The sequence below is a fragment of the Balaenoptera ricei genome, chromosome 5 (genome assembly GCF_028023285.1).
Source record: "Balaenoptera ricei isolate mBalRic1 chromosome 5, mBalRic1.hap2, whole genome shotgun sequence".
NCBI classification, from domain to species: Eukaryota; Metazoa; Chordata; class Mammalia; order Artiodactyla; family Balaenopteridae; genus Balaenoptera; species Balaenoptera ricei.
In genome coordinates, this window is record NC_082643.1 from 51,988,229 (window position 1) to 52,060,317 (window position 72,089).

A 72,089-nucleotide genomic window follows, 5' to 3' on the forward strand; every position below is an offset into this window, starting at 1 on the left:
TGTAGTAAACAAATCAAGAGCCTCTGGTTACTACCTTTATTTCACAATGACCAAGGTAACATTTGGATGAACTTACATCTTTTTTTTTTTAATGTTTATTTTTTTTTTCTTATTAGTCGTCCATTTTATACACATCAGTGTATACATGTCAATCCCAATCTCCAAATTCATCACACCACCCCCCCACCTCCCGCGGCTTTCCCCCCTTGATGACCATACGTATTTTCTCTACTTCTGTGTCTCAATTTCTGCTCTGCAAACCGGTTCATCTGTACCATTTTCTAGGTTCCACATATATGCGTTAATATACGATATTTGTTTTTCGCTTTCTGACTTACTTCATTCTGTATGACAGTCTCTAGATGCATCCACGTCTCTACAAATGACCCAATTTCATTCCTTTTTATGGTTGAGTAATATTCCATTGTATATATGTACCACATCTTTATCCATTTGTCTGTTGATGGGCATTTAGGTTGCTTCCATGACCTGGCTATTGTCAATAATGCTGCAATGAACATTGCGGTGCATGTGTCTTTTTGAATATGGTTTTCTCTGGGTATATGTCCAGTAGTGGGATTGCAGGGTCATACAGTAATTCTATTTTTAGTTCTTTAAGGAACCTCCATACTGTTCTCCATAGTGGCTGTATCAATTTATATTCCCACCAACAGTGCAAGAGGGTTCTCTTTTCTCCATACTCTCTCCATCATTTGTTGTTTGTAGATTTTCTGATGTTGCCCATTCTAACTGGTGTGACGTGATACCTCATTGTAGTTTTGATTTGCATTTCTCTAATAATTAGTGATGTTGAGCAGCTTTTCATCTGCTTCTTGGTCATGTGTATGTTTTCTTTGGAGAAATGTCTATTTAGGTATTCTGCCCATTTTTTCATTGCGTTGTTTGTTTTTTTAATATTGAGATGCATGAGCTGTTTATACATTTTAGAGATTAATCCTCTGTCCGATGATTCATTTTCAAATATTTTCTCCCATTCTGAGGGTTGTCTTTTCGTCTTGTTTATGGTTTCCTTTGCTGTGGGAAAGCTTTTAAGTTTCATTAGGTCCCATTTGTTCATTTTTCTTTTTATTTCCATTACCCTAGGAGGTGGATCAAAAAATATCTTGCTGTGATTTATGTCAAAAAGTGTTCTTCCTATGTTTTCCTCTAAGAGTTTTATAGTGCCTGGTCTTACATTTAGGTCTCTAATCCATTTTGAGTTTATTTTTGTGTATGCTGTTAGGGAGTGTTCTGATTTCATTCTTTTACATGTAGCTGTCCAGTTTTCCCAGCACCACTTATTGAAGAGACTGTCTTTTCTCCCCTATATATCCTTGCCTCCTTTGTCACAGATTAGTTGACCATAGGTGCATGGGTTTATCTCTGGGCTTTCTCTCCTGTTCCATTGATCTATATTTCTGTTTTTGTGCCAGTACCATATTTTCTTAACCACTGAAGCTTTCTAGTATAGTCTGAAGTCAGGGAGTCTGATTCCTCCAGCTCCGTTTTTTTCCCTCAAGACTGCTTTGTATATTCGGGGTCTTTTGTATCGCCAAACAAATTTTCAGATTTTTTGTTCTAGTTCCATAAAAAATGCCATTGGTAATTTGATAGGGATTGCATTGAATCTGTAGATTGCTTTGGTAGTATAGTCATTTTGACAATATTGATTCTTCCAATCCAAGAACATGGTATATCTCTCCATCTGTTGGTATCATGTTTAATTTCTTTCATCAGGGTCATAGTTTTCTGCATACAGGTCTTTTGTCTCCTTAGGTAGGTTTATTCCTAAGTATTTTATTCTTTTTGTTGCAATGGTAAATGGGAGTGTTTCCTTAATTCTCTTTCAGATTTTTCATCTTTAGTGTATAGGAATGCAAGAGATTTCTGTGCATTAATTTAGTATCCTGCAGCTTTACCAAATTCATCGATTAGCTCTCGTAGTTTTCTGGTGGCATCTTTAGGATCTCTATGTTTAGTATCATGTCATCTGCCAACAGTGACAGTTTTACTTCTTCTTTTCCGGTTTGTATTCCTTTATTTCTTTTCCTTCTCTGATTGCCGTGGCTAGGACTGCCAGAACTATGTTGAATAATAGTGGTGAGAGTGGACATCCTTGTCTTCTTCCTGATCTTAGAGGAAATACTTTCAGTTTTTCACCATTGAAAATGATGTTTGCTGTGGGTTTGTCATATATGGCCTTTGCTATGTTGAGGTAGGTTCCCTCTATGTCCACTTTCTGAAGAGTTTTTATCATAAATGGGTGTTGAATTTTATCAAAAGCTTTTTATGCATCTATTGAGATGATCATATGGATTTTATTTTTCAATTTGCTAATATGCTGTATCACATTGATTGATTTGCATATATTGAAGAATCCTTGCATATCTGGGATAAATCTCAGTTGATCATGGTGTATGATCCTTTAATGTGTTTTTGGATTCTGTTTGCTAGTATTTTGTTGAGGATTTTTGCATCTATATTCATCAGTGATATTGGTCTGTAATTTTCTTTTTTTGTAGTATCTTTGTCTGGTTTTGGTATCAGGGTGATGGTGGCCTCATAGAATGAGTTTGGGAGTGTTCCTTCTTCTGCAAATTTTTGGAAGAGCTTGAGAAAGATGGGTGTTAGCTCTTCTCTAAATGTTTGATAGAATTCACCTGTGAAGCCATCTGGTCCTGGACGTTTGTTTGTTGGACTATTTTTAATCACAGTTTCAATTTCATTACTTGTGATTGCTCTGTTCATATTTTCTATTACTTCCTGGTTTAGTCTTGGAAGGTTATACCTTTCTAAGAATTTTTCCATTTCTTCCACGTTGTCCATTTTATTGGCATAGGATTGCTTGTAGTAGTCTCTTAGGATGTTTTGTATTTCTGCGCTGTCTGTTGTAACTACTCCTTTTTGATTTCTAATTTTATTGATTTGAGTCCCCTCCCTCTTTTTCTTGATGAGTCTGGCTAATGGTTTATCTTCTCAAAGAACCAGCTTTTAGTTTTATTGATCTTTGCTATTGTTTTCTTTGTTTGTAGTTCAGTTATTTCTGCTTTGATCTTTATGATTTCTTTCCTTCTGCTAACTTTGGGTTTTGTTTGTTCTTCTTTCTCTAGTTCCTTTAGGTGTAACATTAGGTGGTTTATTTGAGATTTTTCTTGTTTCTTGAGGTAGGCTTGTATAGCTATAAACTTCCTTCTTAGAATTGCTTTTGCTGCATCCCATCAGTTTTGGTTGTTGTGTTTTCATTGTCATTTGTCTCTAGGTATTTTTTGATTTCCTCTTTGATTTCTTCAGTGATCTCTTGGTTATTTAGTAACGTATTGTTTAGCCTTTATGTGTGTGTGTGTTTTACGTTTTTTTCCCTGTAATTGATTTCTAATCTCATAGCGTTGCAGTCAGAAAAGATGCTTGATATGATTTCAATTTTCTTAAATTTACTGAGGCTTGATTTGTGACCCAAGATGTGATCTATCCTGGAGAATGTTTCATGCGCCCTTGAGAAGAGTGTGTAATCTGGTGTTTTTGGATGGAATGTCCTATAAATATCAATTAAATCTATCTGGTCTATTGTGTCATTTAAAGCTTGTGTTTCCTTATTAATTTTCTGTTTGGATGATCTGTCCATTGGTGTAAGTGGGATGTTAAAGTCCCCCACTATTATTGTGTTACTGTTGATTTCCTCTTTTATAGTTGTTAGCAGTTGCCTTATGTATTGAGGTGCTCCTATGTTGGGTGCATATATTTATAATTGTTATATCTTCTTGGATTGATCCTTTGATCATTATGTAGTGTCCTTCCTTGTCTCTTGTAACATTCTTTATTTTAAAGTCTATTTTATCTGATATGAGTATAGCTACTCCAGCTTTCTTTTGATTTCCATTTGCATGGAATATCTTTTTCCATCCCATCCCCTCACTTTCAGTCTGTATGTGTCCCTAGATCTGAAGTGGGTGTCTTGTAGACAGCATATATATGGGTCTTGTTTTTGTATCCATTCAGCAAGCCTGTGTCTTTTGGTTGGAGCATTTAATCCATTCACTTTTAAGGTAATTATCAATATGTATGTTCCTATGACCATTTTCTTAATTGTCTTGGGGTTGTTTTTGTAGGTCCTTTTGTTCTCTTGTGTTTCCCACTTAGAGAAGTTCCTTTAGCATTTGTTGTAGAGCTGGTTTGGTGGTGCTGAATTCTCTTAGCTTTTGCTTGTCTGTAAAGCTTTTGATTTCTCCATCGAATCTGAATGACATCCTTGCCAGGCAGAGTAATCTTGGTTGTAGGTTCTTCCCTTTCATCACTAAGTATATCATGTCACTCTCTTCTGACTTGTAGAGTTTCTGCTGAGAAATCCGCTGTTAACCTTATGGGAGTTCCCTTGTATGTTATTTGTCGTTTTTTCCTTGCTGCTTTCAATAATTTTTCTTTGTCTTTAATTTTTGCCAGTTTAATTACTATGTGTCTCGGTGTGTTTCTCCTTGGATTTATCCTGTATGGGACTCTCTGCGCTTCCTGGACTTGGATGGCTATTTCCTTTCCCACGTTAGGGAAGGTTTCGACTATAAACTCTTCAAATATTTTTTCTGGTCCTTTCTCTCTCTCTTCTCCTTCTGGGGTCCCTATCATGCGAATGTTGTTGCGTTTAATGTTGTCCCAGAGCTCTTTTAGGCTGTCTTCATTTCTTTTCATTCTTTTTTCTTTATTCTATTCCACAGCAGTGAATTCCACCATTCTGTCGTCCAGGTCACTTATCTGTTCTTCTACCTCAGTTATTCTGCTATTGATTCCTTCTAGTGTATTTTTCATTTCACTTATTGTATTGTTCATCTCTGTTTATTTGTTCTTTAATTCTTCTAGATCTTTGCTAAACATTTCTTGCGTCTTCTTGATCTTTGCCTCCATTCTTTTTCCAAGGTCCTGGATCATCTTCACTATCATTATTCTGAATTCTTTTTCTGGAAGATTGCCTATCATCTCCATTTCATTTAGTTGTTTTTCTGGGGGTTTATCTTGTTCCTTCATGTGGTACATAGCCCTCTGCCTTTTCATCTTGTCTATCTTTCTGTGAATGTGGTTTTTTTCCCCACAGGCTGCAGGGTTGTAGTTCTTCTTGCTTCTGCTGTCTGCCCTCTGACTTACATCATTTTTTAGAATAATTTTTTCTCATAGGAAACCTGTATAGTGACTAGGTAAATATGATTACCAAAGCTAAGTGAAAGTGATACTTGAAAAAATGCCAGGAATGAGAATTAACAATAACCAACATGGGTAATTTGTGAGAACAGGGGCAGGGATGTGTTCTCTCTATCTGTTCATCACCCTTAATTCCTAGAACAATTTTAAATTCATTGGATGTTCTCAGTAAACAATATTATTTATCATTGTATGTAGGTCCTGAGATAAGATCAGAAATCCATTAAGTATTTCCCATTCTAAAAAACTGAAACTATTAGGTTAAGTTTCCATTTCCTTTACAGTAAGAAGTGCCTCTCATTGGAAAGAGTACCTTTGAGCTGCAAATATTATCATATATTTTAAATAACATGTATTGAGAGTTTATACTGTAAGTACTTATTAGATTTCATGTCATTAGATCTTCATAAAACCCTGTAAAGTAAGTGTTATCATCCCCACATAACAGATGAGGAAGTCAAAGGTTCAGATGACTTGTTAGAAGGTAACACTTTTATTTGATAGAAGTAGGATCCAAACCTTGGTCTCTTTGACTCAAAGCCCATGAATTTAATCACTATTATATATCATGGCTAACATAGCACTAGGCATACATTAGATGCTAAACAAGTGCTTTTTAAATGGAAATTAATTGCTTGATAAACAAATACTAATGATATCATGGTGTAAGAGAACTGAGAAATAAATTGACCTCTAAGTTTATAATTAAGAGCAGAGTAGACGTGAAATAACTCTAAAAGTTCAAATGACTCATAGGTCTACAAACATTGACTGTTTTAATAAACTGAAAGACCAACATGCCAATCAGAAGGGTGGTTTAAGAAGGCTAAAGTTGGCTCTGTCCATTGGAACACATTTCCAGGAAGGATTTTCTCTGGCCCAAGGAGTCCATCTCTTTTATTCTGGTAGCTGACACATCATTATTGAAAAAAAAGATATATCTATTTCATTCAATCTAATGCCATTGTCAACTTCTAATTAGAATTTGTCTTCTTTAGTTGTCCAAGGTCAGTACAGGCCAGAAAGAGTCCTATAACCAGGCATATCAGCAGTCATATTTCTCACTGCAAATTACTAAATTGACATCTGGATTTCTACCTCACTCTGTGCAAGTTTGCTTAGACCACCTCTGAAAGTCAGCTTTATCCTTCAAGAATGGCCATGATGGTGTTCTGAATGTGTAAGTCATTCATTCATTCATTCATTCAACACCTATTACCTATTATGTATTACTATGTGTTACTTATTATATCCCAAGAACTATGATCGGCCTTAGGAATGCAAAAATGAAAAAGACAATTCTTCTAAACAGCTTACAGTGCAGAAATAGATACAGATGAGAAGCAGACGATTACAATGCATTGTGATAAGTGGCATGGTACTAAGGAAAAGACATGGTACCCTGAGATTTACAGAGTGTGGGAATGTAGCCTAGACTTAGGAGATTCAGCAAGGCTTCCTAGGAGAAGTGATATCTGGGAAGGATGACTTGGCCTAGTTAGCTGAAGATTAGATGATTGTGTATATAAGTTTATTGTGGGAGTGGGGGTGAGAGTGAGGAGAATGCTAGCATTCCAGTCAAAGCTAACAGCATTTGCAAAGGCCTGTGTCTCATCAGGACCCAGGGACTAGCTGCTGACAGCTCTGTCTATTAGCTGTCTGGGCCCGTGTCAGCAGCCTTACAACGTTACGATGAAATAGATCACCTAAGACATATTTGATGTTTCGTCCTTGTAACAACAAATACTCTTCTTCTCTGATCACTTTTCTTTTGCACAAGCCACATAAACAGACAGGAAGCCAATGCCCAGGCAGTCAGTGGCACACCCCTGGACTTGATCCTCTATGACATCATCTTGATTTGTTTCCTCATGTTTTGAGAAAGACTGTGGAACAGTTGCTGTGGCAGTTCTATTAAACATGAGTCATCCTGGACACTTTAATATATGTAGAACCCTTCATGCATTCAGGAGTTCTCAGTATGTGCACTGTTTGCAAATGACACAGAGTTCAGGGATTTGGAGCCTGCCCTTAGAAGCCTCTAGTATATCATAGTTCTGTAAAATATAGGAGGAATCAAAGAATGGCTTTCACAGTGCAAGCTGAAGAGAATGTTCTTCAAGATTTCAACATGATAAAGGTGAATTTTAGTATAGAATAATATTGGGAATAGTATAGAATAATAGGGAATATTGACATATCCTACATATGAAAGCTTACTGGGGGAATTCCCTGGCAGTCCAGTGGTTAGGATTCCGTGCTTCCATTGCAGGGGGCATGGGTTTGATCCCTGGTCAGAACTAAGATCCCACAAGCCGTGTGGTGCAGCAAAAAAAAAAAGAAAAGAAAAGAAAAAGAAAACTTACTTGTGTGTCATCTAATGTTGATCTGTGCTCTTCTCAACACAAGGACACAAGAAACGTCAGTGTTGGATGATGAGGATGAGATTCTCTGACGCCTCCTAAATCATTAACATGTCTCCTTGCAGCAACCATGGATTTGTTTTCAGAACATTTCCTTCAACTTCTTATATACTCAAGATGTCCAAAGGGTATCTTGGAAACAAACAAATTTAAAATGCTTTGTTTATGACACAAAAAACTTTTAATAAATTTCTTTCTGAAATGTCAATGAATTAAAAATAACTGACTTTATGACACTTTATGACTTTATGACAATTTAAAACAAGTTGTTTTATTCATCTCATTGTTAAATTTTCAAAGTAATTACTAGATGTGAATAGATCAAATCAAGAGTCAAAGTGTGAATAAAATAATTCACCTCCACTACCACTTCCCCAGTGCCATTTCTCAGATGTTATCACTGGTGTCCATTTGTTTTTGGCTCTTCTGATATTTTTTATAACTTTATATAATACAGTGATAACTCTATTCTTGACTTACCAGTTTTAGGTATTATTTAATTCCCCCATTGAAGGAAAAGAAATATAATACTTAACACTGTCACCCAATCATATTTGGCCCTCAGTTTTTAAATTATATTGCAGTTGTATTTTTATCAGTTGCCTTTATGATTTTAAACAACAAACTTAAAATACTGTTTTGGATTTATTGACTTTACATAGAGAATATTGACTGCCTTCAAATAAAAAATTGAAATGAGTTCACTTTACTCTTTTTCACTTCTTAGTCTTCTTCTTTTTCACTTCTTAGCTTCTTCTTAAGCTTACCCTATTTTATAACTTTGAGGTCCTATTCTATTACTATAATTAGTGTCATTTTGCATATTTATATAGATGATTTAAAAACTGAAAATAAATGAATAGTATTTGGGACATTACAGAACTGAGCATATATTGCATCTGTAGAGAAAGAGATGTCACTTAAATTTTGCTGCTCAAAGGAGGACCTTCCTAGCATCTCCATCTGTCCATCTGTCTCAAGGTGTCTTTTGTTTAGTTTCCTTCTCTTCTTATAGGTTACAATAAGCTTTTACTCTTTCTTGAACCACGTGTCATCCTCTTTCATGTTCTCTCTATTTAGGTCCTTCTTTCCCTGGAACGTCTCCTCCAATAAACTTTCTGACATAGGATTTGTGAACTGTTAGTTGTCCACATTCTTATACATCTTGAAATGTATTTTTCTTTTACATTTGATTGATAGTTAGCTGTGTATCAAATTCTAGTTTCAAAATAATTCTATTCTGAACATTATAGTCACTGCTCTTTGCCTTCTAGTGCTCGTGTTGCTTCCGAGAGGTTCATCACCATCAGTTTGACTCTTGCTCTTTTCAGGACACCTTTCATTTGTCTCTGTGAAAGCTTTTAGGATTTTTCTCTTAGGACATATGGTTATGGATTTTAGATATTGGTTTTAAAACAAAAAGAAGATTATCATTCTCTTTTAATAAGACTTGTTAATGCTTTCATGTGTAAGTAAACTTAAGTTTTCCAGCTGTAAGTAATTTTAACTGAAATGTTAGTGCAACCAATAAAAAAGCTTAATAATGCAGACGATGAAACGCAGGACATCATTAAAGTTTCTTGATGTGTTTTTACATGGGAAATGTGTTATAATGCATTTTTTCCATTTTTATCATCAAATATGCTATATAAACAAAAGCATACTTATAAACTATATGGAATTATACAAAAGAAGTGTTAAAAAAGAGAGAACACTTGTGTATCCATTTTCTAGTTTTGGTATAATTGCTTGTCATCTGCATGATGTTAGAAATCATTTGAGATACATTTCTAAACAGACGTAATATTTTTTCCCAAATGATTGCTATCTAAACCACTTACCATCACATTATTGTTTTCTTCTACATGTTTCTTAGTGCATTTCCATCACAGAGCTTTAACTGACTTCAAAAGGAACTCAGGATAAGGAGGAACTATGTGGGATACAAAGAAAGAGCCAGACATGGCTTTCTATAAACATACTGTGTACTAAGTCTGAGTCATAATCATTTTGTTGACTGTTTACTTTCTCCGTTGTCAGCATGATAGAGCTAACACCAACGACTTGGAAGTTAGTTACATGCTATTCTTAGTTTATTATGATCAGCTCTTAATAACTTGGGGACTCATTATGTACTCGGTGAACTGTTTTTTATTACCCTTATTATGGCCTGGAAATGGCCTTGTGCTGGAGCATTAGACCCTTTGAAACCAGAACTTTTATCAAAGTGTCAAAGTGTGAATAAGGGAAATGAGGAAAGACAAAATTCAGAGGACAAGTATGATGCTTAACGCAGGTTAAAAAATTTCATCAGTCTTTGGTGGACATAGAATTCTGTGGCCTTTGGTACTTTCTGACTCTTAAAATTCTTTGACATTATGAGTGGAAGCTTTAGTTTTGGGGTAAAGTGTTGATGGAGATGATAATTAGTAAAAAAATAAATACCCTGATTCTTGATGAAGAGGATCAAACAATGAGAGGGGATTATACTCTTTATTTTCTTTAAAGTATACATTTATCTAAATAATACATAATATCACTAATCATCAGGAAAATGCAAGTTAAAACTATAACAAGGTATCACCTCACACTTGTTAGAAGGGCCAGTATCAAAAAGGCAAGTGATAAGTGTTGTCAAAAATGTGGAGAAAAGGGACCACTTTTGCACTGTTGGTGGGAATGTAAATTGGAAGAGCCACTATGGAAAATAGCATGGAGGTTCCTCAAGAAATTAAAAACAAAACTACCATATGACTCAGCAATCCCACTTCTGGGTATATATCTGAAGAAAATAGAATCACTATTTTGAAAAAAAAAAATCTCTTCTTCATGTTCATTGCAGCATTACTCACGATAGCCAAGATATGGAAACAACAAGTGTTTATTGATGGATGAATGGATAATAAAATATAAAATATATATATATATATATCTATATATATATATATATCTATCTCACACGCACACAGACCCACACAAGCACAATGGAATATTACTCAGCAACAAAAGAGAAGGAAATCCTGCCATTTGTAACAACATGGACGGACCTTGAGAGCATTATGTTAAGTAGAATAAGTCAGATAGAGAAAGACAAATACTGTATGATCTCATTTCTATATGTACTCTAAAAAGACAAATTCATAGAAGCAGAGGGTAGGATGGTGGTTGCCAGGGTTTGAGGGATGGGAGAAATGGGAAGATGTTGATCAAAGGGTACAAACTGCCAGTTATAAGATGAATAAGTTGTGGGAATCTAATGTACAAAATTTTCCATTTAAAACTAAGTTTCACCTCCTAATTCTTTCCTCCTAATGTATCCTCTCCACATTCCATACTCCAACTTCTTCCTAACCTTACTTAAAGATATGGTAAACCACTGTTCACCATATTTACATTCCAAGCATCTAAAAATTCTTTACATTTGTGTTAACAGTTGATATTTCTTAAAATTCTTTATAGGACTTTCTTAATCCTTATTCACTTTTAATTAAACAAATGGAAATGTTATGTAAATTCATATGCTATATATAGTAACTAAATATTATGTACCCACATGAAACTAATAAATGGACAAAATAAAAACATGACCTTAGTCTTTTCCAAATTAATGTTCTAACTTTTTGACACTGTTTTTTCTGAAGTAAACTAAAAAAATATTTGGAAATAAAATATAAAGACTTTGACTTTACCATCATACTCCTACAACATCCAGAATGATCTATTAAACCATAAATGAGATTATGTTACTCTTATAACTAGAAGTTCTTCTCATAAGAGGAAAAAACAAACAAACAAAAAACTCTAACAATTTCGTAGCCAAAAGCACCTGTGTGATTTGACCTCTGCCTGCCTGTCCACACTAGGGTGGTCACCATACCTCTTGGTGTATAACTAATTGTCATAAAGTCATTATTAAGAATGCATTCTGTCACTCTCCAAAATACTGTTTGATAATAAATTAGGTAGGTGGTCACTCAACTCCAATCTCATTTTTTTTGCCCCTTCTACTTTTTCACTACATTTGAGCTACACTGGTCATCTAAAAATGTTTAAAGATAAAGTGTCATGAGGAAGCAAAACTCTTTCATGTCTTAGGGTCCCCACCCAAGACACACTTCTGCCTGGAGCACATTTCTCCTTTTTATGGTTAACATTTAGGCATCGTTCAAGTCTGCTGAAATTCACATCTACACACCCCAGTATAAATCTGTTAGTCTTTTTATTACACTCTTTATTGCAATGTTAAGATTTATAATGTTATATTTGCATATGTATTTATTTCTTTAGTATTTATCTTCTCCACAGGACTCTGAGGCAGGGACAGGATTGGTTCTCAGTTGTTTCTCTACAATGGCCTTTAAAGGGTTGCTATGAATCTAGTCTTTTCACCATGGATACCCCATGCCCACCACAGTGCCTAGAACATAGTAGGCTCTCAATGCATTTGTTCAATAAATAAAAGAATGACAAAGTCATAGCATGACCTCATGAAATCAATTTTCAAGAATTCAATTAAAATCAATCTCTATTGAACTCTAACTCTATGTAAGGCATGAACAGAGTGGTTCAAGAACCTTCAGCATCAGCAACAGATGGTGCTTGATAGAAAGGCTGAATCTCAGGTCCAAACCTGCTGAATCACGATCTGCTATTTAACAAGATACCCAGGTGATCCCAATTGTACATTAAAGTCCAAATGCACTAACTTGGTGCACATTTATGTAATAAGCCTGGAAGAACAAGAAGCTAAATGACTACTCATACTCATTTCACTTTTAAGCAACCTTCATGGCCTATCAAATGGGCTAATTCCTATTTTAAAAGCAGGTGAAAATTTTGCCAGTTATTCTAAACTTCTTAAATGCTATCCTCGGTCTTTCTTGTAAATCATATAACAAAATAGATAGTTCTGTTAGGTTTCTGATTTCCTTTCTTGGCATGTTGTCCTAATCTAAGCAAGAATAGTCAGATTTGGGGGTCTAATCTAAAATAAACATAAAGGTATATAGAGTAGTGAAAATCTGCAATGGTTTTAAAATAAGCACAATTGTCTCACATAAAAAAAAATTAGTGATTAAAGGTAAAAGCATAGTAATGCATAATAAACTCATTCACATTGGTGACTCACATGTCATTTATGCATGTGTTCAAAGGCCCAGTGAACTTTCACACAAAAAGAATTTTTGCCTTTTACTTACTTCACCAGAGTCCATTGATTTCTTGTTAATCAAGATTTTATAACGTCAACTGAGAATAAACAAAGACAATTTAGGAGGACCCAAGTCAGTATCCGGAATGCCAGAGGTGATCAAATGAACTTTGATTCAAAGCAAATAATGTTACAAATTCCATAGCTGATCTGGCATTCTCATTGACTCCAAGGCCTTCTTTATCAACCAGAATGCCATAAAGAGGTCAGAGAAAGCAAAATCATTCTTACATGGCAAGGCATGTTTAAGCTCAGTGTGTAGCATGCCAGGTAGCTGCCAGATACAAATCTTGCACATTAGGCAAACCTGAATACATATAATTCTCATTGTATTCATTATAATTTTTTGACTATAGTATTGAAAAATAAGGTAAGGTACAAATTTGCCTTCCAAGGCCCCAAACCCAGAACCTAAAAACACAAGGCCATAAATGGATTACTCAATTGAGTATTTGGTTACAGTATCTATTGATGAAGTAGGATGTTTTAGCTTACTTCTATTAGATTCTGTAAATACCCAAATAAACAGAGAAGAACTAAGTTTCACTAATGTGAACTCAGGGCACTCCCCAAGTATAGACGTGTGTAAGGCTTCAGGAAGGAACCAGAAACCTGTGGAAGGCTCTAATATTGCCAAGGCAGTTCAGTGGAGAGGTTAAGGCACAGGCTTTGGAATCAATAGGACCGGCCTCAAATACTGGTGTCCATCATTTGTTCTGAGCTTCATCTCTGAGTAAACAATAATAATCACCTCGGAAAGATTTTAAAGGATTAAATCAAATCATCAGATAATTCAAGAGTTACTATTAACAATAAAAGAGGACCCTAGAATTAAAATAAAACTATTAACAAAAATTCAGCTTTCCAGGAACTTCAAAGCACTCACAATGATGTATGATAGGTATATTTTAACTCCATTCTTCCCAGAGGTTAGCTTGGGACAATTCATTCATTCATTCATTCATTCAGCATATATTGATTGAGAGTCCACACTGCATTTGTGCCTATAGTTGGGATATAAAAAGAACTCAAAGATCTTGTGAAATGACACTTAGATTTTAGTAGAGATAAGTATTTTTCTAATAATAATTATACCATGAAAAACTATATGAATTGTGATCCATATTATGGAAGAAAATTATAGGATGCTATCAGAAAATACATCAAGAAGAACTAACTTAAATGGGAAGGTCAGGAAATGTTTCTGAGACAAAATGGCAGTTCCCCTGAAATGTGAAGAATGAGTAGGGGGCTTCCCTGGTGGCGCAGTGGTTGAGAATCTGCCTGCTAATGCAGGGGACACGGGTTCGAGCCCTGGTCTGGGAAGGTCCCACATGCCGCGGAGCAACTGGGCCCGTGAGCCACAATTACTGAGCCTGCGCGTCTGGAGCCTGTGCTTCGCAACAAGAGAGGCCGCGATAGTGAGAAGCCCGTGCACCGCGATGAAGAGTGGCACCCACTTGCCACAACTAGAGAAAGCCTTCGCACAGAAACGAAGACCCAACACAGCCATAAATAAATAAATAAATAAACAAACAAACAAATAAATAAGAAACAAAAATTAAAAAAAAAAAGAATGAGTAGGAGCTGGCCAAGTCAAGGAGTGGAGGGAAGGATGGGTTTAAGCTGATGAATGATGTGGTCTGATTGCCCTGGCTTCCACGTGCAGGATAAAATAGAATGTGACTATATTGGAAACAAGGAGACTAGTTTATTAGGGGAGTGTCTTAAAACACTGGAACACAAATTTACGTTTAGCACACTCGTTGTGTAAGCAACTGCTGGAGCATGAAAAGCATGGGGCAAGTTAGGGTTTTACAAGCTCACGTTCCAGTTCCCCTTTAAACCACTTTAAAACGTGTTTCCTGAGGGATTAACTGACAACTGTGTATGTGGGCTCATGCACTTCCAACAAATATTTATTAAGATTTCTCATGTCCTAGGCACTAGGAACAGAGCAGTGAACAAAACACATGAAGATATTGCTCTCATCAGTCTTATATTCTAGTGCAGAAGAAATTAAGCAAGTAAACAAATAAATATATATAGCATGATAATAATTTTATAAAGAGAAATAAATCCAAGTGAGAGGACAGAGAGTAAGGAAAGGAGGTACAGTTTAGGGTGGTCAGGCAAGATCTCTCAGATATGGTGATTTTTGAGCACAAATGAAAAGTAGGCCACTTAAAATCTAGAGGATGATATTTCAGGCAAAGACAGCATGATTAAATGCAAAGGTCCTGAGATGAGTGTTGTGCTTAAAATTTTCAAGAAACAGCCTGGAATTTTGGTCAAAAATTAATGTGATTCCATCATCATCACCATCACCGTCACCATCATAATCATGTAACTTTGGAAGAGCATCCTAGAGGCTTCATAAGACTTGCTGTTGATGAGCTCCATCAGAAACAGTCTTACATTAGGCAGAGCTTAAAGCTCAGCAAAAGTTTAAATGTTTAAGTACTCCCAGATTTTATAACACTTTGGTCTTAAAAATTAGGAAAAGAAGTCTTTTTAAGGCAGATATTTTGAGTCTTCGTATGAGTAAGAATAAATTGAGTTACTTATCACATGGGCAACAAACATCCCAGATGGTTTCTTGCTGCAAGTGGTCCAAGGACTGTGGCTTGAAAAATGCCATTTTAATCCCTTTTAGTGATTGAGATCTCACAACTCTTACAATTTGTAATCACTGTCACCACTGATCATCTGTGCTTGAACTCAATAATGGGGGCCTAAACCATTATAAAAGTGACAGGCAAGTCAAGAAGAACCAACCTTAATGAGAAACGATCGACTATCTGAAAATTGATGGAGAAGGGAAACCGATGAGTTCAAATTCATTGTCACTTGAAGTCTGAGACTGATGACACTTATTAATATTTTTCTCCAATGTAACTCACTTTTCTAATTGGCCTCAATGACAAATCTTTTTCTACTAATATAACTTAGGAGGGAATTCTTAAAATAGAAGTTATTTTCAAAATATCTGGGATTTCTAGGGAATAATGGTGTGGTTTATATGAAATACCAAATATGATTTACATGTTTATTTTCCAATATTAGAGAATACAAATATGCATAGAATTTAAATAATTCTTCACAATATTTTAATATCCCAGTGTTGTAATAATAACTCTATGTGTACTGGAAATTTTCAGAAGTGCTAATTAATAGAGAATTCTGGTTAATAAAATGCTGGGTAGTAGAAAACCGACGTAACTATATTTCTTCCTTTAAATATTAAAAACTCAAAATAACTTTTCTCCCCACCTCTACCTCCACAATTCAGTTCTCAGTAAAATGGTAATTCTTTAGTCAGTTGTTTGCCTGAAATATTATCTTGACTCCAAGTTAAGCCCAGGGTTTTGGGTTTTTGGGGTTTTTTTTAATGGAATTACTGCCATTGCGCCATTAAACCTGCCAGTACTCCTAAAATATATTTGATTATAAGTCCAACAAGCCTGAATTCTAAAATCCAAAGCAGAATTTTAATAGCTAAAGGCAAATTTATTTGAGGCCAAACCTCATCCAGCCCACCCCAGAGTCAAGGTGCTGGTGAATCAGGAGTAAAGTTCTACTCCTCTTCCTTCTCAGGGGCAGTTTAGGAATCAGAAGGGCCAATGAGACTGTCTCCTGTTTTCAGATCATTTATGGTCCCCATCCCGTGATGATGATGATGATAACCCATTTCCCTTGAAAAGAGAGTATAGAACTTAGTCTTTGCTTAGAAGGATGATAAACTAGCATCTGACTCTGGAGCCATTTGGGAGAGGGAGTGTTTACATTATCAGCAGGCTTTTGGAGGCTCTTAGTCACTTCTTCAATTTCCCAAGAAAAAGCCACCCTTATTCTCTTCAGTATTGTCAATGGGATCATTACACATGTATATTTATAATTTTTAATTGGATATTAAATGTTCTCTCCATGCCAAGACTTCTCCTTAGCACATATATCCATTTTATACATTGCAGGTGTAAATCACCAGTTCAAAGAGAAGCCTCAGGTACAGTCCTTCCAATGGGGAAATTAAACATAGATTACTCGGTAACCTGAGGCATCTGCATCATGTGTTAAGCTTTCAGGTTTCTGTTCTAAACATTGCCAATATCCTCCTTCGGTTGTGCTTTTCAAGACCTCTGTGTGAGGACACTCAAAGTAATAGGAAGTTGTTCATTTAAAATGATAGAACAATTGCAGCGATTCCAGACAGGCTGATTCTTGACCGTTAGCAAAGGAAAAGGCATGTGTCTCCTGAGTTTTTGGCTTGTGCCAGTCTGGAACTCTGCTGTGGCATGTCAGTACTGATGCCAGGCTTATGGAGTAGTTCTGGAAGTTGAAATCTTAAGATTTCTTTCATTCCCTGGAATGTAAGCACCATGAAAACGGGAGCTGTGAGCATAAATTTCACTGTATCTGGAAGGCCTCAGTAGAGGTGAGCACGGAGTACCTATTAGTATTCATCCAAGTAAATGGAATTATCCAATCATTTATTCAAGATAAATTTATTGAATACTTACCAAGTATAAATATTTATTGAACACTTGTGTGGAATACAAAGATAAATAAGATACAGAAGTGAATCTTAAGGAATTTTTAGTTTATCAGAGGAGCTAACTATGAGTTAAAATAACTCATAATACAAAGTAGATAAGCAGGATTAGACAGGTATTAGTTTTATATTTTTAAGTTATTTGCAAAATATTTCCATACCAATTTAATATGATCTAATGCTTTGGGAAACACTCTGAAATGTACTGCACGCTAAATAAATGTGAAAAATTATTATAATTATAAATGTCTTTTGTCTCTGAAGAGATCCAATGTTGGTGCCACTGCTTTAGAAGGCTTCTTCTTTGTGGATTTCTACACATCTCTAAACAAAAGATGCAGGCAGTTTATAAGATCATCATCTTGGCCTAGTTGCCCATTAGAATCACCTTCGGAATTCCCAAAACTTCCAATGTTCAGGCACAGCCCAGACCAATTAAGTCTGAATCTCTACAGGTAGGATGTCAACTGATCCCATTGGTTGAAACCATTATTTTTAATCATTTCTGTACGTAAGCAAGCATCACAAGCAGCTTCTAAGAACCAAGCCTTAAAAACACGATAATCTGGGCTTCCCTGGTGGCGCAGTGGTTGAGAATCTGCCTGCTAATGCAGGGGACACGGGTTCGAGCCCTGGTCTGGGAAGATCCCAAATGCCGCGGAGCAACTAGGCCCGTGAGCCACAACTCCAGAGCCTGCGCGTCTGGAGTCTGTGCTCCGCAACAAGAGAGGCCGCGATAGTGAGAGGCCCGCGCACCGCGATGAAGAGTGGCCCCCGCTCGCCGCAACTAGAGAAAGCCCTCGCACAGAAACGAAGACCCAACACAGCCAAAAATAATAAATAAATAAATAAATAAATAAAATTAAAAAAAAAAACAAAACACTATATTCTGATTAATTTGTCTGGAGTAGGACCTAGGCATAGATATATTTTTTTTAAATCTCTTAAATTCTTTAGTACTGTGCAACCAGGGTTGATAAACACAGAGTTAGGGAGTAACAAAACATTATATCTAATTGTGGGAAAAATATGTTTTTGTCACTGGCTATTGTCACTAATCATCTGTAATAATGAAGTAATATCCAGTTTAAAGGACTACCCTGTTTAACTAATTTTTCCCACTCATAAGTGATTATGAGGATGATCAGAAAGGGTTTCTATCCTTGAACCTATGCCAGGTTGGGTCTGGGCAGGCAAGAAGACTGCCCTGGAATTTTTGGCCTGTGAGCTGGTGTGGTCACTCTTAGTCATTTCTCTTTGACGGAAAAAGCCTGGGCATGAATAGCGTGCAAGCCTGTGTGATCATTTCAACACAGATGTCACCACCTATACAAACTACCATGTGGGAAGGAAGTGTGTTTACCCCTTGCACATCTTACATGGATAAAACAAAACATTGTGTTATTTCAACTATCCTTAGTTTGTAAATACTTCTATTGTATAATCCACGACACAGTTTGGAAATCTCTTGAATTACCAGTTTCTCAGAACCATTGATATAAGTGTCTCCTTCTGATGCATTATATCAACTGTTTATAAAAAGAAAGTATTACAGAATTGAAAGTTTATTGAAAAACTCAGATACCTTCCATCAAAGGCAAAATTATCAACCTTAATTTCAAAATTTAAGTAATAGCATGCTGCTTTTACAATCTTGAGAGAGTCTATGTGATATAAACATAGAAGAACAGAGGGGTGAATACAAGGTGAAGGAAAAGGTGGAATACTTACAGGAAAACTAATGATTCTAAATGATGTCAGCAGTCATTCTAGCACTTTCTGGAGAAAAGAATTGACTCATCTCTCAACATTTAATTCATTTCATTTAGATCACTTAATATAAAGTTTTCCTTATGCCTTCAAATAATTTCACATTTCCGTTCAAATGGATCATATGAATTGTAGCCTAGGGCAGTTTATTTTGCTAGATTTTTTTTTTCTTTTTTAAGTTCAGCTCCACCTGGACAAAGCCTGACAAGTTATTGTAGATTCGTGTCTGCAAATATCTTCTTTGAGGAAAGCAATTTTGATGATGAAAGGGATGCAAGACAACATTGTATTCACTGATGATTTTGGTCAACTCTATTACATATCCTCTAACTGATCATGGCCTCAGGTCAACTCCACTGTTACTCTGGCAGTGACACTGTCCAAATCAGACTGGGGAAAATGAAAGACAGACTTAGTGGGTCAGCCCCTCCTGGTCATCCTCTGCTTTTGCCGAGGAGAGTGCTTCTTTCAGCACAAGGGAAGGTAACAAGCACATACTGTGTATCCATTGGATATGTTATCCTATGTAATTCACATCACAATCCTAGAAGTTAGGGGAGGTAATTATACTAATTTTAAAGTGGAGAAAACAAAAATTATTAGAAATAACTAATATTTATGTCTTTACATCTTTCATCATGTTCATTTTTATAGGTGTAAATACATAATTTGAAAAAAAAAATCTACATCTATATTTTAGACTATTTGTTTGTACTCAGGTGATGCCATAACAATTAAATGACTTGGCAGCTAAGTGAATTACAGGCATTGAAAAAAAAATTACAGACATAGGAAAAAAGAAAATCTGTGAAATACTGGACTCTCAAACATGACACGTAATGTCAAACATACTTAGATAAAGGGATTTTAAAAAAAGCATGTGTCATATATTCTACTATCTGAAACTTATAGAAACTAACTTGCCCATTGATATTCCTCTTTCCTCTTCTTTTTAAATAGATTTTTTTTTCTTCTTCCCAGAGGTGGGCATAAGTAGGGCTTTGCTAGTTGTCTGAGCTGACAATCCAAAGCCCTTCATTTAGAGCATGTCTGGGAGCCAGAGAGGGGAATAAAGAAATTAAAACTCAAGTTCCTTATTGTGGCTGTTAACAGCAGTTCCTGTAAAAGGTGAGGCAGGACACAGTTGGTGGCGGTGTGTCATTGCTCCTAGAACAATCCCAAATCTTTAATATGGCCTTAAGGCCCTACCTAACTGTCCTCTTCACTGTCTCATCTCCCACTACCCACCTCCTCTGTGCTAAACTGACCACATAGACATTCTTCCAGGGCTTCAAATGTGACACGTCTCTTCCATCTCAGTCATTGCTCAAACTCCTGCTTCTATTTGGATAGGAAACCCTTCTCCTCGCTCCTTCCACTTAACTAAAATGTGCTCGGAGCTCCATTTAAGCATTTCCTCCTCAGGGGCACTTCCCCAATTCCCCAGAGTTGAGCTCCTTCTGGTATATACTGTCATAGCATCTCTGATTCCTCTTCTGTAGCGCTTAATGACTTTACGATTTTTTACTTAATATCTGTCTTTCTTAATGATGATGATGATGATGATAACATTTATTTAATATCAATAACAACTTCCTTAGGGAGCTATTATTATTCCTATTTACAGATGAGGTAACTGAGAATTAGTGATATTGAATAACTTACCCAAAGAGACAGTAAGTGATAAAGCCAGGATTAAAACCTGGAACTTTTTAACTCAAAGCCATACCCTTGAGCACTTTATTGTTACCTGAGTTCCACCTGATTGTCTTCTTGTCCCATCCATACATACCTTGTACCTTGCACAGTGCCAGGCACATCTCGCAACTCATACATATTTGTTGAATGTAGGAATAAATGAGCTGAGAAAAGAGTAAGAATAAAATAAAATAAAATAAAATAAAAGGCCCTGGAAGCTTGCATCTCACAGCTAGGTCATGGTGTCCTCCACTAAATATAAACTACATCCACCAAATGTCAAGAGTCAGACAGGGCCACACCGTGACCATGGTGAGACATAGCAAAAGTAAGACCACATCCCAACTGTGTGTGAACAGAGACGGGGTGCAATGCAATCACAAAACTATTCAAATGCCCTTCTATCCCCACTAACCTGAGTGGCTATTATTTTCTAACCACTGGCAAATCTAGCCTTTCATACTTCCTCCTGCCTCTTAAATAAAAACATTTAAGGTACCTAAATTGAATTACCCAAGCTTTCTGATGGCACCCAATCCAGAAAAAACCTTGGCTTCCTCATATTTTCCAAAAGTATCCAGCACAGATCCAAACCCTATAAAAAGTGCCTCCTTAGAAGAATTGCATTCTCGCAGCAGACTAAGAAAAACATGGCTTTGTCTGACCGCATGTGTGTTCCCAGGGGACATTCACAGGTGAGCATGGACAGAGCAAATGAGGGTTATTTAGCAAAGTTGTGGTGAAATGAATTTAACCTTAGAAAGTTAGGACTTGTACCCATAAAACTGCTACAATTCTTATTAGTTGCTTATGCTGTGAATTTTACTATACTGAATAATGTTAGTCCTAACTAGTTCAATGAGATATTTATGGATTTAATTGACCAAGTGGGAATTCTCCCCTTTTAACCAATGTACTTGAGAACTGACTTAAAAAGCAAACAATCAGTCCCAGATCATATTGTTGCTCTTTGAGAAAGTATTATTAGTTACCAGGAGGAGAAAGGTGAATTACAGATAGAAGAGAATGATATAGTTAGCTTACTTTATAAACTCCATTGCATTAGTTACAGAATTTTCTTATCTTTGGGAAAATTGGTAAAAAGACCAAAACTATGTGTTGATGTCCTCCATATCTCTGTGTAACATCCCTTTCTCTATATATCATCACGATTCCAGCCTTCAAAACCTTCCTTCTGTTGTCTCAATTCTCACAAAATCACTCTAACTTTTTAGCCAGGATCATCATCTTCAATAACTTTCCATATTCTGCAATTTTCCTTCACTCTCCTCTTATTAAAATCCCTCTCCTGGTGGGGCACACTTTACTGCTAAGATGACACATGAAAATATGCTAATGTAGTTAAAAGTGCTAATGAATTAATGAGTTATCCCTCCTCCATGACACTGGTCTTTTAAAGGGAGTCATTTGTCTTAATCTAAAGGGTTGATGTTAATTCTGGGAAGAACATTTATGGTTTAGGAGATCAAGATGCTGAGGAACTGTTCCAGATTAAAGCAAATTAAATAAAGTTGACAGCTAAATGAAAATGTGATCCTGGATTGAATTCTCAACCAAAAAAAAAAAAAAAAAGAGATAAACATGGGGACATATTAGGACAGTTGATGAAATTTGGATATGAATGAATATCAGACAGTAGTATATCAATGTTAAATTTCTTGATTTTAATAACCTGGTGTGGTTCTGTAAGAGAGTATCCAAATTCTTAGGAAATAAATACTGATGTATTTAGAAACAGAGTTCCAGATATCTGGAACTTTTCCCAAATTGTGCAGAGAGAGAAGGAAGGAATGATGGAGGAATGGGATGAAAACCTCATAGGTAACTCATGATCAACTAATTTGCCAGAGTGTTTTATTGGTATTAAAATGTATCTTTTATTTTATCATCTGGAACTTAGAGAATGATTGCTGCAAGTTGTATGAAAAGTAAAATTTTATATATCCTTAACTTTGTTCCAGTAATTTTACTTTCCGGTGTTTATTCTAGGAAACAATGGTTGTGTTACAGGTATATTCATCAAAATTTGTACAAATTTGGAAAATTAGAAACAATTTACACATCCAGTAATATAGCTTTGCTTCAAGATTACACAGTCATTAAAATGCTATCGAATAATATTTAATGGCATGTGCAAGTACCATTGTTAAGTGTTAAAAACAAGAAGCAAAATGGTACACACAGAATTACTCCATTCCTGCACATATAAATATACTCCCAATCTCATTCACATAAAAGACCGCAAAACTATAAATCAAGATGTGGTAATTTAAGGAATAGGGAAAAGGGGTAACTTTAAACCTATTTCTACTTAATAGTACTTTAAAATTTTGCTAAAAATAATATTATTTTGTAATTAAAAACTAGTTATATAAACAAATAATTTATTGCAAATATAGAGCACATATTTTTAAAAGAGGCATAAGTAACCATAAATTTTAATGAAATTTCTGTTCTTGTTATACACACACCTGTTACATACTATTACTTTTTCCAATGACACAAGATCTTGCAGCTGAAGTCTGTGAGTGACATTTAGAGCATGACCCCTAAACTCTTCCTTTAGTGGAATATATTGATACATGCAGGTGTTGGAAGAGGTCAGCTGAAGGACATGATCACCGGTTGACCCTAGAGCTGGACCAGGGCAATTAGAGTTTCCTCATCCCATGCCCTGCCCTTGGAACGTATATTCTGTCCACTGTTCCCACAGTGGGAGCCATTTTCAAGGATGCAGCCTTGAGAAAATAACGTGTCATTGAGACCATCTGGAAAGTATATGTGACTGAACCCCGTTAAGCTCTCTATATAAAGTTTTAAGAATCTGGCAGGTGGTGTTGGAGATTTACCCATCTTGCCACTGCCCGAGCCCTCGTATATAAGTTCCTTTCTTATTCAATCTGCCACCTAACAATCTGGAGTGTTCTGCCCCTTTCTTTGGTATCTCCTTGTCCTCCCTGTATGGGGACCAGTTTGTGACCCAATACCAGGAAATCCTTTTACCATTGTAGTAAACAGACCTGTGGCTGCTCTAAGGGCCATGGCTTTTTGGATTTGTTTCCTGATGAAGTATCAGGCCTGAAACTAATGCTGCCCATTCTGATAAGAAAATACAAATTTATTAAAATCTGTGAAAAAGGCACTTTTTTATTATATGCTAAATTTGCGTTTTCTCAATGTCAAGGACTTTCAAAGGAATTCCATTCTCTTGTGATTTGATTTCCAAGGTTGGTTTCTTACATGTTTTTTAAGACCTAAATTTCCAATAGTATAGGCCTAGATTCAGAACCTATTTCTGTGATTTTTTAAAATCTTTTCTTTGTCATTCAACTCTGGATGCGTTTATTTGTAGTTTTATATGCAGATTGCTAAAAACAAACTGTATTTTATATGTGGAGAGCAGATTGCTACCTCTGAGAAGTCAACTATGATTGTATCCACTAACCTGAAATCTCCTACCCATGATTTCTAAATTATATGACATGATCAACAGATCAAGAGCCATCACATACATTGGAGGGGAATAAATTCTCAATATAGCTGCTGTGTATGTTCTCCAGTTCAACTTTCTGTTCTGTAGTCCAACCCATGTTTTATAAAGAGGCCCCACCCAGTTATAGGGGCTTATTTATATATCCCCAGCCAAATTCTCCTATGGTAATCTAGACTTCATCTTATGTAAGCACATGACTCATATGCATTGGTCCCTTTCCTGAAACCTGGGATGAGAGCCAACTCTCAGTTACCTGTGCTATAAATGCCAGAGTTGAGTGGAAGTACTAAAATCCATTGCTTGGTTCTAACTTTCATTTTAACCAATAATGTCAACCTCCTCCCTGATGTCAACTTTCTTTAACTACTGATTCTAATGAACACAGAAAAGGCCAAAGAGAAAAGGATAGGGTCTGGTAAATCAAAAAACTATACAATTATTGAACGGTTGAGAACTTGCCATTTCCATTCTCTTTCACAGTCAAGATTCTGGATAAGTATTTTCTACCAGAAGCCAACACCAACTCCTTTAATCTAGAGCAATCTAACTTCATCATCCACTTCAACAACTACTAAAAACATTCTTTCAAATGCATGACATTTAGAAGTCAAAACCAGTGGCATTTTTACTCTTCAGTTTTTTTTTTCTTCTGGGTTTCTTGTGTACTGGACAGTGCTGGCTATTGCTGCAAATCTTAGATTTTTTTTCTCCTGATTTTCATGCCACTGTGCTCCCACACCTGCTCTCCTGGTTATAGCCACCATCAAGTCCTGTTGATATGAGGTTCATTCTAAACACAGCCCAAGTTCAACCACTTCTCATGACCCTCACTACTATTATCTTTGTCCTAGCCATGTTATAATTTAAGTGGGTGAATAAAATAACCCCCTACCTTGTCTTCCAGGCTTGTTTTGCCCCTCCTTAGTCTATTTTCCCCAGAGCAGATAGACTGGTCTTTTTGGAGTGCACATTTTTTTAAATTGAACTATACTTGATTTACAATGTCATGTTAGTTTAGTTGCTGGTGTACATCAAAGTGATTCAGAATATGAATATATATATTCATATACTTTTTCCATTATGGATTATTACAGGATATTGAACATAGTTCCCTGTGCTATACAATAGGACCTTGTTTATCCATTCCATGTATAATAGTTTCCATCTGCTCATCCCAAACTCCCAATCCAACCCTCTCCCGCCCCAAACCCCGCTTGGCAACCACAAGTCTGTTCTCTATGTCTTCGGGTCTGTTTCTGTTTCGTAGATAAGTTCATTTGTGTCATATTTTAGATTCCACATGTAAGTAATATCATAAGGTATTTGTCTTTCTCTTTCTGACTTACTTTGCTTAGTATGATAATCTCTAGGTCCATTCATGTAGCTGCAAATGACATTCTGAAATTCAAATTTTATCACCATCCTATTCCCAAACCTTTGATGAGTTGTTACATTTTTAACAAAAGGCAAATACCTTACCAAAGCCGAAACCTCCTAAATCTTATGCCCTCGTCTACTTCTCTGACTTCTCTTGCTATTGCACTGAGCATGCTCCAGACATACTGATCTTACAGTCTTCTTCTTTTTTTTTTTTTTTTTTTTGCTTACAAACAACAGAAATTTATTTCTCACAGTTCTGGAAGCTGGAAGTCCAAGACCAAGGTGCCAGCATGGTCAGGTTCTGATGAAGGGCATTTTCTGGGTTGTAGTTTGCCAATTTCTCACTGTGTTCTCTCATGTTGGAAGGGACTAGGGAGCACTTTGGGGTCGCTTTTCTTTTTTTTTTTTTTAACATTTTTATTGTAGTATAATTGCTTTACAATGTTGTGTTAGTTTCTGCTGTATAACAAAGTGAATCAGCTATACATATACATATATCCCCATATCCTCTCCCTCTTACGTCTCCCTCCCACCCTCCCTATCCCACCCCTCTAGGTGGTCACAAAGCACGAAGCTGATCTCCCTGTGCTATGCAGCTGCTTCCCACTAGCTTTCTATTTTACATTTGGTGGTGTATATATGTCAGTGCCATTCTCTTACTTCGTCCCAGCTTACAATCCCCCTTCCCCGTGTACTCAAGTCCATTATCTACATCTGCATCTTTATTCTCATCCTGCCTCTAGGTTCATCAGAACCATTTCTTTTTTTTTAGATTCCATATATATCTGTTAGCATACGGTATTTGTTTTTCTCTTTCTGACTTACTTCGCTATGTATGACAGACTCTAGGTCCATCCACCTCACTACAAATACCTCAATTTCCTTTCTTTTTATGGCTGAATAATATTCCATTGTATATATGTGCCACATCTTTTTATCCATTCATCTCTCGATGGACACTTAGGTTGTTTCCATGTTCTGTCTCTTGTAAATAGTGCTGCAAAGAACATAGTGATACATGACTCTTTGAATGATGGCTTTCTCAGGGTATATGCCCAGTAGTAGGATTGCTGGGTCATAAGGTAGTTCTATTTTTAGTTTTTTAAGGAACCTGCATACTGTTCTCCATAGTGGCTGTATCAATTTACATTCCCACCAACAGTTCCCTTTTCTCCACACCCTCTCCAGCATTTATAGTTTGTAGATTTTTTGATGATGGCCATTCTGACTGTTATGAGGAGATACCTCACTGTAGTTTTGACTTGCATTTCTCTAATGATTAATGATGTTGAGCATCTTTTCATGTGTTTCATGGCAATCTGTGTATCTTCTTTGGAGAAATATCTATTTAGGTGTTCTGCCCTTTGGATTGGGTTGTTTGTTTTTTGGATATTGAGCTGCATGAGCAGTTTGTACATTTTGGAGATTAACCCTTTGTCAGTGGCTTCATTTGCAAATATTTTCTCACAGTCTGAGGATTATCTTTTCGTCTTGTTTATGGTTTCCTTTGTGGTGCAAAAGATTTTAAGTTTCATTCCATCCCATTTGTATATTTTTATTTTCATTTCCATTTCTCTATGAGGTAGGTCAAAAAGGATCTTGCTGTGATTTATGTCATGAAGTGTTCTGCCTATGTTTTCCTCTAAGAATTTTATAGTGTCTGGCCTTACATTTAGGTCTATAATCCATATTGAGTTTATTTTTGTGTATGGTGTTACAGAGTTTTCTAATTTCATTCTTTTACATATAGCTGTCCAATTTTCCCAGCACCACTTATTGAAGAGGCTGTCTTTCCTCCATTGTATATTCTTGCCTCCTTTATCAAAGACAAGTTGACCATATGTGTATGGGTTTATCTCTGGGCTTTCTATCCTGTTCCATTGATCTATATTTCTGTTTTTGTGCCAGTACCATACTGTCTTCATTACTGTAGTTTTGTAGTATAGTCTGAAGTCAGGGAGCCTGATTCCTCCAGCTCTGTTTTTCTTTCTCAAAATTGCTTTGGCTATTCGGGATTTTTTGTGTTTCCATACAAATTGTGAAATTTTTTGTTCTAGTTCTGTGAAAAATTCCATTGGTAGTTTGATAGGGATTGCATTGAATCGGTAGATTGCTTTGGGTAGTATACTCATTTTCACAATGTTGATTCTTCCAATCCAAGAACATGGTATATCTCTCCATCTGTTTGTATTGTCTTTAATTCTTTCATCAGTGTCTTACAGTTTTCTGCATATAAGTCTTTTGTCTCCTTAGGTAGGTTTACTCTTAGGTATTTTATTCTTTTTCTTGTAATGGTAAATGGGAGTGTTTCCTTAATTTCTCTTTCAGATTTTTCATCATTAGTATACAGGAATGCAAGAGATTTCTGTGCATTAATTTTGTATCCTGCCAATTTACCAAATTCATTGATTAGCTCTAGCAGTTTTCTGGTAGCAACTTTAGGATTCTCTATGTATAGTATCATGTCATCTGCAAACAGTGACAGCTTTACTTCTTTTCCAATTTGGATTCCTTTTATTTATTTTTCTTCTATGACTGCTGCGGCTGAAACTTCCAAAACTATGTTGAATAATAGTGGTGAGAGTGGGCAACCTTGTCTTGTTCCTGATCTTAGTGGAAATGGTCTCAGTTTTTCACCATTGAGAATGATGTTGGTTGTGGGTTTGTCATATATGACCTTTATTATGTTGAAGTAAGTTCCTTCTATGCCTACTTTCTGGAGGGTTTTATCATAAATGGGTGTTGAATTTTGTCAAAAGCTTTTTCTGCATCTATTGAGATGATCTTATGGTTTTTCTCCTTCAATTTGTTAATATGGTGTATCACATTGATTGATTTGCGTATATTGAAGAATCCTTGCATTCCTGGGGTAAACCCCACTTGATCATGGTGTATGATCCTTTTAATGTGCTGCTGGCTTCTGTTTGCTAATATTTTGTTGAGGATTTTTGCATCTATGTTCATCGTTGATATTGGCCTGTAGTTTTCTTTTTTTGTGACACCTTTGTCTGGTTTTGGTATCAGGCTAATGGTGGCCTCGTAGAATGAGTTTGCTATTGTTCCTCCCTCTGCTATATTTTGGAAGAGTTTGAGAAGGATAGGTGTTAGCTCTTCTCTAAATGATTGATAGAATTCGCCTGTGAAGCCGTCTGGTCCTGGGCTTTTGCTTGTTGGAGACTTTTAATCACAGTTTCAATTTCAGGGCTTGTGATTGGTCTGATATTTTCTATTTCTTCCTGGCTCAGTCTCGGAATGTTGTGCTTTTCTAAGAATTTGTCTGTTTCTTCCAGGTTGTCCATTTTATTGGCATATAGTTTCTGTTGTAATGTCTCGTGATCCTTTGTATTTCTGCAGTGTCAGTTGTTACATCTCCGTCTTCATTTCTAATTCTGTTGATCTGAGTCTCTTCCCTTTTTTTCTTGATGAGTCTGGCTAATGGTTTATCCATTTTTTTTATCTTCTCAAAGAACCAGCTTTTAGTTTTATTGATCCTTGCTATCGTTTCCTTCATTTCTTTTCCATTTATTTCTGATCTGATCTTCATGATATCTTTCCTTCTGCTATCTTTGGGATTTTTTTGTTCTTCTTTCTCAAATTGCTTTAGGTGTAAGGTTAGGTTTTTTATTTGAGATGTTTCTTGTTTCTTGAGGTAGGATTGTTTTTTGCTATAAACTTACCTCTTAGAACAGCTTTTGTTGCATAGCATAGGTTTTGGGTCATCATGTTTTCATTGTCATTTCTTTCTAGGTATTTCTTGATTTCCTCTGATTTCTTCAGTGATCTCTTGGTTATTTAGTACTGTATTGTTTAGCCTCCATGTGTTTGTATTTTTTACAGCTCTTTTTTCTTGTAAATGATATATAGTCTCAGAGTACTCTGGTTGGAAAAGATACTTGATACAATTCTGAATTTTCTTAAATTTACCAAGGTTTGATTTGTGATCCAAGATATGATCTATCCTGGAGAATGTTCCATGAGCACTGGAGAAGAAAGTGTATTCTGTTGTTTTTGATGGAATGTCCTATAAATATCAATTAAGTCCATCTTGTGTAATGTGTCATTTAAAGCTTGTGTTTCCTTATTTATTTTCATTTTGGATGATCTGTCCATTGGTGAAAGTGGAGTGTTAAAGTCCCCTACTATGATTGTGTTACTGTTGATTTCCCCTTTTATGGCTGTTAGCATTTGCCTTATGTATTGGGGTGCTCCTATGTTGGGTGCATAAATATTTACAATTGTTATATCTTCTTCTTGGATTGATCCCTTGATCATTATGTAGTATCCTTCCTTGTCTCTTGTAATAGTCTTTATTTAAAGTCTATTTTGTCTGATATGAGAATTGCTACTCCAGCTTTCTTTTGATTTCCATTTGCATGGAATATCTTTTTCCATCCCCTCACTTTTAGTCTGTAGGTATCCCTAGGTCTGAAATGGGTCTCTTGTAGACAGCATATATACGGGTCTTGTTTTTGTATCCATTCAGCCAGTCTATGTCTTTTGGTTGGAGCATTTAATCCATTTACATTTAAGGTAGTTATTGGTATGTATGTTCCTATTACCATTTTCTTAATTGTTTTGGGTTATTATTGTAGGTCTTTCCCTTGTCTTATGGTTCCTGCCTAGAGAAGAAGTTTCTTTAGCATTTGTCATAAAGCTGGTTTGGTGGTGCTGAATTCTCTTAGCTTTTGCTTGTCTCTAAAGGTTTTAATTTCTCCCTTGAATCTGAATGAGATCCTTGCTGGTAGAGAAAATTTGGTTGTAGGTTTTTCAGTTTCATCACTTTAAATATGTCCTGCCACTCCCTTCTGGCTTGCAGAGTTTCTGCTGAAAGATCAGCTGTTAACCTTATGGGGATTCCCTTTTAAGTTATTTGTTGCTTTTCCTTTGTTGTTTTTTAGTAGTTTTTCTTTGTACTTAATTTTTGATAGTTTGATTAATATGTGTCTTGGCATGTTTCTCCTTGGATTTATCCTGTATGGGACTCTCTGCACTTCCTGGACTTGATTGACTATTTCATTTCCTATATTAGGGAAGTTTTCAACTATAATCTCTCCAAATATTTTCTCAGTCCCTTTCTTTTTCTCTTCATCTTCTGCGACCCCTACAATTCGAACATTGGTGTGTTTATTGTGTCCCAGAGGTCTCTGAGACTGTCCTCTATTCTCTTCATTCTTTTTTCTTTATTCTGCTCTGCAGTAGTTATTTCCACTATATTATCTTCCAGGTCACTTTTCCTTCCTTCTGCCTCAGTTATTCTGCTATTGATTCCTTCTAGAGAATATTTAATTTCATTTATTGTGTTGTTCATCATTGTTTGTTTGCACTTTATTTCTTGTAGGTCCTTGTTAAACGTTTCTTGTATTTAATCCATTCTATTTCCAAGATTTTGGATCATCTTTACTATCATTATTCAGAATTCTTTTTCAAGTAGACTGCCTATTTCCTCTTCATTTGTTTGGTCTGGTGGGTCTTTACTTTTCTCCTTCATCTGCTGCATATTTCTCTGTCTTCTCATTTTGCTTAACTTACTGTGTTTGGGTTCTCCTTTTCACAGGCTGCAGGTTCATAGTTCCCGTTGTTTTTGGTGTCTGCTCCCAGTGGGTAAGGTTGGTTCAGTGGGTTGTGTAGGCTTCCTGGTGGAGGGGACTAGTGCCTGTGTTCTGGTGGTTGAGGTTAGATCTTGCCTTTACGGTGGACAGGACCGTATCCGGTGGGGTGTTTTGGTGTGTCTTTGAACTTATTATGATTTCAGGCAGCCTCTCTGCTAATGGGTGGGGTTGTGTTCCTGTCCTGCTAGTTTTTTGGCATGGGGTGTCTGGCAGTGGAGCTTGTTGGTCATTGAGTGGAGCTGGGTCTTAGCGTTGAGACAGAGGTTTCTGGGAGAGCTCTCGCCCATTGATATTGTGTGGGGTCTGGAGGTCTCTGTTGGTCCTGAACTCGTCTCTCCCACCTCAGAGGCTCAGGCCTGACAGCCAGCCATAGCACCAACCCCTTGTCAGCCACACGGCTCAGAAGAAAAAGGAGAAAAAAAAAAGAAAAATAAATAACTCAATAAATAGAATTAAATTAAAAAGTTATTAAAATAAAAAAAATTAACAAGTAATAGAAAAAAGAAGAGAGCAACCAAACCAATAAACAAATCCACCAGTGATAACACGTGCTAAAATCTGTACTAAGATAAACATAAAAATCAGAAAACTATTCAGTCGCATATAGCAAAACCCAAGTCTATAGTTGCTCCGAAAGTCCACCGCCTCAATTTTGGGATGATTCATTGTCTATTCAGGTACTCCACAGACGTAGGGTACCTCAAGTTGATTGTGGAGATTTAATCCTCTGCTCCTGAGGCTGCTTGGAGAGATTTCCCTTTCTCTTCTTTGTTCGCACAGCTCCTGGGGTTCAGCTTTGGATTTGGATCCACCTCTGCGTGTAGGTCGCCTGAGGGCATCTGTCCTTCGCTCAGATAGGACGGGGTTAAAGGAGCGGCTGATTAGGGGGCCATGGCTCACTCAGGCAGGGGAGAGTGAGGGGTACGGAATGCGGGGTGAGCCTGTGGCAGCAGAGGCCAGTGTGATGTTGCAACAGCCTGAGGTGCCCCGTGTGTTCTCCTGGGGAAGTTGTCCCTGGATCACTGGACCCTGGCGGTGGCGGGCTGCACAGGCTCCTGGGAGGGGAGGTGTGGAGAGTGACCTATGCTTGCACACAGGATTCTTGGTGGCTGCAGAAGCAGCCTTAGTGTTTCATGCCCATCTCTGGTGTCCGCACTGATAGACACGGCTCGCGCCCATCTCTGGAGCTCGTTTAGGCGGTGCTCTGAATCCCCTCTCCTCACGCACCCCAAAACAATGGTCTCTTGCCTCTTTGGCAGCTCCAGACTTTCTCCCGGACTCCCTCCCGGCTAGCTGTGGCGCACTAGCCCCCTTCAGGCTGTGTTCACGCAGCCGACCCCAGTCCTCTCCCTGGGATCCGACCTCCGAAGCCAGAGCCTCAGCTCCCAGCCCCGGCCCGCCCCGGTGGGTGAGCAGACAAGCGTCTCGGGCTGGTGAGTGCTGGTCGGCACCGAGCCTCTGTGTGGGAATCTCTCTGCTTTGCCCTCCGCACCCCTGTGGCTGCGCTCTCCTCCGTGGTTCTGAAGCTTCCCCCCCACCGCCCACCCTCTGTCTCCACCAGTGAAGGGGCTTCCTAGTGTGTGGAAACTTTTCCTCCTTCACAGCTCCTTCCCAGAGGTGCAGGTCCTGTCCCTATTCTTTGTCTCTGTTTTTTCTTTTTTCTTTTGCCCTACCCAGGTACGTGGGGAGTTTCTTGCCTTTTGGGAAGTCTGAGGTCTTCTGCCAGCGTTCAGTAGGTGTTCTGTAGGAGTTGTTCCACCTGTAGATGTATTTTTGATGTATTTGTAGAGAGGACGGTGATCTCCACGTCTTACTCCTCCACCATCTTGAAGTTCTTCCTTGATCTTACTGTCTTTTGAACGTTAGAGTCCTTGTATTTCCTGCTCCAGGTCCAAAATACTTTGGCTCCACAAATTTGCATAGCCGAGTTTGCCACATCTCTCTACATCTGTGCTCATATATTACTTCCATATAGATGCCTCCCTGGCCACCCTAGCTAAAGCAGCCCCAAAACCAGAGTATATTATGTATTACTACCTTGTTTTATCACTACCCACAAGACCTTGGGCAGTTACTCTCTGCCTCAGTTTCCTCATCTGAGTCTTATAAAAGTAGTTACATACTTCATAGGATTGTTATAAGTACTTAATAAGTTATTACATTTTAAAAGCTTTACAGTAAATGGTAAGCCCTATATAAGTGTTTGATACTATTATTGTTATTAGTATTTATTTATTTTCTTTCTTTTCCCACTAGAAATACAAATTCCAGGCATTATCTGTCTTGTTCATCACTTACTGTTGGGATGTAGAACAGTAAGACACATACTAAGCCTTCAGTAAGTAACTGCTGAATGAATGAATAAAATATTTAACCATTCTTATTGCCTTCACTGGCTCTTTTTCCTTTTACCAATTCCTCGGGTGAAGACGTTTCCTTGGCGTCCATCATTGGTTTTCTTGGCATTTTTCCTCTACCCTCACTCCTTTGAAGTTTTTAACTTGAACTGTTTCTCTGGAATCAACTGTAGTCTCTGTGATGGGAATTCCCATTACATCTTTAGCTTACACCACACCCCCAAGTTCCACATCAAGGAGGCAGCTTTAAGTAGATGGAAATTTGGGGCACAGGAGACCTGGAATAACATGTAAGTTCTGTGACTTTACTTGTTTTGTGACTCAGAGCAAACCACAACCTTTCAGGAGACTATATTCTCTTATAGGTAATAATTATTAATCTCTTCCTTCCATCTCAGAGAGTGCATTTAAACGAAGAGTTAACAGATGTGAAAGTATTCTGTAAATTGTAAAATAGTATATATAATTTTGAGGTATTACCAAATACCTTGAACATGTTATTTCTACAAATATACCCTCAACAAATATACATTCAACAATACATATGTTGAATGTATTCTTACATTCAACATATTTAAACTAAATTAACTTCCTTTTTCCCAAACTGAATTCTTTTTGACTCCAGTTTCTCTTATTTCGCATATTCAATCACTAAACACGTCCAGTTTTCTCTCTGTGATGTGTCTAAAATTTTCCTCCTGCTCTCTGTTCTTCCAGACATAAGCTTTCTTCAATTTATATCTAGGTTGTTACAACACTCTACTAGCTGGGATCTCTGTCACCAGTATATTTTTTCTCAATCAGTCTTCTCAAATAAGCTCATTTCAATTTTCCCAAAACACCATTTATCTTCAATTTATATTCCTGCTGTAACGCACTACCACAAATTCAGTGCCTTAAACCAATAGAACTGGTGATCTTTCAATCCTGTAGATCAGAAGTCCAACTTAGGCTTCCCTGGGCTAAGATCAGGGTGTCAGCACTGAGTAAATAATAAGGTGTTGGCAAGGCTACATTCTTTTCTGGAAGCTCTCTGGGAGAATCCGTTTCCTTGTCTTCTCAAGCTGCTATAGGCCACCTGCATTTCATGGTTTATGGCCCCTTTCCTTGTCTCAAAGCCAGTAACTGTGGGTCAAGTCCTTCTCAGACTACAGCTTTGACCACAGCTGGGACAGCTCCCTGCTTTTAAGGGCTCATGTGATTAGACTGAGTTCACCGGGCTAATCAGAATCATCTCCCCAGATCAAAGTCTGTAAATTTAATCACATCTGCAATGTCCCTTTTGTCATGTAAGGCACCATATTCACAGGTTCCAGGGATTAGGACATGGACATCTTTGGGGCACGGGGGGCATTATTCTGTTTATCATACCAATTTATGGTATGGATCCCCTGATCAAGAACTTTAAATGATTGCCTATTACCCATTAATGTGAAGTTTATCTTCTCAGTATGGCTTTGAACATCCTTCAAACTAAATTCTAAACTATTCCCAAATAGAGATCCTATACTACTGTCAGGGTGGTCTCCCTTACATACCTTTAACTTGCTATGATTGTCCTGATTATTCTTCCATTTGAAGTGTCCTACAGTCCCTCCTTTGCTTATCAAAGTCCTGTCAATCTTCCAAGTCAAGTTAAAGTCTCACTTCCTCAATAAAAGCTTCCCCATTGACATCACCTTTCTCTAAATTGTTTGATCTGATACTATTTAGTATCTATGGTGGACTTCTGTTGTTTGCGTGTTCAGAATTCATTTATCCTTCCTCTAGTAATAGCTCTCTGATTTTCCTCTGTGAGAAAAATTTCTCCCATTAGATACAAACTCGGTGGCTTTTCAACTACAATGTACTGGTCGCCTGGCCAAGAGGTGAGCCTGTGATCCCAGCTAAGTAATCAGACGCTGTCTCCCTTGACCACATGCAGCCAAGAACTAAAAATAGTTGGAGTTCACACCTTCTAGAAGCAGTGCACTGCTGACTAAATCACTAGAACTTCTCTGATTCTTTGGCTTTTATTTTAATTCTATCGAACCCCCTATATCTTTCTCACAAATTTCTTCTTGGTTAAGCGAGGGTCGTTTTTGTTCCCTAAAAACCAAAGAACTCTAACTACTAAAGCCTTGCATTATTCTTTATATATCCCCATAACTTCAAATTCCTCTTCTAAGTTTCTTGAAAACCACAGTACATTTTATACTTCTTTTGAATATCTATACCCCTTATACATTACTAGATACAAAAAAAAAAAAGATTTTCAATAAATATTGATTGATTCATAAACTATTAATTTTTTTTTTTTTAACTTTTGGGTTTATTTATTTATTTATTTATTTATGGCTGTGTTGGGTCTTCGTTTCTGTGCGAGGGCCCTCTCTAGTTGCGGCGAGCGGGGGCCACTCTTCATCGCGGTGCGCGGGCCTCTCACTATCGCGGCCTCTCTTGTTGCGGAGCACAGGCTCCAGACGCGCAGGCTCAGTAGTTGTGGCTCACGGGCCCAGCTGCTCCACGGTATGTGGGATCTTCCCAGACCAGGGCTCGAACCCGTGTCCCCTGCATTGGCAGGCAGACTCTCAACCACTGCGCCACCAGGGAAGCCCTAAACTATTAATTTTTATCATTTTTTCCCAGAATGTGAATTATTCCTGATGGCAAATTGAGGGCCAGGAATATGACATATATTTCCTTGCTATCTATCCTGCCATCCAGAGAAAAAGAGAGTAAATAGAAAATCATTGCTCCCTTCTGATAGATTGACTGGAAAAGTCACCATTCCACTGATATTTTAAGGTATATTTTCTATATTTCCAATGAGTATAACCACGCCCTTACCCAAAGCTTTGTATCATCCTGTCACATGGCCTCCATTTCGCATGTGTTGGATCCATTAACAATACCTGCATTATATTAGCTTCGGCTGTGCCTATTTCTTAATAGGCACATGGCACTGCAGGCTCATACAAAATTTTTGGAAGACTTTTCCCAAATATTTCTCTGAATTCAAATAAACTGAATGTCGTACCTGTGTTTGGTTTATATGATGGGTAGTTACCATTAGCTGGTTATCAGACAGGATTTTTTTAAAAGATCCATATTTTATGTTTCCTCCTTAATGAATCCATGTTTGGATCCTAATGAACAGCACTTATGTTTTATAATGTCTTGTGACCATTTGGGGAGAAATATGTTCTAGAATTGACCAAATTCAATGCCTACAGTTTCTTCTTTTTAAAAAATTGTGATATTCGAAGTCTGGTTTTCTGGAATTTGTTTTCCTTCTGCATAATGCCTTCAAAATGGCCAATTCTGTCACTGTTGTAAAAAGTTTAGGGTAATCCTCTCTGAAATCACTTGAAAGTGAGCCATTCTGCACCTTCCAGATGACGATACCAGATCTTTGGTCTGAGATACAAGAAGGATGGAGTTGAATTTAGTTGAATGGAAACACTGTGGAAGGAAAGACTTTTTAGGGGACTGTCAGTTATTGAACATGTTATGTTTTAATGTCCAGTGTATATCCAAGTGGATGGGTAGTTTGATAGGTCATTGGATAATGAAGTTTGGAAATCAGGGAAAGTATCTAGCCTAGGAATAATCAGTATATAGACGGCTATTAAAGGCAGAAGACCGTATGAAATAAAGAAGGGAGTGGATACACAGAGAAAAAGTTCTGAAATTGAGATCTGGGGGCACTCCAGCATTTACAAATCAGTGGTGGGGGATGGAACATATTAAGGAAGATCCAGCATGAGACTGAAAACAGGTGGAAAACCAGATAAGTGTGACATCCTGTAAGCTGAGTGAGAAGTGTTTCAAGTTCTTTTCCTTAATTAACCCTCTGGGTTCTCAGACTTCAAATAGAGTCAGTCGGATGGCTCTGTGAGATCCCAGGAATTTCATTTTACAGGAATTTCTGTTTCTCCCCCACAAAATTCCAAACTAAATCTCAGACTAACTCCACATGATGGTTTGTTCTGCTGCCCTGACATGGCCAGGGCTGTGGTAGAATCGGGGATCAGAAGACCTTGTTTCTCATGCCAACGTCATCTTTTACTACCACTGTGACCCTGGACAAATTGGTTTACCTCCTTGGAAAATGGTCATAGCTATGCCTACCTGCCCTATCCACAGGCTAATGAAGTGGTCCAAGGAGCTAATAAATGGGCAAAGTACTCTATAGGTTTTGAAGCATGTACTTCGGAAGCCATTACTGTGATGGAGGTTCAAAGGAATGATGTTTCCTGCTCTGAAGGCTTGGGAAAGCCAAGCCTCTTGGTTGGCAGATGCTGAGGGAACCATGGGACATGCTTCTGGCTGATGTGTCCTTCCAAAAGTTATTTCTCAATAGGATTATTTATTCTTTTTAGAAATATTTTTTAAAATACTCTTTTAAAATATTCTTTTAAAAAAATACTAACCCCCAGAATTTTATAATTGATGTGATTCCTTATATTTCAAAGAGATTCTTCACTATGGTAGGCCATAAAATATGATAAATTTATATAATGCTTTCCCAAACTAAAACCATATGTCTTTATGTCTAACCACATTATAGTCCTGTCACTGCTTTTAAGCCTTTTAATGTAGTATGGAAAAAAAAAAAAAAAAAAAGAAAGAAAGAGACTAAACTTATCAGTGACATTTTTAATGCAAGGTGTTTCATTTTTATTTTTCAATTTTGTTTTTTTTTCCAGTTTCCAACAAAAATAAATAAAAATTAATAATATCTTGTAAAGTATCTATATTCTCCTTCAATATCTTAAGGTACACTATTATCAAAGCTGATATTGAACACAAACAAATTGATACAATTCAGTACTCTGATAAAATTCATTGTCAAATAAGTTACTTTAAACTGCATGCGATACAACTTTATGTTCCATGGTATCTTTAATATAAACTGTATACCAAAATGGCTCTTCAAACTTAAAAAGTGCAATTACAGAGTGCAAAAAAAGAGGAGAGAAATTCACTATCTTACATTTAAACTCATCCAGTTTGAATAACAGATATGTTTTAGATAAAATTATTCTTCAGTCAAAACATTTAAATGTACTCCAGCAGCACTGCATATACCAGTTGTTACTCCCCCTTTTCCCATACAAATAAGAGTAGAAAAAAATCAGAAAGTATTGGGCAGCAAATTAAACACATTTTTTTCCAAAAGTCTACTGACAGACTATTGCTGCAAAACTGGCAAAATGGATCAGACATAAGTTTTTTAAAACTGCATTATTGAATTCAACAGAAATTAGAAGCTAGTATCATGTATTTGCTACATAAAAATTGATCTGATACCTCACGGCAGTTGAATTTAGCTAATTCTCTTCTCAAGGACTCAAAAATAAAAACCTGTCCTACCAGTGCACCATTTCTCCCCTTGCATTGACTTTGGCAGAGAGATAAGAGCAAAAGAATGTCCAAAAGAATAGTAGCATTTGATTGTATTTTAAATATTTAATATATTACACAAATCTTAATTATGAGGTTATATCTTTAGCACCAATCTTAGAACTTTACTTTGTGGCCTTGGTGGGAAGCCACAAACTATGAATTTATGCATTGGATTTGCCTTTATTCTCAATACGGTGGGTATAGATAGCCCTTTCTAGAAATATATACAGTGAGAAATCTGTAAAATAAGGAAGATAGACTAAATGTGAGCCAAAATGTTTCCATTGTTTGTAGGAAACACGAGTTGCTAGCAATCATTTTTTTATGTTTGTTCAGCATCAACCCCATTAAAACAATTATTTTTTTACTAATTTTCTCCCATAAAAGCAATCTGTGTCATACCTTTTTTATTATTTAATATGCATTTATAAATAAAAATTTAACTTTTACAGGGGTTAGTTTTTAAATAAAGATTAAAAAACACCCCAATTATTTACAATTAGTTATGTAATATGAATTGAGATGCTTAAGATAAACCAATATGACTCCATTTTGTAACAAAACAAATGGATTGCAGCTGATTTCTTGGTTAGTCAATAAATTTTCTTTGAAGCAATCAAGGTCACTCAAATATGCAGACCTCCTTTACATACAGTAGATGTCAATAAGTATGTGTAGGATTTAAAATGTATTTTTACACAGCACATTTGACTTCAGCTGTATTAGTGGGAAACAGAAATATCCTTTTAGATCTCTTTAGACCGTGTATAGAATTATTGTCTTATGTCACACTTTAAAATAATAATTAGTCCATCAAATTTTGGACTATGATTTAATCTTAGAATTCTTCAGCCAAGTCCCTACAGAAATAAATACTCTTGAAAAGAAGCATAGATTTTGACTTCACGTGTGGATTTCTGTAATTGCCTCATGAGCAGTTACCTAGCATAAATGTCATACTAAAAAAAAGAACATTGTGAAGCTATAAATTATCTACTATTTACATAAAAGATGGTATAAAATTAAGTTCTCAATTCATTTTCTTAAGGAGAATCTGTTAGATGGGTGACTAGTATCCGTAGGAGTTGTGGTTGGGAATAGGGAATCGTGCACCTTCTCTCCAGGCAGACAAAGAGTGAGTTACAGCTAAGGATGTGTGTGGAGGGAGCAGAGCCCTCCAGGGTTTAGTTTGTTTCAAATATGTAGTGTTTAGCGCGTCATCTATATTTGCTTCTCCCCAATTCCCACAGCGTTACTGTTTTGACACATGGCACAGGCACAGTGGTGCCAACTCAAACATCAGACTATGATATAGTCAAACCAACTATCATTGATTTGAGGAGTAGAAATATATACTTATTAAATTGATTCGACCATATATTTAGGCTTACAGAAACCTGTCACTTGCTGACACTTCCTGAACAATGAACTGGGCATTGCTCACTCCTATGCATTGTACAGAAGGCAAAAAAGCTTTCAATAGAGCACTTAGCCCAGGAAATGATCTCTTACAAAAATATCCATTTTCTTTCTATAGTAAATATTTTGTGTACATTATACATTAGCAAACAGTCTGTCAAAAATAAAACAAAAATAAAAACTCTTCTTAGTATATTAAAATACATCATTGTTGACTTAACACATGACCCCACATAAATATTATTAATAAAATAGGAATATTAACATAACCAGGTACGCAGTGCATCCCTGCCTATAAGCTCAATGGCACCACTCAGACTTGTGGCAATGCCGGATCCCCTGAGGTCACTCTTTCATATTCCTTCTTTGGTTCTTTACTTTTTCGATTTCTGTACCTAGAAATATTCAGAAATTAAACCATTAACACTGAAGTTAACAGTATTAGGATCAAAGTATGTTAACAAAAGAAACAAATACATGGACGCTAAAGGTACATTAGCATAGTGTTTCCAAAATGACAGAGGTGAATAGGTTTAGGCTGGATGCTAGAGAAGAATGAGGGAGGAAGGGGTAGTTGCTCTGAACAAATAATTTGGGGAGGAAATGGTGAAATGCTGTGAAAGGACTTCTCAAAGGCTTTCACATGATCATGAAAATTGTAAAATTCCAGGAGAGCATGTGACCACGTTTAATCCTGGTCTGTTTTATCCTTTCGTTTTTCCTCTGTCTTTCCTTTCTTTCTTTTTCTTTCTTTCTTTCTCTCTCTCTCTTTCTTTCTTTCTTCCTTCCTTCCTTCCTCCCTTCCTATCTTTCTTTCTTTCTCTCTTTCTTTCTTACATTCTACCCATCACATTGATATAATGATATCACCAATAATAATGAAAATAAATCGGGCACTTATTAAGTGACTGACAATGTTCTAAATGCTATATATCCATTACTTATTTTATCCTCACACTTACCACTATCATCCTCATTTTACAGATGAAGAAAATGAAGTACAAATGGGTTACATAACCTGGTCAAGTTCTCCCAGCTAGGATTCATAAATCTATCGTGATTCAGAATCTTCATTCACTCATTCATTAAAGCTATCTTCCTAAAATTTTGAGTTCATTTTCTACCCATTTTGAAGATGAAGCATGTAGCCTTAAGGAAACTGCATAATGTTTTTGCTTAGTAGAAGAATATGATTAGAAAACCTTTGTTTAGCCTTGATTTAGCTATTTGTCAACTAGATGAGCCAGGACATGTCAATTTACTTCTCTGGATCTTACTTTCCCATCTTTATAAAAGATAGGATTGTAGTCAAAGACCTTTCAGGTGCATTTCAGTTTTAATAATATTCAGTTATGTGATCATAACCAATTAAAAAGGCATTATAATTTGGTGAATACTTAGACTCAAGCATGGACCAAATAAATTTAATCTTATAAAAGTAACACTTTTGGAGCTTCAAAAGTAGAAGTGCATTACTGTCAGCAAAAATAAAATAAAATTCACTCAAATCTACACTGAAAAATCTGCACCACTTCCAAAATAAGAAGGATTTCATGGAGGCATTTTAAAGGCAGAGCTATTATTAACTAACTCATTCTATTTCTATACCCTGGTCCTAAGCCTAAAAAATGGCCAATATGATACACTGTCAGTAGCTCAGTGCCCACTCTATATTTTCTCAGTTATCAGCATATATCAATACAGCATTGTACATGAAGATGGAGTGTTGAAGATGGAATTTTGGGGGACTGACATGAACCAATTTTTAAAAGTCAGCTCTTACAATTATCTGGACACTCATTTCTACTAGTCCAGATGTTCTGCTGCTAAAACTTCTTTATAAATATCATTAGTGCAGAGTCTATCTTATCCCACTAAATAATACTTTGCCATATTTTTACCCAGTTTGTAAGTGTAGATTGTATAAAGGTAATTTACAAAAGCAGAGTGTTAAAAAACAAAAACAAAAACACTGGCTTACCATCTGCAGAAATAGTATACAGAGCCAGCAACTATGATGAGCAACAAGATAACAAGAATCACAGTCAAAGCCACATATTCTTTGCTCAGAGGCTTTTGGACGGTTAAAATGAAGTGCTCACATCGGACACCAGTGTAACCCACTTCACACCTAAAGGACAATGCAAGAGAAGGATCAGTTATTTAAGAAAGAAATCATGGTTCTGAATTAGTTTTGTAAGAGCTAATCTTACAATGAAATGCAAGATATTGACAAGGTTTGCCAAAAGTTGTAAAGATGAATTTAGAGACTGACCTTAAAGCTGGCCCAACTTGGATAAAAGAGGCCCTCACTGCTCTCAAGCTCAACTGCTGTATTAGAATGATAGTCTGGTTCGGCCGCCAGGCTGGCTGACAATGGTGGTTTGTAAGTTTGAAGTGCTTTTTGTCTAAGTCAGTGGAATCGATTCTTATAACAATGGCTGACATATAAGTCCAGTGAAAAGATTAAAGGCTAAGCTGCTATTGCAGTAAGTATGAGAGGAAGGCATGTGAAGCCCTCCCCATTCTGCAGCCCTGAAGCATCCGTACAATTTGATAACTGCTGTTCGTTCTACCATTTGTTCCCTAACTTAAAAAAAACTCACTCAATAAAGTTTCTAATCGTACATATAAACTGCATGCTAATAGTACATATAAACGGCAGCCCATGGAAACAATAGAGTAATTACTACAAAAATAAAAAAGAGAGAGAATGTGGGTTTTTAAAAAACTGTTTTTGTTTGCTTGTATTTGGCATATTACCTGCAGTGATTTTCACTCATGTCTACCAGGTAGATGCACTGTCCATGAAAACAGTAGCCGCTCATGTCAGAGCTACACTGCGATATTGACACTTGAGCCACACGTGGATTATCTTCTGTCTGAACTGTGAAAGAAATAGAAAGTGGAATATAGTCTGTTGTTTTCTTTGAAGAATTAATCACCCTTTCATAATAGTAACCACTGAGCTACTGGAACAAAGCAGGTCAGGTATTTTCAGGACAAAAAGTCACTCTAGCTGTCACGTTCCCTAGACCAATAAACAAACTCTGGACCCCCAAAGGAAAATGGCCAACAGGCTAAACAAAACAAAATAAAACCTGGGGGTAAAATTCCCAAACGACAATGTTTAAGGATAGAAAAGGTAAGCTGAAGACACACACACACAAATCATTTTCCTTCACAGTTATTCATTTATCCAAAGTGTGTATAATTTTTTCAAATCTCAAAATAATTCTGACATTCATTACTCCCAAAGCAATTGCAAACTGAATCCATTAATTAATTTAAGAGAGCTTAAATCTATAGTGGGTTTTAAGCCAGCAAGGCTTGTTTTGGTGTGCATTCCCAAACTTTCGGGTTTGGGAAATCAATCACAGTCTCTAACGATGAGACCTGGACATGAACTAGACCAACCTTGAGTTATAAATGTCTCGGTTACACAAATACAACAATGAAAATAGTAGCCTCTTTAGAATAGTGTTGCAACCTACACATAAAATTCACTTTAGAATGTTTTAATTACTAAAATGTGAAGGATCTTTATGAAATAACCAAACAAATCATCTTGATTGTAATACTCTTGTTCAAATAGCCAAAAATAGGGAGTGAAACACACCAAACCTCTAGAGAGCACAAAGAGGAAGGACAAGAAAGGAGGTGAAGTTGTTGCAGGAAATACTCTGGTTCCTCAGGAAAACTCTGGACTCAATAACTCAGAGTGAATATAAAGCAGATCTCTCTCTCTCTCTCTCTTTTTTTTTTTTTTTTTTTTTTTGGTGCCTGGGTGCTATTACTTTTATTTTATTTTTTAAATTTTATTTCTTTAATTTTTAATTTTTTTTTTTTTTTACTGGAGTATAGTTGCTTTACAGTGTTGTGTTTGTTTCTGCTGTACAGCAAAGTGAATCAGCTCTAAAGCGGATCTCTCTTAAACCACATTCAGAGTCCTCTGGGCCCCAAAGAGAAGACCATGCACGGTGTTTAGCATGTATTAAGGACTCCGTAGATTTTTCTGAACGAATGCTGTAACTCAAAATAAAAGACATCATTTGCTCCTTTTACAAAAAATAATAACAAAATATATTGACTGTCTACTGTGTACAAAGTTTAAATTTTCCTGTTTTGTCTGGGATCCAGCTCCTCACAATGGTTTCTCAGCAACGTTCTGAAATGACCAAAGGGAATCTGATTTTCTTTGTTCTCTGTCCCTTTAAGATCAAATCTTTATATATATAACTAGGTGCTCATTCCCTCTGCCTCCAGTTATTCCTTTATATAATTTTGCCAGATCGCTAGTTCACTGGGTTCTTTTGTTAATACAGCAGCTATTACCCCCCCTTTTTTTTCCACTATCACATATTTATAGTCTTTGAGTTACATTTCTGTTAAGAATGTGTAATTCTTTGATGCAACATTGACAAAGCTGGGCTTACCTAAAGCTGTGCAGTTATCTTCGGACTCTCCTGGGATACATGAAGGAATCACAGTTGTACTGAGTACTGCTTGTAGAAGATGGAAACCTATTTATGGAGAAAAATCAAATATATAACTAATGCTTCAAGGAAAGAAACCCTAACCAGATTTCCATGTAATTACAGTATTTATAAAGTTCTTTTAATTATTTCAAGTATTTGAGCCATCGAAACCATAAAAAAATAATTCATGGAAACAGGCATATCATTGAAAATAAATGAACCCCCAGCTCTTCTGTCCAAGGGTAAAAGCCCTGGCATTACATTCAGAGTTACAGATTTGACCTACTCTAAACATTTCACGGTAACCTTTTCAAAGACCTGATTTTAAAGACTGATTTCTTAAGAAGCTTAGCAATTGGAAAATTGGAAAATTTCCACCGTTTTACTTCATGATGTGCTCAGAGCAATGCTCCAAGGTAGAAACAATCACAAAGAAGGCTTCAAATAAAACTCAGCTTCTATTTATGGTCACAACTAAACAGGACTCTCAACCTAAGATACATCAGTTGTTGATTTAACTACCTAAGTTACTCTTTGCATTACACATTAAAATCCATTTTAATGAATCAAATGTAATCTAAGTAAAGTCAGAATATATCTTATCTAATATGGAAAGGAACACACATGCTAGATGAACCACACTGTGACCAAGAATCCAGTTTCTGTCAGCCCAGTAAGAGTTTAAACAAGGAGTTTCATGGTGTTTCCCCACTGAAAAGATAAATGTTGGGAAACAGGCACCAGAATGATTCAAGTAGTTTTCTGAATTGCGTAGAAAGAATAAGAGAATCCTTTTAATTGCACGGATGTTGACTGAAGAGAGTTTTACTCTTCTTAGAAGGCATGTAGTTGCTCTTCACTCTTCCAGGCTATATGAGTAACTGTTATATAGGAAACATTACTGGTGATGGTGATAGTAGTAGGTAGCAGTTAACATTTCTTGCCCACGTACTGTATGTGGGCATGGTTCTACCCTCCTTACCTATACTATCTCATTTAATCCACTCAGTGACTCTTTGAAGAAGATACTACTGTTCTCCCCATTAGACATATGAGAAAAGTGAGTTAAGTAACTTTCCTAAGATTACATAACAATGTTGTTAATGGGCTGCATTACAGAATCTGGCAACAGGCAATAATACTAGAGTATAATGGACATCACAGGGAACAAACTCAGATAAATGTAACTGAAGCAGAGTATTTAACCCCATAAGGAGGCAACAATGTATGTGGAAAGGCAATCTGGGAGAAAACTTGAGCTATGTAATTTTGGACAAATTAATTAAATCCTCTGGATCTCCATTTTCCCTAGTTTATAGAGTTTTGGGGAGAATTAAATGAAATTATATTTTTCTGAAACATCTAACATACCAGAGGCTCATGAATGTTCCATGCCACTCAACATCTAGCCTCTGGTTTTAGCAGTAGTATATGTGGGTAGTGGCCTCTACTGGTCTACAACAATGTTATAAATCTCTCTGTACTTTGGTATTTTAAAGGATAATTAATCCATGTAATAAAGAATTTTATTTTATTTTTTCACAATCAGAGGAGGTATGTATATGTTAAGCAAATTGCATATGATTTGGGTAAAACTAAAATTAAAAACTGAACTACACATAAGCATCAGAATTTGCAATTTCTTAATGTTTCAAACTTGGCACTGATAACAATCCCGTGAAGTAGTTATTAGCCCCAGACAACCTCAGTGTTAAATTACATGTCTGGTCCAAGACCCATCATCTAGCGACCATAGAAGATAAGAGTTAGGAGTCCATCTTTGGACATCAGGCCTCATAACCTTTCAGTGATTTGAAAATATCTTTTGAAAAGTTTAGAACTATCTCCTCCCCACTCCGTAGTTCTCCTACAATATAACTGATGCTTCAATTGCTCTTATTGGGAAAAAAAAAAGCTTCTTTCTTAAATGACAACAAAATGGCTAAAGTTTGGATTCCATTGTCAGTTGAACAGAGATGGAATAAGAATAACTTTGTCCACATAGCGTTCTAGGGTGAATTAGCTAGATTCTCATCCAAGCCAATTTTGTTCTACTTCTCAATATAATTTTGCCATACACTTTCACTATTGAAGAATTACCCCCTTTAATTTATACAGTCTGCTCAACACGAAGTGGAGTTCTAGATGTGTGCTTTTATATCCCTGACACTCCTCTGCCTCCATGCTTCTTCAACTAATGGGAGGAGATATTACCGATTCTCCCACTGCAAAAGGGCCATTGTGCAAATGCACATTTCTCTCTTTGCAAAGGATCGTTTCTTCATCCTTTGCAGAAATCAGATATTAGCCTTTCCTGTTCCGAATTGCTTACAAATGCAACCTGCCACTATTATAGAATCCAGCTAATTGCTTTGAGGTGTTGTTTATTAGTCTTTTTTTTTTTTTTTCTCTCAAAGACTTTTCGTATTGTTAGTTTTTCCACTGTTGGAAACTTTGCTCCAGTTAGGCCACAAGTGAAATATTTGCCTTTGTGAATTAAAGAATATTCAGGGCAGGGCGTGCCTCCACAAAAACTGGGCTGTCTTAACCTATGACACTCTCTTGGACGTAGTCCATCACTCAGGATGGTTTCTGTGAGACTTGGTACATTAATCCAACATTCGGGTATTTTACAGATGGAATTGTAAATAATTTTAAATGCTATTCTCAAATGAAAGTGTTTACACTACAGTTCCATCATAGATGTATGTAGCCAATAAACTATCAAAATTGGTTCTAAATCGTGTGTCCATCTACACAGTTCTATTGCCTAAAAGCAGTGGTCCTCAAGTTTTTCTCAACCTCACCTCTGGCCCAGGGCTTTGCAAAATGGTGTAGAGGAGTAAGTGGGAATGATCAAAAGATTGAAAAAGTCCACCCATGGAGAATTTTGATATCCAGCACCCTGTCACCCTTATAAATCACTACTCATTAAAGTCATACAGGGAAGGAATAGATGCTAAAGTCCTATCCATATATTTCCTTAATCTTTCAGTTTTTCATGACTTTAGTGCTATTTGAACATAATGATCTCTCTGTAATTCAAATGCAAATCTTATATTTGAGTTTTCAATCTTGACCATGGGTCCCTGCTGAGAAAATAATTCCCTGTGATATTAAAGATTTTAGATAGGGTCAGTGGGTCAGAAAACAGATCTGGTAGCAAGCTCTACATTGGTAACTAAGATACAGAGGAATTCCGTGCTCAATGATAATCTGTAAACTCAAAACTGGCCACTGGAACTTCTGTTTCAATAATGTTATGAAAACAAAACTCCCTTTGGAGGCCATTATTTCTGTCAAATTTCCAGATGGGTTTCAGGAATCTGAAGCTCACCTGTTCATCTCTCTACTTTCATCTTTCAGAGATTTGTTTCCGTGAAACCTCAAATGTGCCAGCAGGAAGTGGCGCCGGTGACTCACAGGACACATATCACCTCTGCTCCGTGAGTCAGGGCCGAGCCTACACCTTACACAATACTGGGGACAGCGCGTGGGAGGGGCTGAGGAGCATCACCCCAGTGGGGGGAGCACTAAATGTCGTGGGCCTCGGGGCACTAAGTAAGAAGTGCTTGCCTGATAGTCAGGAGGAATGCCAGATGTAGAAAGCATCCTTTTTATTGCATATGGTTTCTTTTGTCCTTGCTTCCTTACGGCCACACTGAGGGGCCATCTCGAAGGAGGCTGAGATTTGGTGACTGGCTGACCAAGCCTATTTCTCAATAATCAACTGCAATTCTCAGAGATAAAATGGCTTTCCTGAATAACAATCAAGCAAATAAAAACGACCCCAAATAAAATGAGATAGGTTACAGAATGAAAAGGATGCATCTTATTTTCCCAATTTCACCTTTTAGGCTATTTAGACTGGAACAGCAAATTCATAATGAATCATAGTATTTGCCCAACCCCAAAACAGGCAGCAAAATCTGCTTTGTTCACACTTTTGCTGTGGTCACATGCCTACCTCTTTATGGACTGTTAGTTTTCTACCTTCTTCCAGGGCAGTCTGGAATTTTAGGATTTGTCTGTAACATAGTAGGCTTGTTAGGTCTTGTATACTTTCAAGGAGTGAATATGCCTTTACCACTTCCAGATGCCTTTTTGTCTCAAATCCACTATTAGATAAAGTCTTGCTCCACTTCGTTAAAATAACTGTAAACTAGCACATCAGACGCTGAAAATAACTATTGTCAGTACTTTCTAGTAACAGCCTATGTTTTCAGAGAGTAGTATATATATATGTGTGTATATACATATATATCATAATATATATCTATATATCATAAATCTTGCTTCCTACCAGCAATCATTTTCTTCCTACAGTTTTTCAACATTAACCTTATCACTAAGCTTCATTAAAGTAAAAGCCAACAACTATTTGAGATAAAAACAGGATAACAGGGTGAAACCAGAGGTTGATAGAATAATGGGTTACAAATAAGTCTTTGAGTTTCAAACATAGCCATAAGATCTTCCTTGTCAAGTGTCAAGAAAAGATTTAGTACACCATGTTTTTCAGTTCAGAGACATTAAACTAAACTCTTCAATTTTGGTAGTAATTTCTAAATCATACCTCAAAGTGCTCATATATTTTAGTGACCATACAATACTATACTTAATGTTCTCATAATGCAGGAGAAATCTTATCAACTACTGTATAAAGGATACAATTTGTACTAACCTGGGTGTTTTGGAATTTTGTGACTAAAAGCTCTAAATATGGAACTTGCCCCTCCTAAAACCAAAGATTCATCTCTATAGTATTATTTCAAATGATCTATTGAAACTGTATTTTTTTTTTCTTTAAGATAATGTTACACAGGAGGGTCTTTTTAGAACCTTTTCTGTCTTCACTCCCTTCCATCATGCTTCTCACACTATCCCTACTGATCCAATTCAGAAATTTAAATTACTATTACATTATTGTCTCAAAAAAATCTTCTAAAGGAGCAACAGTTTGGATTATAAGTGTTTTTCATTTGCCTTTTTTCATTATGGTCATATTGTGGACTACAGCTTTGAAAACTTAATGACATTTTTAGAAGCATATTGTCTATCATATCATTCATTCTTTATAGAAGCCTATTGCCAAAAATGAATTTGCAAAAGGATAGAGTTTTAATCAGTAATCATCAAAAAAAAGAGGAGAAAATGAGTATATAAAAGATAATTTTAAAAGCCTTAAAGTTAATTACACTTCATTCTGAGAATCTGTGTAATGCACCTAGCATAATGGATGGTTCTAAGAAATTTTATTTTGTGAAAATATATTTTTTTGGTTAACACTGGAGACTTCAACTTTCGTGAGAAGCACAAGTTCATCTGTAGTATGATGGTAGGGTGGGAATGGCTTAATTATACTTGATAAATGGGAAAGAAGGAGAGCAGCTTAGCTCTCTTATACTTACTTTTAGTAACTACATGTCTCTAAGAATATTTGTTCAATAAATATCTACTGCGATTTTTCTATATGCAAGATACTGAACGAGCTGCTGAAAGGAAAACTGATGCAAAGGACATAGCTCCTGTTCTAACTAGAGTTAATGAGGATAGACTCTAGGTGGTGGCGAGAGAGAGAATTCATAGATGACACCAAGTTTCTGGCCAGAAAATACCAAGGAAGGTGGTGTCATTAAAAGAGTCGATAACATAGGCAGGACAGCAGGTTTGTGGTGGCATCTGCAGCTAGTAGACATGAAGGAGGACATAATAAGAGAAGGAATTTGAGTTTTTAGTTCATATATCATCTATTTATATTTATGAGGCACTTGGGAAAACACATCTTGAGTAAAACAGTAAGAATGGAGTTATGGAGTCTATTTGAAAATCGTATGAGGAAGTATCATCTTTAAAGGCATAGGAGTCATTCAAATGTTCCACGGGAAATAGTATGCAATGGAAAATAGTAGAACTTTGGGAAATAGGTGATAAGGACTGGATAGAAATGGCCAAGGAATCTGGGGAAAAAAGAAGTTCAGTCTTGCGGGAGCCAAGAGAGCAGAGCTACAAAAGGAGGCATGGGGTGGTCAGCAATGCAGTGATTGAAGAAAGTATGAGTGACTCCATCATAAATAAGATTCACCATTATTCAGGGAAAATAGTGTTAAAATCAGCAATAAAAATTGCTAAGTTGATTTTTTTAACACTAGAATTGGTTTTATATTTGCATCCAGCTTACCATTAATATGAATTTTATTTGTCTTGGTAACTCAAGCACTGATTATTCAAACTGTGAATTATGAGTGGCAATGCGTTATAGCAATGGAAAACACATTAGCTAATGCTTCTCACCCTGGAGTAATTTTGTCAACCAGGGGCACTGAGCAATGTCTGGAGACATTTTTGGTTGTCACCACTCGGGGTGGGTGGGGTGCTACTGACATCTAGTGGGTAGAGACCAGGATTGCTGCTAAACACCCTGCAATGCATAGGACAGTCCACAGCAAGGAATTATCCAGTCTGTAATGTAAACAGACCCAAGGCTGAAAAACCCTGCAGTAGATCCGTGAGGTATGGAGTCCAGTTCTAGCTCAGATACTAAGCTCATCCCTCTGAAGCTAGGTTTCCTTATCTCTGAAAATATCACCTAGGCTTGGGGTGGAGTGGAGGCGGAGACGGAATTTAGATTAGATTACGCTAAGGTTCCTTTCATTTCTAAAACAATACTTTTCTTTTTCTTACTGACTATCCGTCATTCAGTCATATCACTGCCCGACCTCTCTCTCTCTCTCTCTCTCCCTCTCTCTCTCTCTCTCTCTCTCTCTCTCTCTCTCACACACACACACACACACATGCACACACACACTGTGATATACTTAAATTTTGTTAGGCATACCATCAGTGAATACAGACTACATTAAGAGATAGAAATGGGAAAAACAGGGAAGAAAAGGTATTCAACTTTATTATTAAATAGAATTGAATTTTCAAAAACTATTGCTCAGCCATAATATTTTGCTTCTCAAGCACAGTTTCAAAGAACAGCTGGTTGAGTCAAAACATAGTGCTGAGAACTCTAAATAAAGTACCATTCTAATCACCCATCCAACAACATTTATTGAGTGATTCACGTAAGTCTGTTACAATGTGAATGATAAAAGATAAGTACAGCACCAGTTAGGAGAGACAGGGCCAGATACACACTTACAGTGTGACGTGAAAAGGGTAGCACCGAAGGATTCAGAGGGATGCAAAGGGGTGGGGGGCAGATTGCACATTTATTTTCCAGTGGTGAGGGAAAGATGAAAGGGGTTATCAGAGAAGGCTTGATACTTTTCTTCAGTCTTAAAGGATGAGGGGAACTTTCACCGAAAGTGAAGAGTGAGTTGGGAGCGTCCACAGTAGACGATACAGCATATTCATAAATGGAGACTGACACTCTGGGTAACTCACTTCTTTTTAAGTCTGTTTTCTCATTTGTAAACTGGGAATAGTAACACTTTTCCTGGCTAAGGGAGTTATTATAAAGATCAAATGAGGCATTTTTCTAAAAAAGCACTTGCTGCTACTGATAACAGCTCTAATTTCAAAAGTGTTTTTTATTATTTTAATATTATGATATCTATAATGTCCATATATAATAACCTGACAACATAGTTATTATGATCTCCATTTTACAGATGACAAAACTGAGTCTCAAAGAGGAATAAATCCTTCCAAAAGTATGAAATAAAAGAACTGGGGTGTGAAACCTATACTCTATATACTATGTCTCTTGATTCAAAACTATACAGTTTGACTAACACACCATTGTAAAGCAATTATACTCCAATAAAAACGTTAAAAACGTTTAAAAACGTTAAAACGTATATATATATATATACACACACATATATATTTATACATATATATGAGGAAGAAAGGCTTTTCCCCTTATCCTGAGGACTTTCAAGAGGATTTGTATTTAACTCACTTTCACGCCTCAAATTTAAAATTCAGGATTTTGGACCTAAGTAATTAAGGGTTAACATTTTTTTCTGGACAATTATCAAGTTGTCTTGTGTGTTATAAATAGTGTTCTAGTTAATTAAATCATTACTTTAACCTAGAATGTCACTGAACCTTTATTTGCCCTATAACCAGACATGCACTCTTACATAAACTGCATTGCCAGAGGACACTGAGTCTGTCGCATTACTTCATTTTTCCAAAGGTTCCAGAATTGCCATACCAAGGCAATGGTTGTCAGGCTGCTCCTCCCTGAGGACCTCTCCTATTACAGCTCTAGGGAGTCTTCCCATTGTCTTCTGAAGGAATGTTCTCAACAGCAGTTACAGCCATATGAATTAGACAATTTGCATAGGCCTATATTCAGAGTGAAGACTGACAGATGAGGAAGCCACACCTTAATTTACAGTCTCTTTAGAAAGGATTTCTTACTTGACATTTGCATCTCCTGGGTGATTATTAACCAGGAAATGGGAGATTCTTGGGCAAAAAATGAACAGAAGACATTCAAATTCAATTTTTCCAAAGTGATTATGTGAATATTGCACTTTTTTTTAACCAAAGAAGAAGTATGTCTATTTCCTCACTGTTAATAGAAGTGTGCTGTAGATTCCAACTTGATCCCTTATCAATACTACATTCAATTCACAATATTGTGAATGATCCGGGGAACAAAAAGGATGTGGGTTTCCTTCTCCTCGATTGCTTTACTTACTATACATCTAGGAAAGTATAAAAATAGAAACAAAGGCCTCAGTCAACTGATGTCAATGATGGCTTCATAATAAAAGTCATTTCCTGGGTATTAAAAATGCTGAATACAGGTTAAGTAAAAATTTAACATATTTCAGCAGAGCTTAAGGAAATAATTGTTATCTTTTCTGTGCTTGATTTTGAGTGATACCATAAAGTACCATTTTTGCACAAATATCAGTCCCCATAACAGATTCTAAGCCCTGGGGCAGTCCCGAGACTACTCTGGAACTTCTCTATTAGAACCTGTTACTTTTATTATGCTTCCGATAACTCTGAGAACCTCTGGCTCTTTACACATTGCTCCAGAGTGACCTTGACATTTGCCATCTCTAAATCCTTGTAAGGTACCTGACTTCACTGAGCCTCAGTTTCTTCATTTGTCAAACTGGTCTAATCATACCTACCTCCTATAGTGTTTTAAGGAGCAAAGGAAATGATACGTGGAGAACACCTAACACACGACATGGTCGGCTCACAGGAGGCATTTGGTAACTGTTAGCTCCCTTCCCAGCTCTTGGATTTGGGCCTCAGTGCTGAACCACACACCCCAATTGCCCAAGTTGTTCATGTGGCAAGATGATGCGGAAGGCAGCTAGAATACCTGGACCAAAACCCAGACCGGAGAGGCCTGTCATCCTGTTTCTACCTATGATGTGTCATCTCAGGTTGTGCCAGCACCAGGCAGCTCGTAAACTCTCAGGGTCAAAAGAAAAGATCTGAGGCGAGCCATTGCCTCGTTGAGATCCGCGCTTCTCAGGTTTCAAGAAAGAATGTTTATTCTGCTGAATTCTCTGTCATTGTGCAATGAAGTGGGCATCAATTGTCTTGGATCTGTCATTCAGGAACACGCTCAAAAGCCCGTTTGGGTATCAATGAACATCTCTGACTTTTAGATCAAGAGCCCCTAAACATTAATTGCAGAACTAAAGAGAAAAATTTCTCCTGTTCATCCTGCAACAATCAAAGATTAGAAATGATCATTTAACTCTAAAATTATATATTATTTAGAAATGCATTATCTAGTTTGAGGTATCTCAACCCTTTTACTTAACGTTGAGAAAGCTAAAAGTGCCAGCAAACCTGGGTGCGAAATTTTTCAATGTAGCTTTGCTTCTCTATGGGACACCGGGTAATAGTTTCCCCATATATAAAGCAAGAACATCAATATCAAATATTTATAAAATGTAAAGGTAACCAAATGATTGTGGGGTGTGTGTAGCAATTTAAATCTGCATGTGTTGGAGACAGAGGATGGAAATGAAAGTGTCTGTATTTTTTCCACAGATATAAATACATGTGAATTCCACAAAAAAAAAGCGATAATAAAATGTTTGCTGAAATCTAAAATAACTCTTTCCTTCTTTTGAAGGCTAGACATTTGGGAAAAGTATTTCTAGGTAATCTTTTGTTTGGGGGGTAAATGGCAATTTCAGAAGTAACAGGTGGCCTTGCCTTTTTTCCATGTGCTTTGGAATAAGGCTATTGAACTTGCATACCTGAATAGAGTACAGAGATATGATACAGAACTTCAAACAGGAACTTTCCTAGTGGCAGGAAAATATCTTAACAAACTGGGAAAACAGAAACTGACCTAGCTCATTTGGAAATGGGCTTGGCAGCTGATGAAATAGGTGAACTATAATTAAGTAATGCAATAAAGGAGTTAAGCACTTTTATGACAACAAAAACACACACAACACATATGCTAGGTAGGTAGTAAGCAGGTTATTCAGAGGCTCTTGCTGTCTCAAATTAGCATATTCAATGAGTGGCCCAGAACAGACACTTGCATTGTTCAGAGCAACCTTACAGGTGGAAAAAAAAGTGCTAAGCTATTCTGATCTCTAGGTTAATTTCTAACTTTAGGAAGACTGTCGCCTTTTTCACGGAGACTTCAAAACTAAGATAGCAAAGCCACATTATTTACTGAGAACCTTCTAGCACGTCGTTCTTAGTACAGTTTTGGTAGAAACCACAGATCCAGTTTCCACCTATGTCCTTGAAGTTGGACAAGTGAGTTACAACTATGCGTAGTACGCATTTCATTAGGTTTCCCAACCCGTAAGATAAGGCCTGTCGAAATAATAATTGAACTGTCACATCCTGCACAGGTAGAGTCAGTTAGGGGAATTCGCCTCATTGCAACTCCAGAAAAAAAGCGAGATTGGCAACCTTTATTTCCTTATTAAAATTGTTATATACAGCTTCAAATTCCTCTTGAAGTTTAGGAATTCGCAATATATATTTTTAAACCAGGAAAGTGAACGATTTTTTTCCCCTGTCCACAAGAACTAAATTATCTCAAATAAGAAGACAAGCATCAAAGTACGCTCAGCCATTACAGAATACAAGGGTGCAAGTAGCAGCGAGCGAACAGAGCCCGACCAGCCCGCGGGGGAAACCGGAAGCAGCAGGTGTTGGCGTCCAAGGGCCTCCAGGAGCACCCGGACCTGCGCGTGTCCCTCCCGCTCCGGCTACGCAAACAGCCTTTTCATCCTCTGGAGCTTCAGCGAAGCTGGCACCGCCGCACGCCAACGCCCCCAGACGCTTAACCCGGCTTGATTTAGAAAACTGAAGGCAAGACAGGCGGAACAGCGTTTCTTTCCCAAAGGTCTTTCCTAGGCGCGGGTCTTGTCCCTATTCCCGCCTCCTGTCTCCGCCCCAGCCCGGTTTTCCCGTCTTTTGGATTTCTAGAACTGTCAGATTTTCAAAAGGAAACAAATAACAAACCCGAAATCTTTTCAACTTTTTATTTCGCCTAATACGGAGCTATATTACTTCATGCAGAACACACAGACCAAGTTCATCTATCCGTGCAAGGTATTTTTAACACCAGCCCCTTCCCCTACCCCACCCTCTTCCATCGCCGGCTGGAGGGAAAGACGGGCTCGCCTAACGAGAGACGTCGTTCGAAACGGAGTACACTTGAGTCTGGTGGAAAGCGCGGTACTTGTCAAAGGACAGCTGCCCCGGGGCCGCCTTAGTCTCGTCTTCCGCGGCGGGAAGGGGAGGGGGAACTCACCCAAGCAGAGCAGCGGCGCGGGGACCCGGCGGGCACGGCGCGGCTCCATCCTCCTCCCCGCGTCAGCGTGTGCGGGGCGCGGGCGTGGCCTGGGCGGCGGGCGGGGGCCGGCGGGGCTGCGGCGGCGGCGGCGGCGGCGGCGGCGGGCGCTGCTGGAGCTGCGGGGGCCACGCGTCGGCAGCTTTTCCCTCCGACACCCGGTCTGTAGGGCAAGTGAGCTCCACAGCCCCGCGCCGAGACCTTTATAAGTACGGGGAGGGGCCTGGGGACTGAGGACTAACTAGAGTGTCCGGAGTTTCATAATCGCCCCCGGGAGAGGAGTGGCCGGAGGACTGTCCGGAAGTTATCCTCCCTCTCCGAACACCTGCGAGTGGCTGAGGAACGAAACAATGCGCTTCGGGTGAGCCGGGGACTACTCCCCAAACTTTTGCAGCTCCCTCTCGGGCTCCTGCGGGGGGAGGTGGGGAGCGTGGACCAGACGGGTCGGTTTGCTCTGTGGGACCACCTGCTGGATAGTGGGTGGTTTTAGATGCTCTGGGTGACAGGCGTAACTTGAGTCAGCCAGTCTTGCAGCCAGGGCTGGAGTTCCCAGCACGTGCATTTGGAGAGCTGTGTGTGTGTGTGTGTGTGTGTGTGTGTGTGTGTGTGTGTGTGTGTGAGGGTGACTTACGGACATTCTTGACACTTGTCAGTGGCTCAAGGACTTTCTTTGTGTTCACACCCACCACTGCCCAGAGTTGCTTTTTGTGTCTACAGCTTCTTTCGAAGCCCCTCCGCTTCCTACGTGGTACAGGCATTTATGGCTTCAAAATCTAGTGATTATGAAGAAATAATCATAATTATTTCTTCATAATCATCATTTCTTCCCCTAAATGATGTTTTCCCCCATCCATCAGCCTGCTGCTTTTGGTTTACCTTCCCTGAGCTTTGCCTTAATCCTGTCACTCCGCTGTACAGAATCTTTCAGTGACTTCCCGTTGCCTTTTGGACAAGGCCAGACACAAATGCAAAGCCAACAGTCTTTTCAACCTCAGCTCCCACTAGTTCACTGGACAAATTTTCTCGCCCCAGCCAGCCTGGGAAACTCACTCTGCCTTTGCTTATTCCCGCTTTCCTCCCTGTGCTGGCGGAGTCACAGTTTGGGGAAATGGCTGCCTTTTACTGGAGCTGGTCAAATCCTACTCACTTTCCTGGTTCTCCTCAAGGGCCTGGATTTCTTGACCCTACAGGGATCTCTCTCCATTCTGATCTCTTACAGCTTGTATTGTTTACCTTTCCCCTAGACTCAGAATTCTAGATGTGGTACTTCATACCTGATGAAACTACTTTGAATTGTTTAACTTTTATTGTTTGTCAGTCATATGTTCAGATCTGTATCAATACATAAATTGCCTTACTTGTTATTGTATTTCCCCTGTAGGGCCTGAAAACAGTGTGTCAATACAGCAGTACTGACAGCATAGTTGAATAGAAAATGGAATCTAATGGATGTTGGTTAACTCCTTACCTTTCTACTTTTGTTTTCTTCTTCTTATTCCTTTCCTTTTCCTCCCTCCCTCTCTCTCTTCTTCCTTTCTTTCCTTCTTTCCTTCTTTCTTTCTTTCTCTCTTCTCTCTCTCTCCCTCCCTCCCTCTCTCTTTCTTTCTTTCCTTCTTTCTTTCTTTCTTTCTCTCTTCTCTCCCTCCCTCCCTCCCTCTCTCTCTTTCTTTCTTTCTTTCTTTCTTTCTTCCTCCCTTCCTCCCTTCCTCTTTCTTTCTTTCTTTCTTTCTTCCTTCCTTCCTTCCTTCCTTCCTTCCTTCCTTCCTTCCCTCCTTCCTTCCTTCCCTCCTTCCTTCCTTTCTTTCTCCCTCTTTCTCCTTCACCAGAACTCTCATGTTGGAAACAAACACTTCATCTTTCCCTCAGTGGTTAAGATCATGGGTTCTGGATTTAGATTGTCTGCATGTGAATCCTTGGACAAGTTATTTAACCTCTCTCCGTTTCCTCATATGTAAAATAGGGATAATAACAGTATCTAACTCATCGGAAGATAATGAATGTGCTTTCCGTAATGCCTAGTACAGAGTCGGCACTCATTAAAAATACCTGTTATGATATGTAAATACGTGTTAGGATGATGGTACTTAATAGGTTGGCAGTATTCATGAGCTAAATGAATGAATGCATGGTAAGATAGAGGTAGGATTATGGGTTCCTAAGTCTAACTTCTGAATCCAGCTGGAAAACAAGCAGTAAGTAACTTGTCACTTAATTGCTCTTTTGTAAAAGAATAAATGGAACCAAGAAAGATGATCCTGGCAATGGGTTAGTTTTATGGAAAATTGACAGGGATCACAAATTTGGTAAATTAGAATTAGGAAAAGGGACTGCTGGCTCGTAATAGTTTTTGTTTTACAAATTGGATCTGGAAAAGAAATAACTCAAGTGTCTGAAAAATTAAAGCAGAATTCATTGGAAAGAATGAGGGGTCAACTGGGAGCATTTCCTTATTTTGCACAATGGCCTGTCATTTACCTACGAGGAGTGACAGGAAGAAGAATGTCTTAGTCCTAATTAATGTCGTATTTCAACAAATACAGTGTTGTGGTTTGTGCTCAAAAGAAGGAGGGGGTGGGAACACATTGGGGAAAACGGGGTCATGCAGCAACAGTCAACTCTTTGGTATTGATATGTGAAGAGGAATTTTTTGGCACTTTGTAGCTAATGCCGGCAAGCATGAGGTATCATCATCGTGAAAAAAATCCTTGTGCTTATCCCAAAATTTTCCACAGCAAAGAACTCTACGGGTTAAGTTCACATGGTGTGAAGAAATCTTTTCTTTATTGGTCCTATGTTTACTCAATTTTCTAGCCATTAGTTTTCGAGAATGACTCCATCATGATACATCAGGGAAGATTTGCCACTGCATCCGCGAAATAGCCGTCTTCTTCTTTTTTTTTTTTTAATAATTGGAAACAATTTTCATTAATCTTTCATTTAAACGTATCATAGTATGAAGTACAATCATAATTCCTCTTAAAGGCACAAAATATATTTGAAGATAAGACAGTTTGGGAAGAAAATAATCAAGTCATAGAGAATTTTCCAACTAGGAAGTGACTTAAAGACATCAACCAGATCAGCAATTCCCAATCTGAGAGGTTTGGGGATTTTCTTTGTCAAATGGTTTGTAAATAGAAATAATATTTATAGTCTAAATATCTATCTAATACATTGAGTATTGTGATTATTAAAATGTATTCATTTTAAATTGATAATGAATTCAAGGTGGCTTGGTGGCACCGGTAGTTTAATTGATACGTAACAGACATGTAACCTCTGTAAGGTGGGGAGATGTGGCAAAATAATCTTTTTACATTAAAAGGGGTCTTCTTAGGGGAGTTAGGAAACCCTGGGCTGGCAGCATCCACATACAGGCCTAAATGGGTATCAGCAATAAACCTATTACAGACCATAGCCAAATCCAGCCCTGGGCCAGACCTAAAAAACTAGCATCTAGCCTCAGACAAGAATGGATAAAACCTCACAATTCTTCCATCTCTTGCTTTTTTCCTCAAGTCAGTGCTCCTTGGGACTGCAATGGGCACTTGTTTATTATGAAATTACTGCTTTTCAAACTAACAGCAGATAATACCTGCTTTGGTGAATTAGCTTTTATATAACACAAAATGTTTAAAGTCTTTTATTAGCTAATCCTTAGCAAGAACTGCTACAATGGAGTGGTGCTGGATTACTTTTTTTTACAATGAAGGTGTTGAAAAATATAGGAAAGTGTTCAAGATCAAGTTGTTAAATTTGACATTCAAAATATGAGTCCTAGAACGTGAATTCTGTTCTATCAGATGCTAACTTCTGAAAAAAAACCTGATTTTATTCCAAATTTAGCCAAATATTAACCATATGGGAACTTTTTAGCAAGTTCCACTTGAATGAAGAATTTATGTCCTTCAGGATAATTTTTAAAACATGTGTTAAAGTAAATAGTGTCTTATAAACTACAAATAAAACACAGATTTCCAAGCAAAATTCTGGGCTCTCTATATCCCCATATATCACCTTCATGGGAAAGTGACTGCTTTGCTTTTCTCCTTGACCAAAAATCAACAGATTGCCATGCCATCTCTCATTGATTTATTTATTCATATCATATACAGTTAGAGACAAAAATAGAGAAAGGAGGAACATATATTGAATGTAGTGATCCTCCCTTTTTTTAAATAGCCTTTATGATAAACTTTTTTTAAAAAGTCATTTTCCTCTAGACTAATCCATTCTTAATTGAGAATTAGTATAAGAATTCAAAAAGGAAAATTTCCTTGTTTTTCTTTCAGTATATACAGAGGTAGAGGAAAGTAAAAATTTAGAAAGCTTTAAAGTCCAGTAAATAGTAAATTATTATTTCTTATTGATTGACCTGATAATTTGAGGAGTTTTCTGAAACCAAAAAAGATTCCAAAACATTTAAAAATTTATGTACCATTTGAATGTTGACTGAATGGTGTGGATGGCTGATTAACTGATTAGATCAGTGAATTCACTTAAAGACGCTATCTTCTGTTTGTGGTTCTGTTTAGATTCAGAACTATAGGTGGAAAGGAACATGAAAGTAGTGGATATTTGTTCTTAACTCTAAATGTGGATGTGCCTAATAATAATAATAATAAAAATAATAATGACAACTACTATTTATACCTAACATTTTTAACTCACTAGGTAGTTTTAAAATATAATGGCTTACTTATTCCTCTAAATAACCCTGTGAGGTTAGTACATTTTTATTTCCATTTTACAGATGAGACTAAGGCAAAATAGTAAGGAATTTGTTCAAGGCCCTTCAGCTCATAAACAACAGAGATGGGATTCAAACCAGGCAACCTGACTCCAGGTGGTACCAGACTCTTTCACCATCACACTGTATTGCTTTGACCCATAGCAACACCTGGTTCACTGAAAGTGCAGTGCTTGTTATATGTGCGCCGCTCTCAGATATTTTCATTAAAATCCACGTTTCTGGAGTTTTCTAGTCTCAAATTATTTGCAAAGAGCATTCACATCCCTTTGCAGATAGTTTTTATACTTCCTTAAGATGAATGTCCTATGTTGTTGTTATCCTATTAAGAAGAAAATTAGGTGTGCCAGCCTTCCAGCTTCCATTGCCAAAGCATTTGTTAATCTTACTTTTTTATGGTTCATTGTGCTTATGTAAAACATTTTATTCTACAAATGTCCCATCAGAAATGTCACCTGTGAATTTCATCAACAGAATCCTCTGAAAAAATCATTCAGTAATCGCAAAATGCAAGAAAAAGACAGATACTACATGATATTAGGAACCTGATATCTGAAGCTGCTGCTTCTTGTACTTGCCGTGAACTGTGCCCTAGTAATAGAAGAGCCTCCCCTTCTGTCGCTTATACCCACAGAGCATTAATTACACACGTAGTGATGATGAATTAGGAATGCAGCTATCCCTATTTAAAGCACTGCTATTTCGTGTTTAGCTAACGCCTAGTAGGATGTGATCATACATTGCCTACGTTGGTGCTTCTACTCCTTAAGCAACATTTTACAGTTAAGAGGTTAACTTTCAGTCATTGATTCAACAATCATTCAATGAATATTTTATGTCTCATACAACCGCACATCAGCCTTTGAGAAACTTTGCAATTTATTTCTAAATCATCTGCATGATTATTGCATGATTGCTTATGGATTTATGTAGTTTCATAAATATTTAATGTTAATGTCATTATCAGGTGTGGAAAAAGGACAAAACAGACACAGTAGATACTTAAGCTTGAAACTTTCTTGTCTGTCAGTCTCTTCAAAGGTATCTGAATTGCTTTCTAAATCTATGTCTCAATAAACATTACCTAGGATTGCTTAATTTATGCAGACCCTGGGGGTAAAAATATCTAGAAGATAGAGTGCCATAAAAATCCTAGGAATTGTTTTATGATTAATATTTTTTCTCAGTTTATCACTACCACTAACAGACAGGTTAAAAACCTGCTAGTGAGGGCAATAAAACAATAGCTATTAAAAGCCTCCATTTTTATTGCATTGGATATTGCTGGTAATATATATTTGACTTAGAAATTATCCCCAATAAAATTACACACAAATGAGATTGTATTCTATCTTGCAATGCATCTTACTCTGTAAGGAATGATTTATGTAATTGCTAATAATTTATTGTACGGCTGGCTAGACACCAATTCTCACCCATGGCTGCACTTTAAACTCACTTAGTCAGTTTCAGAAAAAATTCCTGAAGTCTGGGTCTTACTTTCCCAAAGGCTGTGATTCATTTGGTTTGGGAAGGGCTTCAAATGAATGTATTCTTATAAGCAGAAAGCTTGATGTTTTAACTAAAACATGGAAAAAAGAAAGAATACTGAACCATATAGCTTAGATCCAAGTTCTAGTCCTGACTGAACATAAACTCTTGTGTGATCTTGTATAGCTCATTTAACAGCTCTGGGCTAGATTTTTTTCATTCTTAAAATGCAGGTTTGAACCACATGATCTCCAATGGTATAGCTTTCTATGACTTCTGAATCTGGTACTGAGAAGATGGAACCACAGCTTTTTATCTCTTGACTGTATGTGCTTTAAGCATTGAGCAATTTTAGGCATTGGCTAAATTATCCTAGAGTGATAGCACAGATAATGTCCTCAGGATTTGAAAAAGTAGTTTATCTTCTAAACGGGCTACTCCAGTTCTCTAAATCTTGCCTTCGTCTCCCGTATTATTTTTGCTTAGGTGTTTTGGTCATTTTCTTCCCCTTGCTTACAACTTATAAATCATAAACTCCACAAAAACTATGTGGGGTTTAGAAACTTGAAAATCTTGATCCTGTTGCAGATAAGGAGGACTGTATTGTAGTATAAACCAAATCACATTTATGACAAAAATTTCACTTTTTCTGAGAGAAAAAAGGGTATATGATAAATGTGCCAAAAATCAGAAAAAAAAAAATTTATGGAAAGAAAGAAGGAAGGGAGGAAAGAAGGAAGGAAGGAAAGAAAGAAAAAGAAAGAAAGAAAGAAAGAAAGAAAGAAAGAAAAAGAAAAGAAGGAAAGAAAGAAAGAAAGAAAAAGAAAGACACTAAATCAATAATAGTTAGAAGCACTAAGTTGCAATCCTGGCTCCTATCATTCATGAGTCTTTTGACCTTATGAGCTTGTTTATACTGCAGTAGCCTCATCTGTAAAACCTGGAAATAATTGTTCCTTTCATTCATCTCAGATATTTATTTAGTGCCAAGATATATAAGAGGGTCAAAAATTTAAAAGGGCAACCATGATAGTGCTGGATTCCCAAAGCAAAATGTGGGCGTTCCAAAGAGGAGGCATAGGTACCAGTAACAGGTGGAACAATGAGGTCAAGACAATAGGAATGGAGGAAGAGGTTTGGCAAGAATGAGGTCACTGGTAACCTTTCAGGAGAAAGTTCAGTGGAATGGAGAGGACAGAAGTCAGATTACAGGCACATAATGTCCTGTATTTCTTCTAATACTAAATATTACTATCAGAGGAGTCGTCAGTGAGCCTCAGCTTGGGAACATTCATAGCACAGGCCTCCCAAAAAGTAATCAAAACTAAGTGTAAAACTCATGTAGCAGAGATGAGTCATTCTTCCAGGCAGGCCTCTGTTTAACTCATATAGTATTCAAATGAACGAGATAAGGAAGCTGCTTATGGTGGGCTTTACTATAACATGCTTTTCTTATCTCTTGCTTATTTAGTTTGGAGGGAAATATCAAAAATAATTTTCTTCACTTCTACATAGCTCTAAGAAGGTATCCTTATATATTTTAATAGAGGGATTAGGGACAAAGTGATCTATACATACATATTGAGATTCTATACATACTATCTCACTCACTCCTTATTTAAATGTATTGGTCTCTCCTCTTATTCCTTTCCTACCTATCCCTATTCCACTATTTGTGTGTGAGGGTGAGGGGGTACAGGGAGATATTGGGTTGGCCAAATGTTTGTTCAGGTTTTTCTGTAAGATGTTGTGGGAAAACCCAAATGAACTTTTTGGCCAACCCAATACATACAACAGGTACTCTATATAGAGTACACATACATACATACACACACACACACACACATATAGTATCTGTTGTATCTTCAGTGAGGACAAATAGCTGACTCTAGAGAAACAGACATGGATCATCATCTTCAATCTTTATATGGTGCTGTGGAACCTAAACTGTTTCGGACTTCAGAATAGCATAAGATCAAAAAAGTAAGGGGCTTCCCTGGTGGTGCAGTGGTTAAGAATCCACCTGCCAATGGAGGGGACACGGGTTCGAGCCCTTGTCTGGGAAGATCCCACATGCTGTGGAGCACCTAAGCCCGTGCACCACAACTACTGAGCCTGTGCTCTAGAGCCCGTGCTCCGCAACAAGAGAAACCACCGCAATGAGAAGCTCCACAATGAAGAGTAGCCCCCACTCGCCACAACTAGAGAAAGCCCGCGCGCAGCAATGAACACCCAACACAGCCAAAAATAAATAAAAAATAAATGTATTTTTTTAAAAAATGACATGAAAGGAATACCAGTCCTACAACTCCTGGAGTCTCCTCTCAAGTTACTGTGGCTATTGGACTGTAAATTCAGACTCAAGATTCTTCAAAACTCCCATCATCTCACCAATCAACTCCCCGAACTCCCTGTAACAGCATTAATTTTCCTTCCTCTAAAGACACCTCTTAATACATACCTATTTGTAAAATCTAGTTATCTTTCTAGCTTTGTACCAGAGGAAATAGTACTTCAGATCTATCTGTCCTGGGTTAGTGTAACTGCATTCCTAAGAATATAAGAAAAATAAAGTTAAAGGAAGCCCGAAATCTCACCAAAAGGAAACCTGAGTTTTACATGAATCTTGAACCAATTTCCTAGAGGCCTCCTGTACCCTACCTAGATGACAGAGTGTGTCTCTGTATTTGGAAAGAAGATCTCCCAGGTAGCTGTGGGGCTCCACAAGGAATGGTTGTAAACTGCCCTTCCCTTTGCAGTTACCCCGTGCTGCCAGTCTTGTAATGGATATCATGGCATCCTAACAGGAAACATTCCGCTCTTTGTTCTGGTGTCTGTTGTACCAAGGTCTCTGGTGGCTCTGATAAGTCCTTGACTCTCCAAAATCACAAGTCAATAAAAGGTATTCGAAATCAAGCTCAACAATGGATAGGGATAGGCTGGGATAAGCTAGGGATAGCTTTTGGTGTTAGAGGATAAATTTGAGGATGGAAGCATTGATGTTTATACATTTCTGCTTTTGTGACTTTTGAGTTCAAAATAGTTTTATGACACTTGAGCCGCAGGTTCTTGGCAATTTTGTTTAATTTTTGTCCTGGCTCACATTCAAATGAGTGTCACCTTTATTATTACTTCCTCTGGGAACCTTCCCTCATCTTTCTAGACCATGTTAAGGACTTCCAGTGATGGCCTTTATTACATCCTGAAATTTCTTCATCATAAAACTTACCAGTTCTTCATACATTTGCTTCTTTGCTTCTCTCATGGAAAAATAAGCTCTATGAGGAAAGGATCCATAACTATGCTTTTGAGTAACTTGAAGTTAAAATTTTTAGAACATTGCCTGACACATAATAAGTTACACAATAAGTATTGACTTTTATTATTGTTAGGGGTGATTTAAAAGTTGTATTCTGAATACCAGATTCTAATATTCTTGAAGCCAAAGTGATGCCTTACTTGTGTTTGGATACACTGCTGTACCTCGTTTAGTGTCTTGCACATAGTAGGCACTAAATACATAGTTGTTGAATGAATTTGTTGATTACCAAAGCTGAACTCCATATTATAAATTATAAGAAGAGAAGAAAGTTACGTTGGGACTCAGTTGTCCTATATCTGGCAGTGATCCAACATGACAACGTTAATAATTATTGCCAGTATAATCCTATTACATTAATGGTGTGCATTTTATCTCAACAAGCTCCTGGACCAGTTTTGTTAGATATCTACGAATCAAATTCAGGGCCAATGGTAAGGAAAACTTGCCCATTAAGCAAGCACTTAACACATTTTTGACCAGAGACGTATTATGGCCGTAGGCGTTAGTTTCTGCAAAAATCCCCCGGTCAATTTAACAATACTTCTCTGCACTGATCAGTACCACTCACAAGTCACAGTGTCACAGGATGCGTTTGGTGTGGACAGCCAAAAGCCTGTTGAGCAGAAGAAATACTTGAAGCAATCTCCAGAAAATGCTGCTTGTTAAGGACTATAGCATCTTGAATCATGCTGAGAACTGGTCAGAGATGAGATGAATCATTTTGAGAAAATCCTACAGCTTAAGGAGCCAAGGGACTCCTTCTGTTGGTAATCCAGCAATTAGGAACCCAACCAACACAAGACTCTTGTGTTCCACATGAAAAAGACAAATATGCTTATCATATTTTGATGCCCATCATTGTGAAAATTAATACAGGAATGATACTGCGGCCTGAAAGATAAACACATCTGCAGTGTTATTAAGAGAAGTGGCATCACCCAATTTCATGGATTAAGTAAGTTACTGCTATTGCCACTTTTTACATTTGAAGTATTTGAAATACCTTTACATCTATATCCCTGATGTATGAAGAGCTTAGCAACTATGATAGAAGGCATAAGACAGCCCAAGTTATTCAACAATCTTAGGTTTAACTAAACAGTTTTTGATAGACAGGAAAAAATAGCATGCTACTTATAATGAATAAATTATAAATACATAAATAAAAATAAACAGCTAAGAAGACCAAATTACTTCTTTTTATTACTAACACAATTCATGCCTCCAGCTTCTTCATTGATTGGCCTGTACGTGTGTTCAGTTGAAACTTTTTTTCTGAACACAGTTCCATTATGTATATTAGAGTTGGCAGTTTGTCGTTTCAAAGTTATTTTAGCAAAATGTTATAATTTTCATGAGGTTTTTTCAACCTCATGAAGTAGTGTGGGGTCTGTCAGACTTTTCTTGGCTGAGGCTTAAAACCATTTTACATTCTGATGCAGCATACCCAGGAATATATAATTATATCTTTCTGAAATAAGTGTCTTAAAAGCAATATTTTATCTTGTTGAAATGTGCTGTGATCTCTTCTATTTTATCTCATATGAAAGATAGAATAGGTGAGAATCATTAAAATGTATTTAATTACACACTAATGGGTTGCGATATGCAATTTAGAAAAAAGAAACACGTAGATCAATGATGCTTTAGAGCAGTGGTGAGTCCTGTGGGACTAAAGCCATAGGGGCTATATGAGTGGATGGGGGCTCAGAGTTTCTGTCATGGTCAGAAACGGGAGAGAGAATGTGTGTTCTTGGAGTGGATGGATTCCAGGTTCTCACTCCCACTTTTGCTACGTTTTGTTCTATATACAGGTCTTCCATAGAAAATTTCATTTAAGGAAACATGTCATTGGGTAAAAAGTTTGACAGCTGTCTCTGCACATAATCATTTCCTTAACTTATAGGTCAAATCCTGTTAGGACAAAAACGACTACTTCTGAAATCACTATATAAACTAAAAACTTTCTTATATGACGTTCTGTGTATTTCAAGCAATACTTTAGGCACAAAGTTGCAGTAAAACTAAAGTATTTGTTCGGGTCCTTATATTTTCTTAGAATGCAGTTTTTCTTACATCTTTTAAAACTGGCATCAGAAGTTGGGAATTTATATTACGGGCTTGTGTTAATTTGGTTAGATAATTTACACGAATTTTAACCCCTTTGCTCAGAATTCAGTGCTAAGTTTTGAGGGATTGCTGTTTTTGTTTCTAGTAAGTGAAGACATTCTCTTCTTTAAGGGTCAAGATAGTTTATTTATTGCTTTACTCTTCGTGCCTGTTTAGATAAAGACCATTTCATTTCAGTCAAAAGAAAAAATAGAATATTTCTTTAGATTTTATCAGTCTGTCAGGAATGGGAACAGATTATTCTCAGAAAGATAAGTGGTATTTCAAGCACAAAGGTGACATTCCCTAGTTTTAAACTAATTAAGAAGAATTAAAAATGGTTATTAGAACTTCCTAAAATCACATTTGTGTAAGATGGGGACACAAACCCAGTTTATAAAAATGACTGAAATTGGGATGTGGATGGTGGAGAAGGAGAGGAATAGGAAGCAAAAGAAGGGAGAGAACTTGTGTTCATTGAATATTTGCTATGTGTGAAACATTAAGCTAAGTCTATTACACATATTCCTCCTTTTAATCCGCACAACAATCCGTTGAGTAGACATAATGATTCCCAATTTACTGATAAGAACCTGAAGGTTAAATAACATTTACAAGGTCAAGCAGTGATGGAGCTGGGGTTTGAAACCCGGTTTGTTAGATTTTGAATCCCTGCTCTTTCCCGGTGTTCCTTTGGCTCCCAAGACTGGTCTGTTTTGGCATGGTTCCTGTAAATTGCCCTTCTCACTCCTGCCCAAGCACCTGGTTCTCACTGATCAGGTCTGAATCCCCAGCCACATTCCATCCTGGTCTCCATCTCCTGAGTCCTCTAAAAGCCAACCCCTTTGCGGCTCCTCCTCCCATTTGGGGGCCCATCTCACCCTTCCGATGCAGCACTCTTTGCTCCACTTGTTCCTTGGCTTCCACTTGACCCCAGGTTAGCTTTAACTTTTAACTATGCAACATTAGGCTACCTTAGGTTAATAAACCCCTTGGTTTAAAGCAATACCAGAGCCCCACTTTTCTTTCTTGCAAGAAAGGCACATCTCCTCAGCGTAGTATGTATTCCAAAAGTATAAGGTTAACACATATACAGACACTTTGCCTCACAGTAACTCAGGCTTTGGAGAGAAAGCCTTTAAGTTCAGGATCTGAGGGTCTATTTACATGAGAATTAGAGGAGCTGGAGAATTGAGAGGCCCAAAGGAGTAAACTATTGGAGGTCAGCAACTGGCTCCCAGATGAAGCCCTTGGAGGCAAGCAGAGCCAAGAGTCAACCCTTTCCCCAGCACAAACAGGTCATCAGATAAGGAAGAGGGTCACTCAGAGGGGAAGGCAGTTGAGGGTCATAAGCTTGAAGTAGAAAAGCAGTAGTGGTTGGGGACGAGAAGTGACCAGATGCATGGAGGGCATAAAACTCAGAATGTTTTCTAGCCAAACGCTGAACAAAAAGGCTGGAATTATGAGTAAGTCAAGCATGAAGCAGTGCCATCTGGTTTTGTAGAAAATGAACAGTAGAGAGACGTAGTTTTTTTTTGTTTGTTTCTTTTTTGTTTTTGTTTTTGTGTGTGTGTGACATAACAACAGAATGTAGTGCTGTTGAGGAAAAGGGGATTTCTCCTTACTGTTAAGCCTGAGTAGTAGAAAAGAATCAAGAGCTTTTTCTTAGGTGACTTATAGATCCTTAGGAATAGAGGTTTCTTGCACGTGAGATCCTATTGACAATCTGGAGAACTCTGGTGTAGAATTCACAAAAGACCCTCCTCTTTTGTAGGTCAGAGATGGACGTGGGAGAAGGATTGAATTTCCCCAGACAATACTAGACAGGCTTGAGGAACACTTTTTAAGTTTCTTTCCTTTTCCCAATGGTAAACCAGGCACCATGTGTCACACTTTTTTCATATCCTCCAGCTCCTGGTTCTGTACCTGGAACATAAACAGTGCTCCATTAATGCTCTTTAGGTGAATGAATGGGTTTGGCATCAAACAGGATGATATATGTAGAAGTACTGAAGAGGGTGGAAGGTGAAAAGAGTGGGCTTGTAGCTGGATTGTCTGGTTCCAAATCCATACAACCCAATTTACTAATTGTGTGACTTCGGGCAAGTCACTTAAGCTTTCTGTGCCTCAGTTTTTTGCCATCGATAAAGCAGAAATGATAGTATTACTATCTCTTAAGGATGTTGTAGGTCTTAAATAAGCATAAAGTATTTAGAACTGTGCCTGGTCCATAGTGAGAGTTCAGTAACTTAGCAACTTGGAAATTATAAACCATACCAGGTTTTTATTGTTTTTTAAATGACCAAGATTGGGTAAAAGGCTAATGTAATACAGTAAACCCATGGAATTCAAGTGTGTAATATTTTAAGTTTGTTTATTCTCAGTCCTAATGGTTGTAACTTGGAGTAATTTGTAATTTTACTTATGCATGAATTTAAATTGTCAGTACTGTTAGACTTGTATGCAAGATGAATCTTATCTCTGAAGAGTGTGCCCCAAAATATTGCACCTGACACTTCTTGTAATCACATATTCATTATCTATTTTCTTAATAAGCACTATGAGCACAAGGTCTATGCCTGTCTTATTTTCAGAGCCTAACACAATAATAAATATTGCTAACAAATATGGTACACTTACTATGTGCTAGCTACTAGGCTAAAAGCTGACATAACTTGCATCAATTAATATCTCATTCAATACTCACAACACTTTGAAATTGGCACAATCATTGTAATAGATTATTCAAATAGATTATTATTCATAAACATTCACCCTCCTACTGCCACTCCCCTACCTCTTGATTCTGGTTTCTGCCACCTGACTTGCTTGGGCCAATGGGACATAAGCAGATGTAGTGCAGACTAAGGTTTAAGAAGTACATGCATGGATGGGCTTGCTTTCTTGCATCTCTGCCATCATCATGAAAAACACTGCCTGGGCTAGCCACTGGCTCCAGGAAAAGGATGAGAAACATGTGGAGCAGAGCTAAGCCCTTAGCCAAAACCAGTCAAGATCAGCCCACCACCAGCCAAATTCCAGACTCATGAGGAAGCCCGTCCAAAATCAGCAGAGCTTCCCAGCTCCTTCTAGGCACTGCTTCATTTGTATCCTACAGATTTTAATAAGATGTATTTTTATTTTAATTTAATTGAAAATATTTTAAAATTTCACTTGAGACTTCTTTGACTCAAGTGTTGTTTAGAAGTGTGTTGTTTTATTACAAAATATTTGGGGATTTTTCCAGCTATTTTTCTGTTCTTGATTTCAAGTTTAATTCCACTGTGCTCTGAAATCAGACTTTCTATGATTTCTATTCTTTTAAATTTGTTGAGGCTTAAAATGTGATCTATCTTGGTGAATGTTCCATGCGAGCTTCAGAATAAAGTGTTTTCTGCCGTCACTGGATGGAGTATTCTATAAATGTCAATTAGGGCATGTTGATTTATAGCGCACTTCAGTTCAACTATATTTTTACTTATTTCCTGCCTTCTTGATCTATTAACTACAGAAGGAGAGGAGTTGAAGTCTCCAACTGTAATAATGGGTTTGTCTATTTCTCCTTTCACTTCTCTCAGTTTTACCTCACTTTTTTTTTTTTTTTTTTTTAATGCTCTGTTACTAGGCACATACACATTTAGGACTGTCGTGTCTTCTTGGAGAATT

The 72,089-nt window shown here is 37.4% G+C and overlaps 1 protein-coding gene across 1 annotated transcript; it reads right to left on the reverse strand.

Annotated features, from left to right (window-relative positions):
- Positions 1-40,725: 40,725 nt before the first annotated feature.
- On the reverse strand, positions 40,726-56,780 carry EREG (epiregulin). Its single transcript, XM_059924032.1, has 5 exons — positions 56,713-56,780; positions 44,943-45,029; positions 43,270-43,393; positions 42,488-42,637; positions 40,726-40,901 (listed from the first exon to the last, which is right to left on the reverse strand). The coding sequence occupies exons 1-5, from the start codon at positions 56,759-56,761 to the stop codon at positions 40,820-40,822; spliced, it is 492 nt and encodes a 163-aa protein (XP_059780015.1). The 5' UTR covers positions 56,762-56,780; the 3' UTR covers positions 40,726-40,819.
- Between the last annotated feature and the right edge of the window lie 15,309 nt (positions 56,781-72,089).

Coding starts and splice junctions, on each gene's coding strand:
- EREG (XM_059924032.1), bottom strand. CDS start 56,761: ATGGAGCCGCGCCGTGCCCGCCGGGTCCCCGCGCCGCTGCTCTGCTTG. Junction 45,030..56,712: donor CGCGCCGCTGCTCTGCTTGG/GTGAGTTCCCCC, acceptor CTCCATAAATAG/GTTTCCATCTTCTACAAGCA. Junction 42,638..43,269: donor ATGAGTGAAAATCACTGCAG/GTAATATGCCAA, acceptor ATTGTCCTTTAG/GTGTGAAGTGGGTTACACTG.